Source organism: Rutidosis leptorrhynchoides, chromosome 3 (assembly GCF_046630445.1).
Source record: "Rutidosis leptorrhynchoides isolate AG116_Rl617_1_P2 chromosome 3, CSIRO_AGI_Rlap_v1, whole genome shotgun sequence".
Lineage (NCBI taxonomy): Eukaryota > Viridiplantae > Streptophyta > Magnoliopsida > Asterales > Asteraceae > Rutidosis > Rutidosis leptorrhynchoides.
The window spans coordinates 492491957-492561072 of NC_092335.1; the positions used below are offsets into that span (position 1 = coordinate 492491957).

Genomic DNA, 69116 nt, shown 5'->3' on the forward strand with positions numbered 1-69116 from the left:
CATTTCACCTTTTTCGTTTTCTTCTTTTAAAGTTTCTAACTGTGCTGCTTGAATTTGCTTTGTGAGATCAGTACGAATTGTAATATTCAAAGCTCGGACCCTAAGAGGTTTTACTCTTTCTTTTCGACTTAGGGCATCAGCTACAACATTAGCCTTTCCGGGGTGGTAACGGATTTCACAATCGTAATCGTTTAACAACTCTACCCAGCGACGTTGCCTCATATTGAGTTGTTTTTGATCAAAAATATGTTGAAGACTCTTATGGTCGGTGTACACTGTACACTTGGTGCCATATAGATAGTGTCTCCATATTTTGAGTGCAAAAACTACTGCTCCAAGTTCCAAATCGTGCGTTGTATAGTTCTTTTCATGAATTTTTAGTTGTCGTGAGGCATATGCGATAACTTTTGTGCGTTGCATTAATACACATCCTAAACCTTGGCGCGAAGCATCACAATAGATCACGAAATCATCATTTCCTTCCGGTAATGACAAAATGGGTGCAGACGTTAACTTCTTCTTTAGTAACTGGAATGAGGATTCCTGTTCCGTGGACCAATCATACTTCTTTCCCTTTTGAGTCAATGCAGTTAAGGGTTTGGCGATTCTAGAGAAATCTTGAATGAATCTTCGGTAGTAACCAGCAAGACCTAAGAATTGGCGGATTTGTGTTGGAGTCTTCGGTGTTTCCCATTTACTAATGGCTTCGATCTTGGCGGGGTCAACTTTAATTCCATGTTTACTGACAACATGGCCCAAAAATTGTACTTCTTGTAACCAGAAATCACACTTCGAAAATTTTGCGTACAATTCTTCTTTCTTGAGTATCTCTAGTACCAGTCTTAAGTGTTGCTCATGTTCTTCCTTGTTCTTCGAGTAAATCAATATGTCGTCGATAAAAATAATGACAAATTTGTCTAAATACGGTCTACAGATGCGATTCATTAGATCCATGAATACTGCTGGAGCATTAGTCAATCCAAAAGGCATGACTAAAAATTCATAGTGACCGTAACGGGTTCTGAACGCTGTTTTAGGAACATCTTCTTCCTTCACTCTCAGCTGATGATATCCGGAGCGTAGATCAATCTTAGAATAAACACTTGATCCTTGCAATTGATCAAACAAATCATCAATCCTCGGTAATGGGTACCGATTCTTGATCGTTAATTTATTTAATTCTCGGTAATCTATGCACATTCTCATAGATCCATCCTTCTTCTTGACGAACAGAATAGGAGCACCCCAAGGTGAAAAACTAGGACGAATAAATCCACGGTCCGATAATTCTTGCAACTGGTCTTGTAATTCTTGCATTTCTGAAGGTGCAAGTCTATATGGAGATCGGGCTACAGGTGCAGCTCCTGGTGTGAGATCAATCTGGAATTCTACACATCTGTGTGGAGGTAGCCCCGGTAATTCTTCTGGAAATACTCCGGGATATTCTCTTACAACCGGCATGTCATTAATGCTTCTTTCTTCAGTATCGATCTTCTTTACGTGTGCCAGAATAGCATAACAACCTTTTCTTATAAGTTTCTGGGCCTTCATACAGCTGATAAAGTTCAGCTTTGAGTTGCTCTTCTCCCCATAAATCATTAATGACGTTTCATCCTTACGAGGGATGCGGATTGCTTTCTCAGCGCAAACAACTTCCGCTCTTGTTTTGGACATCCAGTCCATGCCAACGATTACATCAAAACTTCCTAATTCTACGGGTATCAAATCAATTTTGAAGGTTTCACCAGCGAGATTTATTTCGCAACCATGGCAAATTTTATCGGATTTTATCAGTTTACCATTAGCTAATTCAATAGTAAATTTATCGTCTAGAGGTAATGATGCACATTTTAGTTTAGAACTAAAGTCTTTACACATATAACTTCTATCAGCACCCGTATCAAACATAATAGAAGCTAGTTGATTATTAACGGTAAACGTACCCGTGACAAGATTAGGATCCTCACGTGCTTCACTGGTACTAACATTAAATGCCCTCCCACGTGCGGGTTCTTTGTTCTTCTCCTTATCAGGGCATTGATTTATAAAGTGACCAGACTTCCCACATCCAAAACATTTCTTGACATCGGTCGGTTTTGTCTTTACTTCAGAAACGGTGGCATAACAATCTTTCGCCACATGTCCTTTCTTGTTGCACTTATCACAGACCACTTGACAATAACCTGCATGATGTGTGTAACATCTTTTGCAGAACGGATGGGGTCCCTTATAGTTTGGACTTGCAGTTGCCCCATCTTGTTTACCTTTAAAAGTTTCTTGTTTCTTCAGGTGAGTACTTTTGCCCTTATAGTCTTCCCATTTCCTCTTTCCTTCAGTTGTCTTGACTTCGGTAATTGGTGCCTTAATCAAACTCTCTGTGATCTGGTCCATGAGTTGGTGTGCCATTGTCATGGCTTCCTGCATCGTATTTGGTTTGGACGATGTAACATTTCCTTTGATATTGATCGATAAACCGTCAATATACATTTCTATCTTTCGTTTCTCGTTTGGCACCAATTCGGGACACAACAAGGCTAGTTCCATGAAACGCTTTTCATAGTTATTGAGATTCGCGCCGATAACCTTCAGATTACGTAACTCAGATTCCATTTTTCTGATCTCGTTTCGAGGACAGTACTCCTCGATTAGCATCTTTTTCAGTTCTTCCCAAGAGATATCATATGCCGTATCTATTCCTTCTGCTTTAGCATAATTGTTCCACCAAGTAAGTGCACCATCTTGCAACGTGCACGAAGCATACTTTGACTTGTCTCCGTTCGCACAATTACTGATTTTGAAAACGGACTCCATCTTTTCAAACCATCGGGTTAGACCGACTGGTCCCTCGGTTCCACTAAACGTCTGTGGTTTGCATCCTTGAAAAGTTTTGTATGAGCATCCGTTTCGTGAGTTTGTGTTTACGGCTGCTGCTTTGGCTGCTGCTTCGGCTGTTGCTTTTGCTGCCTCAGCTGCAGCAATTCTTTCATTCACACGTTTCTCGACTAGTTGCTCAAACTCAGCATCCGACATTTGAGACATGTTTCTTCAATAAACACAACAGATATAATTTAATCATATAGAATATTATAGGTAAAATGAGTTGTCAATAGTTAATCGTAGCATATTAATAATATGAACCGATTATTATAAAAGCCTTTTCTTCTTATTAGCATTTTATAATTATTTCTAGGGTATTACCTACCCGTTAAGTTCATACATAATAGCTAGTACAAGGAATTAACCACTAAAATCCTAATAAAATTCCACTATGAAAATTATAGCGAGTTACTACATTATTATGTAATAATAATATTAAGAAGTAGTAATAATACAAATAATCATTCCATGCATTTATTATTAATAAACCAAAATAATACAATACCATACAATACTGATATTTTACATATGCTTATTTTACATAACAAGATAGAGTAGCACACATAAGTAATAAAATAGCGCATGGAAGATTTATGGTTGCGAGGTCGTTCATTCAGAACTATCAGAAACTTCTTCCCATTTGGTTCTCTCTGCCAATTGTTTGTGTGCACATGGTCCGACAGACATCCTGGCAGTGTATTTTATTTTTAGTTGGGGTTTTGAGGTACCCGTTGCCTCAGTGGGTTTAATACAATAAGGGTGGTTACGGATCGAATGGTCCTGTTCTTTTTTAATAATTAAGGACATTTTATTATTGTGGTTGTTTTTATCATCTATAGCAAGTTGGAATTTCTCCTTAGTGATCTCTTTTATTTCATTAGCGAAATCCTCCTCCTTACTGATCTCGTCTGATGACGAACTGTCTGAGTCATGTGTAGGAGAATATGATGACGAACTGCAAGAATATGTACCGGTGGTCATGAACCGAAATCTGCCAGGCGTAATCGGCACAACCCGCCCGTCGGCGGTATATCTGGACCAATGTCCATATTTGTTTAGAAATGGACGATCCTCGTTTACTCCAGGGATCATGGGTCCATGCCAACGATACTGTGGCTCCGGAAAACTAAAGCTGGGTGGAGCTGGAACCTCCTCTGGGTTTACCGGGAGTTGAGATTCCCCGGCTAACACAATTTCTTCTTTAATAGGTATTGGAACGCCCTTTTTAGTTGTGGATAGAATAGATTCAGTGTCCGATTCCGAGTCGTACAAAATGATAGGATTAGAAGAAGTCATCTATCACATAATTGAAACAACAATTACGTTAGCATATAAATATATCACATATAATGTTTTTGACCAAATGATAAGTAAAAATCAGTAAAAACAGATATGGTCATAGTCCAGACTCACTAATGCATCCTAACAATTACCAGTTAAACACACTAATGTAATTTCTGGTTCCCTATGACCTCAAGCTCGGATACCAACTGTAACGACCCGTCAAAATCGCTATTGACGCGGCACGTTAATCATTGATTCCATAGTGAGGTTTTGACCTCTATATGATACGTTTTGATAAAATATTGCATTCATTAAAATAAGTGACTTTCTAAACATAGAAAGTTATAAACATGTGGGCGAGTGCTTAGGTATAAGCAAAACCCCAAAATACATAAGTCTTTAATTTACAGGTTGACATCACAGTCCAATTATTTATTACACAACGCAGTTTTATTTTGAATGCAATAAACTTTGTACAAAGCATGAGAGACTCCATGCAGGCAACAAGCACATCACAGCGGAAGCATTCTAAGGACCTGAGAATAAAACATGCTAAAAAGTCAACACGGATGTTGGTGAGTTATAGGTTTAATTGCTCGAGTCATAAACATATATAAAGATAGACCACAAGATTTCATCAAAAGTTTATCAATAGATTCTACGTAACAGAGCACCCTGGTAACTAAACTTAACGCTATAGTGATAATTACCCCATTCGTTTTAATACGCGCAAACCAACGTGTCTTAAACTCAAATAACATACGTCCGTTAAAAGGCTAGCGCTCTAGCTCGGACGGGGATGTCAAGCCCTATGGATCCATATACAATTATTCGCGCCCACCAGTCCATATCCTATGTACTGGCAGCTACTAGTTACCAAAGCTAAGGGATTTTCGGTTTAACTCAGTGTAGAATTTTGTATGTACTTGTGTCTTATTGCGTTTAAAATAAATTGCATGTATTCTCAGCCCAAAAATATTTAAAGTATTTTAAAAGGGAGACTATAACTCACAGTTCAATATTGCGATTTAATATTGTAGGCAAATTGCGTAGACGTAATGATGGTAGACGACTGTATGGTTGGCCTTGGATTCAAGAACAATACCCCGAATAATACCTAATATTTCCTTAGCTTAAAGCGGTTTGAAACCCGAATTAAAAACACCCTCGTATATACCTTATTATTATTAAACTTAAATTTAAAATTATAATTATTATATAAATATAAATATTGAGAGTTTAATTTGAAAGAGTTCGTCGAACAAACTGCGTATTTATATTACTTTTCGATTTACTGTAGCTCATGCGATCGCATGAGTTTTCAGTGTTTTTGCCATGCGATCGCATGGCCGCCTTTTCCGTTTTTGTTTGCTAGTTCGTCGACATCAAATAGTGTGCTACTGTAGCAAATAGTGTTACTGTAGCAAATAGTGTTTTACTGTAGCAAATAGTGTTTACTGTAGCAAATAGTGTTTACTGTAGCAAATCACTGTAGCAAAGTCGTTTTCACTGTAGTACTGTAGCAAAATACGGTTTCACTGTAGCAAATAGTGTTTACTGTAGCAGTTTGTGTTTTACTGTAGCAAAGTAATTTTTACTGTAGCAACTAGGGTTTTACTGTAGGAAAGTCGTTTTTACTTGTACATATATATATATATACATACATATAATTGTTCATGAATCGTTGAGAGTAGTCAAAGGTAATTGTATATATGAAACAGTTCTAAAATTTTGAGACTCAATCTAACAGACTTTGTTTAACGTGCCAAAATAATAAATCGTATAGAGAATTGGTTTAAATTAGTCGAAATTTTTCGGGTCATCACAGTTACTAACGAGGACAGATGACTTAATAAACTTAAAACATCAAAATATATTAAATGTGTTGTAAATATATTTTGAACATACTTTGATATATATGTATATATTGTTATAGGTTCGTGAATCAACCAGTGGCCAAGTCTTACTTCCCGACGAAGTAAAAATCTGTGAAAGTGAGCTATAGTCCCACTTTTAAAATCTAATATTTTTGGGATGAGAATACATGCAGGTTTTATAAATGATTTACAAAATAGACACAAGTACGTGAAACTACATTCTATGGTTGAATTATCGAAATCGAATATGCCCCTTTTTATTAAGTCTGGTAATCTAAGAATTAGGGAACAGACACCCTAATTGACGCGAATCCTAAAGATAGATCTATTGGGCCTAACAAACCCCATCCAAAGTACCGGATGCTTTAGTACTTCAAAATTTATATCATATCCGAAGGGTGTCCCGAAATGATGGGGATATTCTTATATATGCATCTTGTTAATGTCGGTTACCAGGTGTTCACCATATGAATGATTTTTATCTCTATGTATGGGATGTGTATTGAAATATGAAATCTTGTGGTCTATTATTATGATTTGATATATATAGGTTAAACCTATAACTCACCAACATTTTTGTTGACGTTTTAAGCATGTTTATTCTCAGGTGATTATTAAGAGCTTCCGCTATCGCTTACTTAAATAAGGACGAGATTTGGAGTCCATGCTTGTATGATATTGTGTAAAAACTGCATTCAAGAAACTTATTTTGTTGTAACATATTTGTATTGTAAACCATTATGTAATGGTCGTGTGTAAACAGGATATTTTAGATTATCATTATTTGATAATCTACGTAAAGCTTTTTAAAACCTTTATCTATGAAATAAAGGTTATGGTTTGTTTTAAAAATGAATGCAGTCTTTGAAAAACGTCTCATATAGAGGTCAAAACCTCGCAACGAAATCAATTAATATGGAACGTTTTTAATCAATAAGAACGGGACATTTCAATAATACAGTATACGACAACCAACATGGAATCAACACATCACATGTTATTAAATAACGCATCTAGGTACAAATACCACAGAATCATCGTACAGTAATGTAAATAGAACATCGTGCAAGAATTAAATAACGCAAAGTTCCATTAATAATAATAAGTTTCATACATTTGAATAAGTTCGTACAATACATAAGTGAAACATAAAACTACAACTAGATTACATAATGAAATCTAAATACAAAAGTCCTACGGTGAAGGTGGATGAAGGATGTCCATAACATGGGCCATCTGGTCCTCTAGCTCAGCAACTCGAGCTCGGAGGGTCTCCACCTCCCTTTTCAATTCCTCGACAGTGGGAGATGGTGGGGCAGGTGGTGCTGGGGGTGCTGGCGGTGCAGGTGGTGCCGGTGGTGCAGACGTTACATAATGGGGTGTAGATGTTCCGGCTCCAGAAATAGTCAGTACGTAACGGGGTGTCTTACGCACTTGTGGGTCGGCGGGGTACGGCACAAGCCGCTTACGAGCAGTAACCCTACGACGCTGACCAAACGCGTCAGTGAAGGCTCGTCCTCCGTTGATCCCCGGAATGATGGTACCGTCGAAGCGATACCGCTTCTTCTGCGGGGTGGAGGGTGGCTCAATAGGTACATCAGCAGGGTCCTCATCATCACTGGAGTCGTCTGAGGAGGTGTCATCGGATGAAGCATCAGTGGATGACGGGTCGTCCGAATCATGTGGTGGCTGTACGGGTGGCTGAACTGGCCGTCCTTGAGCGGCCATCATCTGTTGGTAACGAGCGGGTCCGATCAGAATGAGACATCCATCAGGGGCGCGTCGGCACCAATGGCAATACCGGTTACGGAAAGGACCTTCCCCGAACTCCGCGGGAATCACAATCTCGCCGGAGCGGGGCTGTGATCCTAAAGGTCTGGGGGCAGATGGAGCTGGAATCTCCGAAGGGTCCTGGGCTCCGCTAGAAGTATCCACTGGGGCAGGCGCCTGGCTGCTAGTCCCGGAAGATGAAGCGCCAGGGTCACTCGTGGGTAGCGGGATCGGTGTGTCGGCAGCAGCAGCAGGTGGGGTGGCTGACGAGTCTGAACTGCCCAAAACGATAGCAGGTGGAATATCCAACATCTGAACAAGGAAAATTAAATTTTTCCATGTCAGTAAGTCATAAAGCAAGCATGTATTAGGCCAACAATTTAAATCATGTATAACAATAAGTAGCATGGCAATAATAATGAATCGTACAGAGGTAGCATGCAATCGAAAGCAAGTAATATCATACAGTAGTGAAATCATGTAGTAGCATATGGCATATTGCAGTAAAAGTAAGCAGCAGCATGCAGTAAGTTCAGCGGAAACAAGTAAAATAGCAAGTTGTAGATTAGTCCTATTAGTGAATCCTACTCGGGTCGGTCTTAGACTCAATAATGCAACCTAATTCCCTACAACCAATGCTCTGATACCAAATGTGATGCCCCGTACAAAACCATCGTGTACGAATCATCAACAACATGATCATTACAAGGTTAAGTACTATATGCTGTAATAAAAGAAGTTGCATTCACGATAAAAAGGTGACGTCATAATTGACATCAAATGTTTTACACCAACAGTATGCTTCTATGAATAGCAAGCATGAATAAATGTATGTGACCCTTAGGTCATTACAAAATATAGTTTCAAATGTATTAAAGTTTGAATGCAAGATAAATAGTTCATGCGGTGAAAACAGTAGAGCAGCGGGTGTCTACGGCAAGACTAGCACTACAGCGGAAGCAAATAACCTTAAGCACCTGAGAAAAACATGCTTAAAAATGTCAACACAAAGGTTGGTGAGCTATAGTTTAAGTATAACAGTATGTAAGGTAGGCCACGAGATTTCAGTGCTACAAAGAGCGTTTCAAAACAGTATGATAGAGTATATGTTAACCGTGGGCACTTGGTAACTAACTTAACGTTTATACCCCCTGAATGTACACTTGGCAAGTGCGTATGTCTATGAAGTATTAAACACTCGTTAAATGCTAGCGCGACTAGCCCGAGTGGGGATGTCAAACCCTATGGATCCATATCTAAGATTCGCGTTCACGGTTCAAAAACCAATGATTAAACGTTACCGAGCTAAAGGGAATGTTGATGCCGTTGTATAACCCACACATATATAAGTTTAAGTACTCGTGCCTAGTATGTAAAACATAAAATGCACATGTATTCTCAGTTCCCAAAATAAGTTAAAGTAAAAAGGGAATGCTATAACTCACAATGATAAAGCAGCGGTAAAGTATGACTCGGAAAGTAAGCAAGTAATGAAGGTTGTCCAAACGGGTCCTCAACCTAAGTCAAATAGTACTAAGTCATTAAATCGTCCGAATAGGTTTAAAAGTATGTAAATAAGGTCTTAAGGGTCATCATCATTCATCGTCAAACAAAAAACATAAAGTAAGTTTCGTTTATGAAAGTAGTTTAAAACAAAGGCTGACTTCGATCAGTCACCACAGCCTCTACCCTTACTGAATTAAGGTGAGACCAGTGGCCATGGATCCATATATGAGTCCTTTAAGTGTGGTAAAATTTACAGAAGCAAACTCGTCTTCGTTTGACCGTGGTGACGGTCTAAGTGCGAGTAGGTCAGAAATTTCTGCACAACGTTAAAAGGACATAGTGACGATCGGAGGGCCATAAATCCTAAAACGTAACTCGGATTAAGACGAGTCCTATATGAAAAGTTATCTACTCGAACAGAGATATCTTAAAATCAACATTAAAACAGCCCAGGTCTTACTGATCAGACCCAGAAACATCAAAACAGTAAGGTCAGTAGGTTCCGGTGGTTCTTGATGCTCGATGCTTATCATGGTTCTCATCCTTGATACATATAGCTTCAAGTGTACAACTCGTTGATGTGTTTGCATCATTTTCACCAAGGTTTGACCATCATAACCCAAGTGTAAGTCTAAAACATGAAGCACAACTCACTTAAGTGTTGCAAGTGTTTTGATGAACCAAAGTTACATCAAAGTCTTAGATTCAACACATACATGAAATGTAAAAGTAATATTAACCAAGTTTTGACTATTATGACACAAGTGTAGGTCTAAGACCTGTAGCACAACTCACTTAAGAGTTGCATGAAGTTTGATGAACCAAAGTTACATCAAAGTCTTAGATCTAACACATACATGAACTTTAAAACTAATAATAAGTTACAAACTTGAAAGTAAACTTATGAAATCAAGATCTTGGGTTGTAGAAGATAGTTCTTAGTTTGATCTTGAAGATCCATGACTCAAAAGTCTAGATCTAACATAAGTGTACCAAGTTATAATTATAGAAAGCTTACTTACATGTTCTTGAACTTTTAAAGTTAACTTTAGTTCAAGATTAATGAGATCAAAGTTAACTAGTAACATTTGACCAATTTTAACCAACATACATGAAATTAAAGTGCATAAAATGAAGTAATAAACTAAGTAAACAAGTAAATAATTCATGGTGGTTCATACTTTAAAGATTCAAACCAAAGTTTGATCTTTAAGAAAGTAAACTTTAAAGTTTACTAACATGGATTACAAATATGAGTTTTACAACCATGAACTTACAAACTTTAAAACAACATATGTAGAACATAAACTAGTAAGTTTAGTTCTTGAGTGTTCTTGAAATTACAAGATAAAAGAAGAATGAAACTAGTAAGTTTGATTCTTGAAACTAGTAAGTAAATAATAAATAACAACTTGTAAGTAAGTAATAACAACAATAAATAACAAAACAATAATCAAAGAACAAGTGATGATGATGATTATGTATGTATGTAATTCGGTTTTACAAAGAAAAAGAAAGGAAGAAAAAGCTTCAAGTTTACTTACAAGAACTAGAGAAAAGAGAGAAAGTGTGAGAGAAAAATGAAATGCAAGTTTGAAGTGTGAGTTGAAATGAGAGAATGCAAGATAAGGTAATACAAAAAGTGAAACAAAAACTCCCCCATGTGTTAAGTTGGTCGACGGTTGGGAAGAGGAAAGGGAGGAGGAGAAGAACCACTAGTCTCTTGCATGGTAAAGTCTTTAAAGTTGGTTAATAAGGGTGATTTCATGGGAATGGTGTGTAACTAGATTCCAATGTGACTTAAACTAACTAGTTACACTTAAATGGGTTACTTACATGTAAGTATGGGCTAATAAGTCCACTAAAGAAGTAGGGTGGGCTCTTTAAGTCCATGTACAAAAATAAAGCCCAAGTTCCAAGTTTGTAAGTAATTAACAAGTAATCCAATAAAAGCCCATGTAATTAACTAATAACCTTAGTTAAATAAAATGATTAATAAAACTTAATCATGAACGTAAATAATACTTGAAAATATTATTTGTGTAAGTTTCGTGTGTCACAAAGACGTTTCGGGCAATTAAAATCAAGTACGGGCATTCATGGCAACATGTAAATGTAATAACATACATTCGTTTAATCACACGTATTAATAATAATAATTATTAATAAATAAACGTTGAAAAATCCAAGGTCGTTACATAAATGAAGCCCTTCCATGACTAAGAACAAAAAAGGACTAATTGGGTCACCTTGACGAAGACCACGGTGTAACCGGAACTCTCCTATTGGACTATCATTAACAAGAATAGATGTCTTTGCATTGTAAAGACTCATACGGATCCAACACGCCATCGTTCACCAAATCCAACGTAATAAACATGTGATCTAGAAACTCCCAGCTGAGAGTGTCATATGCTTTGTCAAAGTCAACTTTAAAAATCATAAGGCGCTTTTTCTTCAATTTGAACCAACTAAATATTTCATTTACAATCAAAGGACCATCAAGAATTTGTCGACCTTTGATGAAATTCGATTTTTCTTGTGATATAACTTTGTCAATAACCAAGGACAAACGGTTTGCTAAGATTTTAGTTATAATCTTATATTGCACTCCTATTAATGAAATAGGCCTATAATCTTAATGCAAGTCGGGTTTTGAACTTTTGAAATCAAAGAAATAAAGGCCGAAGAAGCACCTTTTAGCATCTAGATATTGTTAAAAGTTGCAGTAATCGACTCCACCAAATCATGTTTTAGACTATCCGAATATTTTTCTGATAAACAATAACGTGAACCATTCGGGCTCGGTGATTTATCGTTACCACACTCCCAAACCGCGGATCGAATTTCGTCCTCCATAACATCTCGTTGTAACATTTTGTTGTCTGTTTCCAAAAACCGTGAGTCAACAGCTAAGTTTGGCAGCACATGATTCAATTGGCAGCTTGAAAATTTATATCTATAAAATTTCTAGTAAGCGTTTTTTATAATAGCCGGATCCATCACTCAAACACTATTTAACGATAAGCCTTGAATTGATTGTTTGTTATGACAATGCTTTAGCATTCCATGAAAAATTTTTGTGTTCTATTCTCCTTCTACATTCCATTTTATTTTCAATTTTTGGATTACATCTTTATCTTCTACCTTTTGAATTTCATTGAACTCATTTGCATATCCAATCTTTCTTTAAGTTCGACATCCGTAGCCATATATGCATCAATCTTTTGTTCTAGATCACCCACCTTTTCTTGAATAATTATGAAACGAGATTTCATCTCTCTACGTTTCACCAGTAGTATTATTTAAGTCTTTTAAGGGCGAAAGTGGCATTCTTTCGGATAGTGAACAAAAGTTAATGAAAGAAGCGAGAAAGAAATGGTTGGAGAAAGATAGAGTAAAAGCCAATATGTTGAAACAAAAAGCACGTGTCAAATGGATTCTTGAAGGAGACGAGAACTCAAAGTTTTTTCATTCGATCTTAAAGAAGAGATATAGTAAAAGCAACATAAAGGGGATTAGTGTTAATGGGATTTGGTCCGAGGAACCGGAGTGCATCAAAGTGGCGGCTCATGGACATTTTGCTAGAATTTTTGATGGGCGGGTTGAGGGTAGATTAAGTATGGAAGATTTCGAGTACCCTAGTCTCTCGGGTGAAATGGTTGAGGAGCTTGAAAAATTCATTGACGAGAAAGAGATTCTTGAAGCTATCAAAGATTGTGGTAGTTCGAAGGCTCCGGGCCCGGATGGATTTAACATGTTATTTTTTAAGAAATTTTGGGACATTATTAAAGATGATTTGGTGGCGGCTATCACTTGGTTTTGGGAACATGGAGAGATCTCACGAGGTTGTAATGCTTCATTTATCACGTTAGTCCCTAAAAAGAATGATCCTATGGGATTTGGTGATTTTCGACCTATTAGCTTGATAAATAGCTATTATAAAATTATAGCAAAAATCTTGTCAAATAGGCTGAGAAAGGTGGTCCCTCATCTAGTAGGCTCGGAGCAATCGGCTTTTATGAAAGGTAGATGTATTCTTGACGGAGCACTAATTGCAAACGAAACGATCGAGTTTCTTAAGAGGAAAAAGCAAAAGGGTTTCGTGTTTAAAGTAGACTTTGAAAAGGCGTTTGATTGTTTGGATTGGGATTTTTTAATGGAGGTAATGACTTGTATGGGTTTTGGTGAGAAATGGAGAAAGTGGATTCTCTCTTGTTTAAAATCCGCCTCCATTTCGGTGTTAGTAAACGGTTCCCCTACACATGAATTCTCACTCGGTAAAGGGGTACGCCAAGGGGATCCTCTCTCCCCCTTCCTATTTATTCTTGCCGCGGAGGGTCTTAACATCCTTACCAAAGTGGCGATAAATAAAGGTATGTATAAGGGCGTGGAGGTAGGAAGAGATAAAATCCTAATTTCGCATCTTCAATATGCGGATGATACCATCTTCTTTGGTAATATGGATCGTGTGAATGCAAAAAATCTCATTACTTTAATAAAGTGCTTTGAAGATAGTTCGGGGTTAAGGGTAAATCTACAAAAGAGTTGCGTGCTTGGTGTGTGTTGTAGCCAAGTGGAAATAGATTCTCTTGCGAATTTGATGAAATGTCAAGCCGGGTCACTTCCTTTTACATACCTCGGTTTACCCATTGGAGTTAACATGAATAAAAAACAAGCATGGGAACCGGTTGTCGAAAAATTCAAGAGTCGTCTCTCGGATTGGAAAATGCGAACAACCTCATTTGGGGGTCGTTTAGTCCTAATCAAGTCGGTTTTAAGTAGTCTACCGTTATACTATTTCTCACTCTACCGTGCTCCACCGTGCATAATTAAATCCCTTGAGAGCTTGAGAAGAGTGTTTTTTTGGGGCGGGGACTCATCGGGTTCTAAAATCTCTTGGGTAAAGTGGGAGATTGTGATTGCACCGTTCGGGGCGGGGGGGTTAAATATTGGGAATTTAAATTTCAAAAACCTAGCCTTATTGAGTAAATGGTGGTGGAGGTTTAAAACCGAAACCAATTCATTATGGGCCACTTTAATTAGAAGTATTTATGGTCCTCATGGGAATCTTTTGGGGGAATGCGGGTCAAACCGTATTTCTACTTTGGGTGTTTGGAATAATATAATTCGTGCAGGTTATGCTATTGATGACTTACAGATCCCGTTCTCTACGTCTTTCTCAAAAGACTTAGGGGATGGAAGGACAACTTCTTTTTGGAATGACAAGTGGATAGGAGACAACTGTTTCAGGATCATGTTCCCGAGGGTGTTCATGTTGGAATCCAATAAAGAGGTAACTGTCCGCGAAAGATTGTGTGGAGCTGATGGAATAGCCGCTGTTAATTCTGTCAGTTCTGCTCAGATTGGGACTGATGACAATTTTAGTGATGTTGTTTTTGACCAAGCTGCTGTCCAGGAAGCTGATTTTCGAGAGGCTGTTTCTGTTGTAGATACTCGCCAGGCTGCGAATCACGGACCCAACCCACATGCTGTTAATTATGCAGATTCAGCGAAAAACGGAACTGTTAATTCGAGATCGAAACCAGACTCTTGTTTCCACGGATCGAGCCTGAATTCTGCTGCTGCTATCGAGAGTACAAGAATCTTAGCCGCTGGATCAGAACCTTTTCAACCGATTGTTTCTGCTTCTGCAGCTTCTAATCCGTTCACAAATGCTACGTTAGCTTCTGCTGCTTCATTTATTAGAACTGATAATTCTTATTTAAATGCTGCAGGTATCGAGGAAAGTGTCGGGACGGTTACGGTCAATTGGGAGTGGGTTAGAGAGCCAACGGGCCGGTCTCAAGATGAGCTACAGAGACTTCTAAATTTAATCCGATCAGTAACACTAACGGATAGCGCGAGCAATTCATGGTCGTGGACACTATGTCCTAATGGTTTGTTCTCGGTCAAAAAACTCTCGTCTTTAATGGAGGAACAAAAATACAGTGATGCGTTAAGTGCGGGAGTCGAGACTAGTCGTAACCCTCTTGTTCCAAAGAAAATCGAAATCTTTGCGTGGCGGACTCTTAAAAAACGTCTTCCCATAAGATTAGAATTAGACAAGAGGGGTGTCGACCTTCATAGTGTTCGATGCCCAATATGTGATGAAGACGTGGAATCCGTGGATCATATTCTCATCTTTTGTAGGCTCGCTCAAGAGATTTGGTCTCGGGTCTTTAATTGGTGGGGAGTTGGACCTTTTTCATACTTTAGTGTTGCCGAACTCTTACAAAAGCACCCGGGTCAAATCAAGTCTACAAAAGGCGCTCTATGTTGGCAAGCGATGATTTGGACTAGCGCATATCTCATTTGGAAAAATAGAAATACTATGGTATTCAAAGGAAAAGGGTGGAATGCCCCGGTTGCACTAAACGAGATTCAAGTACTTTCGTTCGATTGGGTTTCAAGAAGGAGTAAGGATTTGAAGATAGATTGGCACCTTTGGTTAACCGACCCACTCCTAATTGTCGTGTAGCCGCCTTGATGCTTTCTCCGCATCCTTGCGGTTATTTAGTGTTTCGTGTTCTAGTAATGTAGCTCGTGTATCGTATGTATTGTATATAGGGTGGTTTAACCCCCAAACGTTGTACTCATATTCGTGAATCAATCCATATTTGCTTTTCAAAAAAAAAAAAATTATTTAAGTCTTTTAATTTGTTACTAATTTCTTTTGATATGATTGATTCATATCTCTCTTCTCTCTCTTATATTTTATAGCAAAAACAATATTACCAAAACATATTACCAAAAATAAATTATGGAAAAAAGCTAACCATTAGATAGAAAAGAATCATTAAATTATAACCATTAGATTGAGATTAATAGCATTATTTGCTAGTATATATGGAGTCTGATGATTTTCAATAATATGTTTGCCTTTTCTTTAACCTTTACCAATTCTAATACGCTCATTACTCATTTACTAAATATTAATTTAGTGTTCCTATATTACTTTATAACTCTTTTTTTTTCCTGAAAGACAAAACAATTCATTCATTCAAAGATAATTTATAATTTATATTTCATTCATTCAAAACAATTCATTCATTAATTTATAATTTATAATTATAATAATTCCAATCTCAAAGATAATACTCCCTAAAATAGATAGATATGATTAAAATAACAATTTCAATATATAAATATAAATTAATTAATAAAAAATTAGCTTAATGATCTTGGTGAATATCTGTTTTAAGACGAAAGTCGATCAGTTCTTATTATCTTTAGATGTAGATAAATTCTAAAAGCTATCAAGCTTATTAATTTAGCCTTATTTTTCTTAACTCAATATATGATAATAAAATATTTTGCTATAAAATAAACTATGATAAATAATAAACTAAAACCACACAGAAAATTGGATAAGTATATTCCAAAGATTTCGTTCATTTCAAATAAAAAATTTGAGAATTGAAGATTAGATGAAGAGCAAAATGTAAAATTTGGATAATTAAATGTGCGTATTCTTATTCTTAAATTAATAGGATGTTTTTTTTTTTAACTCTTGTAATATTTTATGTTCCTCAGTAATAAATTTTGTATTGTCTTTTATATGCTTAAAAAAAGTTGATTTATAACTTAAGACCATTATTTATTTGTTCTTATTTGCAGGGGCGATCTTAAGTGGGGACAAGGGGGTGCTCGTACGCAGTCGATTTTGAAATTTTAGTATTTTTTTTTTGGATTTTTCGACTTTGTCCTGGGTGGATTTGTTTTTGTGCCCCAAAACCTAAATATTTTGTCCTAAAACCTTTAAATTATGCTCAAAAATCTACAAATTTTGACCCAAAAACCTTAAAATTTTGCCCACAAACCTTCAAATTTTGCCTAAAAACCTTCTTTTTTTACCCCAAAACCTCCATATTTTGCCCAAAAAAATTTATACGGTTTTAAAAATTTGTTCGCCCCAGGTGAAAAAAAATCTTGGTTCCGCCACTGCTTATTTGTGATTTATTCAACAAACTAATATGTGTGAAACAATTTTTGGATCTGTTATTGATATGGTTTTGAATTGAATAACTTCGAACTATTAATCACATCTTTTGGGGCACCGAATTGTGACGTTAGATGTGAAAGTCGAATTCAGTATGGATCGTAAGGGAATAAAAGCTACATATTCATCTTACATCTAGGTATGGCAACAAGCTTGTATGGGCCGGGTATAGGTAATCTCGGCCCCATACGGTCATACACGATACTCTGTCCCAAACTCGGATTTATATTGACGATTCTCATTTATTTATTAACTGTCGGGTTTACAGTTTTTCCAGTCATCGTTAAATTTGATATGTGCTCTATTTTTAATAATGTATAGGTAATCCCGACCCCTAACACGATTAAGAAACTCTGTTCAAACTCAAATTTATATCTGACGGTTCTCGTTTATTTATTAAGTGTCGGGTTAACGGGTTCCCCATCATCAATATTTATGACATCCTCTATTTTTAACGATGTTTTCATTGTAGTATGACAGTATCAAATGGTGTGTCAGTCCCGCAAAAACGTGGGCTATAAAGTAATTTTTAGTAAGAATTTTATAATCTTATACGAGTAATTTTTTCATTTCTAATCAATCTTATAATCGTCAATAATCAATAATCCCTCATTATATGTAGACATTAAGGTTGTTGTTGCCGATACACATGTTTTTGCAACAATTAAGGTGGTTGTAAACATGAAAAAAAGTATGTACAGCGCGATTAACTATTAACTACAGTAATATACATTATTTTCAGGCGTATTAACGAGCTAATGTTTTTGCCTACAAAAATATTAAAATAAATAATAAAAATAATTCCACTCTATTCCATGATTTTGTTTTATTTAACTATCACCACCGACATTGGAAACACCCACCGGAAGTCCGTAACTGAACCTGGACGTTTGCAGAGCCCAAAAAATTCTAAACTTTAGTCAATGAAATTTTTACAATTTTGTTTTTTAGCAATTAATTATTATTATTAAATTTAATAAATCCTAATCAGTAATACGTGTAACTCATTATCCAATCCCAGCTACACACACTATTCCCACACGTCTATTATATAAACTCCATATCAATCACAGCATCACTAATTCATTAAACGAATTTCTTCATCTCATTATCCGATCAAAAAACTAAAGAGCAACAGTTCAAATCAAACATGTTGGCTGTATTCCAGAAAACAGTAGCAAAAAGCCCTGAGGGATTACAAACCCAACAAGAAGCATCTTCACTAAATGCACTTAAAGATGCTTTTCTTGCTACTCACTTTACGTCCATTCATCCTTCGGCTGTCACCATTAATCTTGGTCACTCTGGTTTAATCTCTTACTCTGTTGATAAACAAAACCCTCTTTTACCAAGGTATATGTTTGATCTGATTGTATGAATCTAGGAACTTACTAATTTGTGTGATTTAATTTTAATTTAAGTATTAAGATTTAAGAATGGATCTTTCTGTTAAATGGAGAAAAAAAAATCAAACCTTTGTATATTGATGAATCTTGATTGTTGTTACTTTGATCTTGAAGTTAAAGTTGAAGTTGCGATCAAATAATAAGTATTTTGCTAGACTAAAATCTCCGATCTTGCTGTTTGGGTTGAGCCAAAAGGGTGTTTGGTTCATTGGTTAGGAATCAACATGGGTATGGATTTGATAGTAGGGTGAAATAGGTATGGGTATAGCTTTACAAAGTTTTGTTTAGTTTATGAGAGGGTTTGGGTTTTTAACTACGTAGAAATGGTAATGGCTAACAAAACCCATCCCTTGGATATATATATTTTTTTAAGAAAGAAAAAATATATATATCTATATATAAAGAGCCATTAGTCAAATGCTCTTAATGTGTAACATTGTCATTCCATGATTCTGAAAGCATAAATAATCCGACAACTTAAAACCTAGATCCAATTCATTCATTTAGTCTACTGGTCTCATAAATCATAATATGTATTAAATGTACCATTAACTACAAGATTGAGTCATTTTCTTAGCAGTATTAAGTATTTTTTTTTCCTTTAATTTTTGGGCAGCTAGACTAACATTATTATATTGTTCTATATTTTTTGTTGTTACGTGGTTGCTAGATTGTTTGCTGTTGTGGACGACATATTCTGCTTATTCCAAGGTCATGTGGAGAATGTTGCGCCTCTTAAGCAACAATACGGATTAAGCAAGACAGCAAACGAAGTGATAATTGTTATCGAGGCTTATAGAACACTAAGGGATAGAGGTCCGTACCCTGCAGACCAAGTTGTTAGAGACCTACAGGGAAAATTTGCTTTTATCCTCTATGACAGCACCACAAAGTCCACATTCATAGCTGCCGTGAGTAATTTAACTCTTAATTTTGAATTATTTATTATAAGTATCTTAGAATTTAGATGTGACTTAGAACTTACAATTATCGCATCTACAATATAGGATGCTGATGGCAGTGTGCCATTCTTTTGGGGGACTGATTCAGAAGAAAATTTGGTGCTCTCTGATGATGTTGAAACTGTAAAGAAAGGATGTGGGAAGTCCTTCGCACCATTCCCAAAAGGTTAACGTGCTGTGTTTTTTAACGTTTTATTTGGTGTGATCAGTTTTAACAAAAGCTCAAAGCTAAGTCTTATGATTATTTCACATATGGTGGAATTAGTCATTTTTAAACTACATCCATGCTAAGAACATTGCATAGAAGGCCTGAAAGGAGTCCTTCGATAACATGAGAGTAGTTTGTTGAATGTTTTTCGATACCAACTTACATTTTACTAAAAATTTGGATCATATAGATTAGCTATAGATAACCGGTATTTGTTAAATACCACATTACAATTGGGAATTGACATACACCCACTGTATTTGGTTTTAGCACAAATGGTCAAAGTATTTTTGTTTTCAAGAGGCAAAGAAGGGTTTATATTAGAAGTTTGCAAAATGGATGTGTTAGGCGGGTCGGGAAGGTTGATTAACGTTCAAAAAGGGGTTGTCCAATTCTTTAAGTATGATTATGAATAAATGATATTTGTTAAACCAATAAGATTTCTAATATGTTAAGCGATTGAGTCAAAGAGTAGGAAGTTTTTGACCCATTAGACCTGATTTGTACCTGTAGAGAATAAACATCCCCAGAATCATACACGGTTTTATTAAAATGTGTTCCCTTACAGTTGTTTTTCGTTTATTATTCAGGATGTTTCTTCACAACATCTGGCGGGTTACGGAGCTTTGAGCATCCTTTCAATGAATTGAAGCCAGTGCCAAGAGTGGACAGTTCGGGGGAGATGTGCGGTGCGAATTTCAAGGTGGATTCAGAGTCCAAGAAAGAGTCGGGAATGCCCAGAGTCGGGAGTGCTGCTAACTGGTCCCAACACTACTAAACCGAATCTTGATATGGGAGCAAAAGACTAATATTGTCCCTGTTATATAAATAACGTGTTTTATTGGTTCCTTTGTTATTAATAGGATATCCTTTCTAGGGCTAAGAGAGTACTATATAACATGAAACAATGTGTGTGTGGAAACTCTGTTTATTTGCTTAAGATGGAATATGTGGTGTGTATTTCATCAGTTTTAAAAAAATTGTTTCGTATTATGAGAAAGCGAATACAGGGAATAAAATTCGAGAAATAATAAAATGACACTAATATGCAGGAATAAAATTTAGCAATATCAGAGTGTCACTTATAATCAGGCATTGTTATAGCAAAGTAGAACATAGAAACTATAATATGGTGTTCAATGCACAGCTAAAAGTAAAATATAAAAACTATTATCAGGCATTGTTGTTGCAAACAACAACAACAAAACCACATAAGTAGAGTATAATCAGGCATATATGTAACTACCAGGCATTTATAAACATAGTTGCTGCAGTGAGTTCAGTCCTTTGCATCTGCAATTCCTCCTGCTGTTATCTGAAATATGTGATTTTATCGTCAAGAAAAACACGTGTACGTGATCAGAAAAAGTTTAACAGTCATGCATATAAAATGGTATGTGAGGATATTGCTTCCGACTCTGGGAGATTTGGTGCATCAAACACTTTGCAGACACGCTGTTCACCCTTGCCTTTCCTAAACATCAACCTGACAGTGGCTGCATGAGCAAGAACATGGCCCCCTGCTGGTTTCTTTGGGTCTGATATGAACACCCCACCGCCTGGATCAGCAATCACTGCAACATACAATTATAATTTTTTTAATTTTTAGTGACACGAAGTATAATGTTGCACAAAAGGCAGACTGTTTTCAAATTTAGCAGTGATGTACAACCTTGGTTTGTCATATACACTGCAACATTAAATTCTTCAGCAATCTTGGTTAATCGGGAGAGCATTTGAGCCAGCTTTTGCTGTATAAGATAATTTATTGCACGAATGTCACTAATGGATATGATTATAGAAGATGCACAAGCAATTATTATTGATAAAGGAGTTCTTAAATAAGTAATAGAAGGTAAACCTGGCGCTCTGCAAGTTCTCCTCTTCCTGTGAAGTCTACTCGGAACAGAGCAATAACAGAATCAACAATCTGGGAAATAATTAGATTCGATTCAGAATATGAATCAGTATATAAGAAAATAAGAACAAGTTTAATTTGAGAACATTTGGCTCGAAAATCACACCAGTAGTCTGAAAGGTTCCTCAGACATCTTTGCTGCCAAACCAAGTAGCAGGTTGTATTGATGCTCGTATGTGTATGCACGTGCATATATAATCTTCAGTATATGTGGGAGAAGAGTAAATCAGTAAACATGCAAAATAGCAATTATAAATCAATAAAAAAGTATCATTACATTATCAAGAACAGCTCCAGGATCCATCCCAAACCTTTCAGCAATGGGTACAATACGATCAGGTCGGCTGCAAGCACGTTTTATTAAGGAAATGCAAGCATAGGTGAACATACTTATGTCTGAGGGCATAATTCTGTAATTTCTATTTGGATAATATAAAATAAATCAAAAGACATACAGAAGTTTTTAAATTATACAGTATATAAGAGTAGTCAGAACCAACAAGGATACAAAGTTCCCTCAGTATCAATATAAGCAACCTTCCCATTCCCTCCTTTCATGCTAGTAGGAAGCTGCATGGATGAGGCAATCAATGTTTAAGCACTAAAACAAATCAGATTTGCTCCAATCACAATAATTAAAGAATGTAGCATATTAGTAGTGATATGAATAACAGTTCTAAATATGATGCAGAAAACCACTAAAAAGCAATGTGCATTCCAAAATTTTAAACAAACACATGTGATCACAACGCAAGTAGCCTCAAAATGAGAGAAAACCTGTGTTGAAACGCAAAGAGTATGAGCCAGCTGTGTCTTTCCAGACCTGGAAAGTAACATTGATGAGGGCATTATAAAACACATATCATGAAGATTCATTTAAATAAGGGTACATGATATGCTTCATAATCTCACCTGAACTCCCCAAAAGCTTCAGTAATTTGTAGAGTCTCAATACCACCTTTCCAAATTCATAAACAACATACAGATATTATATTTTAAATAAATGAATCTAAGTTAATACAAAAAATACTATATCAATTCTCAAGTTTACACCTCCTAGCAATTCATCAAGAGCTTGACTTCCAGTAGTGATGCGGACAACAGCTTTCCTCTATTTCACAAAACAAAACAGAATATTATTCAAGCTTAACTCAGAACTCAGTTAGCAATTTAACAAAAAATATTAAGCATTATGCAATTACAAGTCAAACTAATGAGCATCTTACTTTTAACAGAGCATCACTTCCAGTGATATAGCCAAAATTCTGAATAACAAGAAGAACCAAAACACTTGAATAATATTGCATAAGAAGATCAAGTAAAGCAGAATTCATTACAATCAACAGGCAACATCACTAACCACTATCTTCTCAGCAGCTTCACAAATCTTATCAACTTTAGCCTCAGATAATCCTTTTATAGCAGTCAAGTTCTACAGCATAAAATGACCTTAACTATAAGCTATCAAATAATTAGATATTAATCCAAAAACATGCCTGTTTAAATCAATAATTACCTTCTTCGTGTGCATCATCAAGCCATTACATGTATATATTCCTGCATCTTGCAGTTTCTTAACATCTCCAGCATTTATTCCATGAGAAGTCACTGAAAATAACATAAACACCAAAGGTTTCACACTATTCATGAAAATTCTTCCTGAACTACACTAAACAAATCATTTTAAGCAAACACACAGAAATTTATATATTCACAAAACTAACCGGATCATGCACCATTTACATACAGCTTGAGACATGTAAATCTAATTACTACCAGTGCTTTTTAACAAATACTGTATGATCATAATTATAACGATTCTGATATTTGATTACGAAATTAATCACATCATGAACTCATCAATTCACAAAACAAATAAAACTCAAAATCTAATTACTACGATTTCAGGTCAATATATTCGATCCTATAGTTAAAACGTAGAATCAATGAATCGCATAACTGATTATGAAAATAAATTCGTACTGACAGGATCTCTGAAATTCGCATAACATTTAGTAAAAGTAAAACTCATAATCTAATCACGACGAGTTCAGATCAGTAATTTTGAAGTAATAATTAACGAATCAGATATTTGACAGATGAAATAAATTTCGTACGTACATGAATTTGACAATTCGCAAGGAAGAGCAAAATAGAACTTACGGAGCATAATCTAATTAATCCGAGTTCAGTTCGATAAATTTGAACATACGATTAGTATTTTAGGTACTTACAACGAATCTGAATCTGTAAGGACGAGAACTCGTATTTCACGTAACAAACAGCGTAAACATGATGATCTTCGAACAACGAAATTTAGAGAAACATTTAAATACAGATATAATAAGTATAGGCTTACGCTTATCAATTGCTTCGAATAGATCTTCATCTTCGTCAATTTCTTCACGTTCAACAAGCTGCAATTGGCTCAGTTCTTCGGATCTGTAAAACAAAACGTTAACAAAATAGTTAGTAAATATCGTTAAAGTGCATAATCGTATCATGATTTCAGACTGAATGAGTTATTATCGAATTAGAGGTTTACTTGAACGATTGCATTTTCGAATTTTTGAGTTTGAAATGCTTGTGTGTTTAATTGAGAGAGAGAGATGTATGGAGGGAATTTTTGTTTTGCTTTTGAAATTCTGAAAGGGGTATGTATATATACACCCGAATCGAGAGGGTTATAAGCGTAACTATATCTAGTTGCCGTAATATAATGATTAATGATTTAATGATTTATTTATGATTTATTTTCGTTTAAAAAATTGTAACTTTTGCATTCGCTTTTAATTTATTTTTGCCAACCTCATATTCAATTCAAATCTATTTTGTAGAAGAAGAAAAATGAAAAATAAGCTTTATTAGTACTACATTTTTTTTTTTTTTTTTACTTTTATGTTTAAGTTTTAATTTAATTTTAATTTAATTTATTGACAATAGTCCACTCGCAGTTGGAAAGCTTTGTAAAGGTCGTTAATAGAGAAATTTCTATTCGAGAAAGAGAAAATTACTATTCGAGTATTCGAGAAAGATATGTACGAATAAACGAGCGAAGCTGATTCCCTAACCCAGTAGATGGAGAAAAAACCGATCAAGTCAATCAAAGGCGACGATACCAATATCGGGATTGTACCCATTGTCTAGACGGTCTTGATTTTGTGGGACAAGTCAATCAAGTTGCATCGGATGTTGACCAACTTGATTTTGAGTGTATTTAACCTACTTTTTGACCAAATAAAATTCAACCCACTAAATTGTATATTTTGATCGAATAAATCGGTAATAGTCGGGGACTAATCGGACTACTAATCATGATTGGAAAGATAAACCGTGCTTGGTTTCCAATCAAAACGGTCGATTTGGTTCAGTTATATATTTATGTTGTGTTAGAAATTGGGTATGAATTGGCTATTCGGATTGATTCTTGAATCGGTATTCACTTTCTCTATAAAGTATTTCGACCCAACGATTGCCTTGGTTACACGAAATTTTTACAGGAATAAGACAATAAGGCAATTAGTGTTTTTGAATGAAATCACTAATTAAAAAACTCACCATTGTGGGCCAGTGGTTCACCCCTTTGCACTTGTGCATTGGGATGGGAGTGGGAAGGTCTCAAGTTCGAGTCCTTCCTCTTAAAAAAATTTGTGGGATTTATTTCCTAAAAGCCGAACTGCCCCGGAAAAGGTTTTACCGACCCGCATTCGGGACCCAGGTCCTACCGCCTGCCCCTCGAAATGGTATAAGGTTAGGATCCCTGTGATACGGTTCGGGTTTCCTGTGCAAAGGCGCGTGCGTGCGTGGCAAATGAGAGTATTCGATGCCAACAACTTGCCTTTCCAAAAAAAAATATAAGAGAGATTTTGTGTTCTTCTGTTGTTGTTGTGAATGCAGTACGCAAAAACCGAACGTAAGTGAACTGATACATTCGGCAGTTATAATTTGAAAGGATGTAACCTTTCATTTTGAGCGGAAAAAACTGTTATATCAAAAGGTATAACACTTGGCGGGACCCCAGCCAGGGGCGCTTCCCCTTGGACCCCGTAAGGGGGCGCAACCCCCTTGACCCCCGCAATTACGCGACAGTTAGGAGCCAATTCTTACGGGCGTGTACTCCACACTCTTCGAACTCGTTGTTAAGTATAACTAACTAACTTTTGCATTCAAGTAAATCAAAATTAGCTAAAATGAATGTTGGATGACACAAAAATCACCAAAATGTTAGTATTCTTATTAATTGAGAATGAAAATAAAGTGAAGCTTCTTGTAAATAGGGAGCAACATTCTGTCAAGTTTTTAAAGCAATAAGGTAAATAATTATCCATAACAGCCAGTTTTGTTCCAGCATGTATCATAAAATTCAGTTCTGTTATAGTTTGTATGAAAGTCACCATCCAAAACTGCTAATTTAACACCCAAATGGCAAAATAATCAAATAAATTAGAACACCAAACACCGATATTGTGACTTCAAGTTGCAATGATTTTATGTAATTTCATGACACAAATCTAAACTACTCCTACTGCATAATGTGGCTCTTTAGCAATTGATATTCAATAATTTTGTAGCTCTGATTATGGTATCCACAAAAGAAATGAATGAATATATGGATAGATGGCCTTTACAGTGAGAAATATTATTATTATTATTATTATGAAATATTACAAAATTGCTAACATTACTTGTACATATAAAACCTATTTGAAGGCTCACAAAAACTTATCTGCTGTATCAAGATTGTTTAAGATTTCTGACTTCACTTGTTCTGGAAGTGGTGCAGATGGACCTGCCTTTGAGTAGAAGCCTGCAAGAGTTCTTATTGCTTTTTCAATTACAACATATGATTCCTGCAGATTAAATATGACATAAGAACCTTTCACCAATACAACTTTATAACCATAAAACATATATTCATATTAATTTCCAGATTAAATTGATACCAAAGTGTTTGTGGGTCAGTAGAACCCAGCCTAATGGGTGCGTACACATTCACATTTTGCCATCTCTAACCATATGGTTAGATTATTATGAAGTATTAGACATACTAGCTACTTATAAAAAATGCATGAACCTTAGACTAAAAATGCTCTGCGTGAACTGTACCAAAACAATTACCTGTAACTCACCCATTTTGACCCCTCAACTTTCTAGAAACAATAATATAAACAAAGTTACCTCATTGATTACTGCCTGTTGTCCCCTCCAATTGCCTAGATAATCTCGTATTGACGCTTTAGCAGCATCCGCAACCCGTCTAAACTTAGCCATATCGTTCGGGTCTTCCTTTAGTGACTCACGCAAAGTTTTCACTACCTCTCTTGCTGAGTTCAAGTAAGCCTTCGGCAACACTTTTCCAGATTTTGTTTTCTCGTTAGGATCAAACAATGACTTCATGGCCCCAACTAAACTTTCATCTTTCTCGTCTTGTTCATTCGGTTCATCTAAGGCCCGTGCTATTAGTGGTGGAAATACACAGTTGTTGAATGCTGTAACTGAAACTAACGAGACACCGCCACTGAATAACACACGTCTCCGTTTAGACTGTATCTCTTGATGGCCCACACTAATACAATTGGACTCTGGCTTATCTGTAATGTAAGATATAGGTCAGTTACATGTTTAATGTATGTCCGTTTCGAAACTGAGATTGTGTTTGAAATGTAATCATATTTTGTTTTGAGTGACTCTCAACTATCGATTACTAATATAACTAGTTATAGACTCTTGTTACTTGTGAATTATTAAAAGAGAGATAAGAGAGACTTACATTCCTTGTATGGTGTGATGTTATCAATTGAATTGAAAATACGAGTGTGGATCTTGAGTGAGAGCAAATATGTCATCTTCTATCTCAAATTGTATGCAAGTTATGTTGAATGCAGTTTACATAGCTGTAAGCATGCCAGTTACCTCCTTAAGCACAAGAAAGAATCATATTTTATATTCATCAGTAAAATGTAGATGAACTGTGTACACAACAGTCATAAGCTATACATATAATAACCATAATTATTACCATAAGTATCAAATCAAAATTCAAATACCAAATAATTAACGAGTTATATAGTTACAGGCATAAGACCCTTTTACGAATAATACCTGGAGAGTGGAATTCAAGATGATGTGATGTCGATGAGGGATATAAGGATAACAAAATTGCAGATCACCAAACACCTTTGATGGACAAGTCAAATTTCGGTCAAAAGAGAGATAAATGACAATTTCTTTATATTTTAGAAATGCATATAACCCCAATGACACCCATTCTATATGGATAAAATAAGTTACCCACCAAAATTTGTCTACACCTCTTTATATAAAATTTTAGATTTAGATATCTTAAGAGTTAAAATGTCTAGAAAAAAACTTCAAAAACGGTAGCCGGATAGAACATGCACATCTTAATTATCTAAGTAAACATACTCCAAGCTTATGGCTGGAGCGGGTGGCTGGAGCGGGTGGCCGGAGCTGAAGCTTATCATAAGCTCTACTTTTTTCAACAAGCTACTTCTAAAAGCTTCTTTTTTTTAGAGATTCTTTTTTACATAAACTCTACATTTAATTACATGTCAAATAGAACTTATGACTTGTAGTTTATTAAAATCATAAACTCAATAAACTCAAGCTCCTATAAACTCTCATAAGCTCCCGTAAGCTCGTCAACAAACACACCCTTATATTAAGGTTGTTGAAAAGAAGGGTCAAAAGTGTAATAAAAAAAAAAAAAAGGTCAGATTAAGCCGTCACTTTTATTTAACCCTATCGTGAAAAATAAGCACTCGAAAGCAGTACACGCACTTAGTCAAAGAGCAAACAACATTTGCATCACACCATATGCATTCTGCTACTCGAATTCACTCCCGAGAGCATGGTACATAAACGCAATGTTGTCCCTTGTGACGATATAACCCTAATTTCCATATAACTAATCTTCACTAATAAAATGGGTAAGAAAGAAACTACATGCACAAAGCACCACCAAAAGGATCCACAATAATAATTATATAAACAAGAATAAAAAAGAAATACATGTCAAACTCATTACCACTAGTTGCTATCAGAGGGTATCAAAAGTTCAATGCAAATGTACGATAACGTTAGTTTCTATCCAATAAACATAATCAAACAAACACGATTCACCACATTTCAAATAACGTCATTACGCATCAAGTAGGCTGTGCTTTAACACTCTTGCTTTCGACAGTTACCTTTTTCCTATGATCAAAATCCATGACATCCAGATCAAACACGGTTCCCAAATACCCGTATAAGATTCTCTCTTTCTCCCCATTCTTCTTATCTAACTTCACAAAGTTGGGATCTTTCTCATCTTCTTTACCTGGTCTGAACATGGACTGTACAGAAGCCCAAGACCTGCGCCCACGCTTCTGTTTCTCAAAATAATCTGCAAGCCTCATGGCATCGTTTAGACCTGATTTGTCACCGGAAAACTTAACACCCGTTGTGCCCATGTGACCTTCTCTACCGTACATTGACTTTGGCTTTCCAGTAGTGAATCCATAACCTGATGAGAAAAATAATGCAAGATTCATGTAAAGCTTTGTTAACACCATTACCCACCCAAATTACCTGATGAATCTATGATGCTTTTGACGTAATATCATGAAAGAGCGACCAATTTTTAAATAACTGATGATGTAAAATAGCAAAGAGAGCTGCCATCACATAAATAACAGAGCTTAATGATTCACATTACATAGCAATTACTACCCAGTTAGTTTTAGAATGGACCGAATTCAATTAAGGTTGGTGTGTATGATACAAGATTCTGAGTTTGATTGGTTCGTTAGTATCACTAATAGTATGTGGTTTAAAAGTCCATTTCTGCCTAGCTTGAATCCATGAGGCCTGTCTAGGGATTATGGTCTTTGTCTCTATCGTAGTAGGAGTCTGTTCTAAATCATTCTTCATTTATAAATTTGGCGCAGATACAGTCCTTTAATTTGGGTGGGGGTGGGGAGACCTTCTCAGCCCAACGTACTGACAAAGAAAATTTGGGCCAAACAGATAAGATCTTAATCAGTGGCAGGGGCTTGATTTAAAAAATAACCTCGAAATAGGCACCCTTATCGGAGAATTTCTTGTTAAGGGGTTTAAAACTGCTGTTTAACAAATAGTCCGGGGAACATATAACTTCTACACAGACTTAGTGACTAGTTTTTGGTAGCAAATAAAGCATCAATAGGCATTCATGTGTTCCCAATATAGAAATACATTAATGTTCTTGTATTGTGATGGTTTGCAAACGCCATCTAAAAAAACATACTAGAACCCTTACATCATCATCAGCATCCAAATGATTGCGCATGGTCAATCTTTTTATGATGCAACACAATAAAATTGCAACATATATCAGATATCAAGGCACATATGAAAATAAAGGGAACAGATTCCCTATTATACACGCTACTAAGCAAAGCAATTTTCCTAATCAATGTTATGCAGTGCTACAGTGATGGCTTGGTCATTACAAAACAAGTATGATTATCCCTCACAATGAGGGAGGCAGGAATATACAAACAAACAAAAAAAAAAATTAGACATGCAAAATTGTATGTAAAAATTACTACCCTAAAGAGAGTCCATCTAATTACACAACTACCTCATCTCATGCTAGCAATAGCAACTCAACTCATTAGTTTTTACACCGGTAGTTTAGAGTCTAGTGACTTAACTTACTACTAATTTGTTAGAAATATAGAATCAATTTAATTAATATGGATGAGGACCCTAGACCTCCTAAAAACATCACCGTGCTACTTGCCCTCATCAAACTAAAGTTGTCAACTAACAGATCATGCACCCTGTGACTGCCTTCGTATAATTATCATGCATATATATTTAATAATTAAAGATTAACGTATGGCGTAAGTGTGTGTTACACATCTCATGAACCTCTCTTTCTAGTCAAATGGGTCACTGTGAGAAGAAGTAGCTAATATTTTAATAAGCCTCCAATAACGATGTAGGTTAAGTGCGTCACATGTCATGTATCCACACCTTATATTCTACACTACGCAGATTTATCTTTAATGGCACAAATTCAATAAGTATGACATATGTCACATATTCTTATAAGGAAACACAAAGAAATATGCAGGGAAAAAACAGAACTTATGGAAATATTATTACTAAACAGACATAATGTATAGTTAAGGACTGCACAGATGGGAAGGTAACAAATGTTATGTTTTTAACACACTAAGCTACAGGTCAGCGGACTCCTATCGATAATAACAATAGTGAACAGTAACTACTGAATGAGAAAGAATTAATATATGCATATCGAATATACAATACCGCCCTCTGATCGGAGGGTTTGGTATATACATAGTGAATGAAGCATAAGACTACTGTACACATATTTAAATTACTAAAATTTACTCCAATAACATAAGGAATGAATCATCAAGAGATCCATGAGCATGTACGTACAAATCACAGGTAGCCGTCTTGAACATAACACAAATTCATCCAGTTTGTATTTTATCCCAATTACTCCCAAAACATTAGGTAAAAGGAAACGAGCCAAGCAGGTTTAAAAGTTGTCCAAACTACTTGATTCACCACAACAGCCTATAAACGGGTAGAATTTTCCTTTGTTCAGGCTACCCCGAGAAGGAGAGTAAATTGACTTTTATTTGTACACGACCTAACTGGGTTATCCCGTGATCATTTCAGGCCCTTTTCCCTAGCGATATGCTGCTAGGAGGTTTGAACTTGATACCTCTTTTGAGGATATTAGGTCCCAACCACTAAGCTATCTTGGGATAGTTAACACAACAACCTATAGAGTTGTTTAATTTTAAACTTTAGATGTTTGTATAATTATATCGTTACCGTAGATGATGAAAATTACTGGGCAACCCAACCCACCATGGCTCGACCTGCACTACATATTTACCGTTTAGATAAACATCCCGACAAGCCCAACTTGTCACCTCCAATGCAAAAGAATAAATTAGACCCATGCTGAAAACATCATGCCACCTATAATAAAGATGGATATAGAAGAAAGGCAAAGCAAAGGGAGACATATACCTCTAAGTTTTATTTCAATTGCTTTATTTCCTAAACCCTCCATACGTCCATCTCTACCCTTTCCTGTAGCCGTGTTGTGTATGATGACATGAGGTGGCCACAAGATGAGGTCATCACGAGCGGCAGCAGCTTCTTCAGCAGATAACCGCTGATATGTCTTGGAGTTATCTGGAGGCATTAAATAATTCCAGCCCATTAAAATGCACAACGCTTTATGCAGGCCCAAATGATCCGTAACTTGGTCAGAAGTTGCTTTTTCTGGGTTGTATGTGTGCATGATAAGACTATGCATATCTGGAAAATCCTTGGAGGACCTGTATTTGCATAAATGACTTATTCATCATTTAAAATTTATTGGAGCCTAAATCATGTCCACAATAGAGAAGAAAAGAATTACTAGTATTTAAGGTGAACATAACTACAACAATTGCAAGTAAAAATCAACAGATTTTATACATTACTATTAAATAAACGATAAAGTTTTCCCTGTGTTCTTTTGAGGCTACCCAAGTTATTCGTGACCGTTTCCGACCCGTTTCCCTGGTCACCCAAAGATCTGCTATTGAGGTTTGAACCCACGGCCTTTTGTAAGGAAATCAGGCTCAACCACTAAGCTATCTTGGGATGTTTTTTACTTTTTATACATTATTGGATCACTAATTAGTTACGATGAATATTTATCGGGCTTGACAAAACTACCTACAAATTAGCTAAAGGTAATATAAGAACTTAGAGCCTTCATATCATGCTATTAGTAATGTACACTGAGCATCAACCCAATTAAGAATAAAAAAAAAGGAAAGTATAGCAACTACATCAACAACCTTCAATCTAGCCCACAACCCTTTCACGATTCAACTATATGAATGATTGTGATACTCATTGTGTAGTGTATATAATTGAACATCGAGAATGTTAATCAAAATCAACATAAAGAATGTAATCTCCTTAATGAAAGACATAACATAGAGATCTTTTTAGAAATAAGCATATATGGAATTGAACTTTCGGAATACACATGTGCACCTAATTTATAGGACAAATTTACAAAATGCGCAAATTGCAATTTAATACATAACTTTCAAGTGTTTATTGATTAATATCTCCAAAACATATCAACACCGACCCACAAATAGAAACCGAAGCTAAATCAAACAAGGAAAGTAACTTAAGAGAGAGTAGGTAGGACCAAATGAGGAGAATAATAATCTCTGGGCATTCATCTATAACCTCTAACTAATCCGCTACGTTACTCCTCTATACAGAGAAACACAAACATAAGCATATTTCAACCTCTACAGCTAGACTGTAGGAAAAACAGACGTAGCAATTAGAATTATAAAATTATGTATTATATATTATATTATATAGTAAAATAAAAGAGCACACAAATAAACTTCTGCATCACTGCCACTCATATTAAATCACTAATAGTAGAATAATGAGTTGAGAATGGTCCAAAATGCAGGTGATACATGATTGTGAACCGACCCTAACAATGGCTACTCCAAGAGTATGGAAAATATAGAGAGAAATAATCATAATCATATGCACCAAACAACTAGCATAAAGATACACTAATATATATTTAAAATATATATTTTTCAAATAAACTGTCATCCCACTTTGTATTCTAAGTCTCTGTGTCACAGTTTTGTTTTAGAAGGAAAAGAACTGAACTGGAAAGAAATTAAAAATTGTTAAAAATTGTTGATGTTCCTAAGGTTTAGTAGGAAAGAAAAGAAAGGAAGTGGATTGATGATTTTTGTCTAATCTTCCTTCCAATTTTTCCTTCTGAATTGGAAGGATCCCACTTCCTTCCCTTTCATTACTCTTCATTACACTTCTTTTCTTTCATAAATAACCTCGAGTACAAAGCCCTAAAGCAGATCTACGAACATGCAGAGCAATTTCTTGAAGATAATTCACCATAGGCCAATTAAACAAACTTGCAGTTACGAAATCACTACAGCAACAGAAAAAGTGTGTGCACTACAACTCCAACAGCTAGTGTGGCTAAAGACGAAACACCCTAGTTATAGGGACTCTATATGCAATGAATAATTTCAAAATTGAAATTTCAATATAAGATAGGTTGAAACTTAAAGGGTCTGGTTCAATCTATAAACATAAACAGATAAATAATATAATATTTATAAAAATAATAAAAAACATGCTTTGATCAACAGCTTGTTCAAGAATTGAAGAGAAAAAAAGTGAGACAAAAACGGTGAATGAGCGAGAGTATGGAGAGGAATGACGATGACCTGGTGCATTTAAAGTAGCTCCGCCACAAAAAAGAGTAGAAATCAGCTTTGATGGGATAACGAGAGGACGTGCTGGTGGTGGGAAGAAGACTTTTGAGGACTTGCCTTCCAAAAAAAAAAAAAAAAAAGACTTTTGAGGGAAAATACCGGAACGATTTTTCATTCCATCAAATTAATCTAGTACTTGTAGACTACTCATAATATGTTATGAAGCTTCCCTTTATAACCAATCTAAATCAATCCTTATTTCATTTCACATTCCTGGCCCAATAAAACCTTTGAACAAGCAACAACCAATCATGAAATAATCCCTTTTTGGAATTATAAACAGTATATAACAGCTGGCATCAAGCAACAACAATTACTTTATGCTTGAAAAGACCTAAAATATTAAGATGGTTTCAGAATCTCTAAAATTTCCTACAAAATGTAATAATAGGTCAACAATATAAGCCACTCTCATAGAAATAAGTTTAATAGTCACTTAAACTTAACAAACTTGGTCATCATCAGCATCTTAATTACTATATTTTTGCTCTATTAGAAATCCAGGAAGTACCCAGAAACTCTGTTGATGGTAGATACACACTAACTCTACAGAGAGACACCCAATAACCATCTGATAAGGGAAGACAGGTGGTACCAGTCAAGTAATTTTTTCCTCGTAAAGTTAGAATAGCAATAAAATAGGATTAACCAAGACCCTTTGAGGTTACATGAAGAGTTGTAAGATGCAAACCCATTAAAGTTTCAAGCTAACCATATTGATATTGAAATTACAATATAGCTAGTGGAAAACTTGACAAAAATGACCTGCAAAAAGAATATAAAAACAAAACCCACTAAATTTCATAACAAAACAACCAACTTCATCTGTCAAACAAGAAAAATGAAGTAGTTGAAGCTTCCAAAGGGTTTCACTTACCAAAACCTTAGACAACTTTTAACAATGATGCAAAGACTCTCAAACTAAAAGAAGCCATACGTTATGTGCGAGAGAAACAACGACTGCTGCTACATAGCCTTGAGAAGAACGGTTAGGTTCGAACCTACCATCCGGTCCTCCGGCACGTAGCCGACAACCGGAGGCAAGTGTAAAGGAAGGAGAAGTAGATCTGTAGTTATGAGGTGACTTTAGAGTGAAATAAATTTAGGCTCTTTCATCTACACAATAATTATGCTCAATTAAGGGGTCTTTACAAGCTCATAACTCATCAGTTAAATAGTAGTTATTTTCAAAATGAAACATACTACACCAGCATATGGTGCTACACTCTTATATGTGTCATCAGTTACCTGTATAACATCTATATAAAGATAGATGGATCTCATCAGGAAAGATTGAATAAGATGGACTAGACCCAAAAAAAATATATTTACCGAATAAAGTAAGACAAAAGTCAAAACTCAGTCAACCTGATAAACAAGTGGAAGGATAGATGGCTATATAATAAGCATAAATGTTCCAAGAGTCTAGAAAAGAAGGGCAGATGTGTCCATATCAAGACCTACTTAGCAAACTAGAAAGGTAAAATCAGGTAAGATAACTACACTGTGAACAGCTAAATCAGCAAAACCATAGAATAACAACGAAGTTATTTCTACAATGTGAGCCTAAACAATTGGTTGATGATTCGTCCAAGCTATATTGTTAGATTACCACTAAAATACTGAATACATAAAGTTCAGCCTACCAGAGATCATCATATTATTGACACCCTTAACTTTCCCTAGTAGTAAATGAAGTGGCTACTAAAAGAACCCCGTGATAAACTATATCCATCAATGTATATTATAGGGACCACAATGAGATCATGTCCTTCACAGAACAAAAGAATGAACATAGTTGCACAGCATGAAGGGAGGTTTTCCCTAAATCAAAAGATTGTAATTATAATACTACATATTACATATACTGCCAAAACAGAAACATACATATAAACCTGAAGTATTATTATGTCTCACCCTACTCTCCGAGTTGGATCATAATAGTTAAACATATATGCCTAAAATAAAGGATCAACTTAAAAGGCAAATAGAAGCTACTAGCTAGTGTATCATAAACAAAAAGACATATGAACTCTAAACACAAGTCATCCAAAAGATTATGACTATAATGGTAATGGTAACGTTACAATCGCAATCATATCAATATCAATCAATACTAGTCAATCCACTTAACAATTCAAAACAAGTTTGTCCCAAATTCAAATAAAGATTAAAGTATTAATGCCTCACGGAAAATGAATATAACATGAAAAGAATATGCACATTAACGTGACAAACATAGATACATAAAATGTGTATATTGAATTTAATCCAAACCTGCCACAAGCAAGACACTGAAGAGATGCCTGTTTACCATCAGCCAAAAATTTCTTCTTTTGATTTGCATTCTCATTAACCAATCTAATATAATTAAAAAAAGCACTTTTCAACTTCTCTTGATCAACTTCATTATACTTACTTCCCCTCATTTCGTTTCTACTACCGCTCGAACCCGCCCCCAAATTCGTATTCCCAAACTGCAAAAGCTGTTGCCTTTGTCTAGCAAATTCATCACTAAGGTCTCCTTCATCACCTAATTTCCGTTTACGTGACCCTTCAATACCTAACGGGTTCCTATGATCTTGATTCTGTTGTCTGTAATGATCTGAACCACCGGGGACTGGACGGCCAGGTGGAAATTGTCGATCCAAGCCTAACCATGGTTCGGGACCCGGCGGGCGAATCGGAGCCCTAGGAATTTGTGGTGGAAAATCTTGGTAATCAGGGGGTAAAGCGAAGTAAGATCGAGCACTGCCGTCAGCAAAAACGATGGTTCGACGATCGAGCATATGGAATCCATACACCGGTGGTGGCGGTGGTGGTAATGGCGGAATTACAGGTGCGAAGTTTCCAGGAATTGGATTAGGGTTAAGGTTAGTTTTTGGAGATGGTTTGTGTTTGTTAGCAGGAGATGGTTTTGAATTTGAAGGTGAGGGTTTTTGAAGGTTAGGGTTAGGGTTAGGGTTAGGGTTTTTATTGCTGGCGGATTGGCGATTAGGTTTATTATGGTGGTGAGCGGCGGAGGAAGAAGATGCGACCTTATTATCACCTCCGGCCATCTGTTTGTGAATCAGATCGCAAGTGGCAATCACTAACCACCGTTACCTGCTTATAAGCTACGGAGTAATTTATTTTTTCAGTAACGATTATAACAAATTTTTTTTTTTTTTTTTTTTTTTTTGGCTAAAAACTGTAACTTTATAAAAACATGAGACTTTAAAACTCGAAAAAGGTAAACAATCAAGAATAAACCTAAAACGGCCTAACTATGTCCGAGCTCAAAACTCTACCGGTCATACCAACAATGATGAAAAACTAACACGGCAATACAAACCCGATACAACAGTACAAGACACAAACCAAGCGGAATAAACCTATAATGCATACAACTAAAAAAGAACGTGACTAGAAGGCGTCCTTACCATTCGGTTTATCCGGACGTGATGTTATCCCCCTGATCTTATTAATATGGACACCTTTATCACTACGCGACAAAAATTGATAAGTAGTCATGTTCGACGAGCTACTTTACCACTACGGAGTGATTGTTTAGATATAAATAAACACAATTAATTAAAAACACTTCATTCGTGTTCCTCGATCTTCGGTTGATCTAAAACAGATCGGGACGGCGTTCGTGTTCTTCAAATTTGATTGTGTATCCTTGATTCACAATGTAAGCAAGGAAGTTAGAAACAACCTGGGATAGATTTTGAACTTGCTCCGTCCAATTATGATCGAGTGTTTAATGACGATTGTTCTTCGTCGGTTTTAGCTAATTCTAATCGTGCAGTATGCGAAGGTGATCTCATCGTTGATGGTGACCATTTGGTTGACAAAATGTTAGGTGTTAATCATGGGAATAACTATAATGGTGGGGGTTCATATCATGTTAATTTGGGTCGTGTTTCGTTGAATGTTAAACAACATATGAACCACACCAATGTCTCTGTTACTTGTGAATTGCCTAATCCGGGTCAATATCTAATCTGCATATGGTTAACTTTGATGATGTTAGCGTTCGTCAACCTTTGGTTCCTGCCGATGATCTTCATAATGAAACTGTTTTGGATACAGATTCGATAGAGACTTTAGTGTTTTCGTGCATTTATAAATCTTGCGAGAAGCGGTTTGCTTTGGATTATATTACAATAATTATATATTAGCTTATAGTTTTTTCCTTCCATCTAAAAGCTTTAATCTCTTTTAGTCAAACGAAGTTTTTATTTGATATGAGTTTTTTCATAAAAATTAGAAGCTAAAAATTCCTAAAAGCTTAAAAAATTTCCTAACCGGACATAACCATAGGTGAAATTGAGTTATCTTAGCTATATTGGACAAGATGTGACCAAAAAAAATTATATCCCGATGTCTTTACTTTCACTTTGTTGATTAAGGGGTTCTACCCGAAGAGGAAAATGGAACAAGTTTATTATGCATACAACACAATGAACCTAGTGTTAGAAATATGGGTTATGAATTGATAATCCCTGATTAATTCTTCAATCGTGAAACACTTTCTTAATTAAGTATTTCGACCCTTAAAAATCTCGGGTTACACGAAATCTTAATATTGGGATAAAACAAGAACGCAATTTGATAGTAGGCAAGAAGAAATCTAATTATAGTTTTATTTGAGAATGTTATTTATTCTTTATATGCTCGTATGCAAAGTAAACTGCCAAAATGAAAATAATATTCTGTTAACTTGGCGGTTGAAAATGAAAGGGTGCAACCCTTTCCTTTGGCGGGAAAAGCGGTTGACTAAAAGTCATACTGTTTGGCTGGAAAATATGTTAGAAAGCAACTTTACAATAAGTATAGTGCCCCTTTGACCCCGCTAGGGGCGCTGCCCCTTGGACCCGCATAGGGGCGAAACCCCCTAGACCCCGCTATTTTCGTGATAGTATTTAGTCAACTTTTACGGGAGTGCACTCAACACTCTTCAAACCCGTTGTTAAGTATAACTAAATAACTCTTGTTTTTCAAGTAAATTCCAATTACTTAAAATGATTGTTAAATGATACTAAAATCATCAACACCTAGAGTGTGTTTTACCAAATGTAGTTACAACACCCTAATAATGGGTTTGTTCTGCTGACAATATGTAGAAAGCCACATGTATTATCTTTTAAACAATGGAACAGATTCAAACTAGAAAACTAAAGAGACATTCTTTTTTATGATTACTTCACCAAGGTGAAAACATCTTCACTCCGGCGAAAATCTATGACAACATCCACAATTACAACCGAACCAAAATTACATTTCTCATCCACAACCTATCAAGTAATTCACCATATTTGACTTGCATCGATAATGACCTCGACCTAAATGGTCAACATACACATGGACACACTAATACACTAATATGACCTTTACACATTTATAAAAAAGGTTAAAGCCATAAATAGGCCATATACTTTTATTTTTGTCCCAATGTAGGCTATATACCCTGAAAAATACCAATGTAGGCTATATACTTTCATAAAGTGTACTAATATGAACAGACAAAACTTATTAACCGGATAAACAACTAAGCGATGATGTGATGATGGTTAAAGCTAAGGGGTATAAAATACTATTAAATTTTACAAGGAAATACTATTAAATACGATACAATTTTACACAAGATATTTATTTATTTATAGAATGGATATACTTAAACCTTGCTACAACACTTATAGGCAGTGTACCTAATCGTACAGTAGTGTAGTTTTTAGTAAGTCCGGTTCGTTCCACAGGGAAAAATCTTTAAACAAAGCTTAACGCTATATTAGTTTTAATTTATAAAAATACAAATATATATAAGTAATATTATTATTATAAAAGGGGGGTTTTTACCGTTTAATGACCGGTTTGTCGATTTTTAAAACTTTAGTCGCAGTTAAAACCTAATGTAAAATATTAAAAATAAATAAAAGACTAAATTTAAAGCGTAAAGTAAATAACGATAATGAAATTGCGATAAATAAAATTGTGATAAAATAAAATTGCGATAATTAAAAAGTACGATAATTAAAAGTGCAATTAAATACAATAACAATAAATAAAAGTGCGATAATTAGAAGTTCAATTAAATATAAAATAAAGGAAATTAAATATGAAATAAAAGAATTATGCTTATTTAAACTTCCGTAATCATGATGTTTGACGTGTTGATTTTAGTTTATTCCCATGGGTTAATTGTTCTTTGTCCTGGATTATTTAATATGTCCATACGGATTTGTCCATAATAGTCCATCAGTCATAAATATAAAGAGCGAAAGCCTTCGTCAAATTATTCTTATTCCCGAAGTCAAATATTTCAACTAATTGGGGATTCGAATTGTAACAAGGTTTTAATACTTTGTTTAATGAATACACCAGGTTATCGACTGCGTGTAAACCAAGGTTTTACTACTTTGTTAACAATTACACCAATTACCCTTTGTAACAACCCAAACCAACCCGCGATTAAACCGTGTAAAATTACAAAAAAAAAAAATTTTTTTTGCTGAACTGACACCTGGCGCGGCGCGCCAACAGGGGTGCGCGGCGCGCCAAACCTGTCTGTCCGGAAAGTCTTTAAACGCGAAAATGTTTGGCTAGTTCCCGACGTATTTAGACAAAACGCTTTTAACCGCATGTTCAATATATGAAAACTAGCGCATTCCATTAATAAAATTTAGTTTACGAAGCGGGGCCCACATCGACCCAAATTACCCTTTAAGTATCAAAATACAATTTTCGACCATAAGACTTTTAATACAAAACAAAGCCGAGCATGGCGATTGGGGATACGCTACCCAATCCTAATAAATCCAAAAGCAAGCCTTCTACGCAAACTATGCAAGTCCTCTAATCCTCGCGCTTACCCGAGCCACCATCCGCATGCAATCTATAAAAAGAGTCAACAACGAGAGGGTAAGCTAACGCTTAGTGAATGATAATATACTACATACATATATATGTATAAAATGGACACGCCACAAAATAACAAATACCGCATACCGAGGCATCCATATAAGGCACTACACTAAGCATACCGTACGATCTCTAAGCAACGAGCTAAAGATACAATAACAATATAAGTTCACCAACGACGATGTGAACAACGCCAAATAGCTACACCCGGAGGGTTAGCTACAACACAACAATACATTAATATACGTATACAATATATATATAACAACGCGTAAAACTCCCAAGGTTAACCATAACGCTATGGTGCTACCGGCTCGTGGTTCACACCATACGCAATTGAGTCATACTCTTTTATAGTGCTACCGGCTCGTGGTTCACACTCGATGCTACCGGCTCGTGGTTCACATCAATTATTTTATAGTGCTACCGGCTCGTGGTTCACACTCGATGCTACCGGCTCGTGGTTCACATCTTAGTTTATAGTGCTACCGGCTCGTGGTTCACACTCGATGCTACCGGCTCGTGGTTCACATCTTAGTTTATAGTGCTACCGGCTCGTGGTTCACACTCGATCACACACATGTTATGGCACTACCGGCTCGATGGTTCATACCATAACACCCACAAATAAATACTTCATATACACATACGTATAATTATTCCACTCACAATACTACCCTTCGCCATTGGGGTTATATCTAAGTCCGCATCACAATATTAACCCTTCGCCATTGGGGTTATATCAACCACATCACAACCACGTGTGATAATGTACACGCGAATGCGTACTTCGCCAAATGTGGCCAACTAAAACGCACAACCGTGCCAATTGGACCTATACACAAGTCCATCAAATCCACCTATATGTGAAGTGAGCTCTATAACCAAGAAACACTTCACCCCGACCCGCACCCATCCTACACATACATATGCACATAGGATATTAACACTCACCTTGAAGTCTTGAAGAAAGCTTCCAAGTAAACCGCAACTCGCCAATGGAAAATACCTATTCCATTATCACAATTACAACAACACACTTAGAGTGGATTTACAAATCAACCCAATTCGACACTTAGTGCAAATTTGACCCAAATGCACTACCAAGTACAAACCGTGCCCAAAACTAACCAATAATCACTAACACAAGTGAGAATGGTCCTAATACGCCAATTAAACCCGAACTCAAGTGTTAAACACGTGTCATACCCATTTTGACACTTAAACCCTAATTTTGACCCATAAGGTCAAAATCTCACCATTTACAAGTTTTGACACCAAAACACATTTAACTTGGTTTTATACTTCAACTTAATCCATTTCAAGTTTACAAACCTCATTAAATCGCCAAATGGGTCATAATCACCACCAAACCCTAATTTGACCCAAAGTCACAATTAGTCAACCAAATAACCTTAAATGGGTTTCAATACTTCCATAATCACTAACTTAAGTGATTAAACTCAATTTCGAGTCCTAAACATGGCCAATTAGTTCACCAACCCAAAATCCACCAACAATTAACAATAAACCCAATTACTAGCTTCACTAAACCCATTTCATCACCTAAAAGGGTTTTACCACAAACTAACTCAAACCCTAACTTGAATATCAAATCAAATAGATGAAATTCGGAGTTTGAGCTTACCAATACCACCACAACGTAGCTAGGAACGAAAGGAACAACTTTAGAACTCGAGCTTTTGATCAATTCGGCCTCCTTCTTCACCAAAACCCTAAATCTCTCTCTAGAATCTCTCTCTCTCTCTCTAAAATAGTTTGAGAGTGATGAATGGATGTGAAAATGATCCAAAACTGATCCAAACCAGCTAATATGGCTCACAAATCCGGCCCCAAGTGAAATTACCCAATTGCCCTTCATTTAAACCTTTTAAAAAGGCTGAAAATTGCCTCTGCAGCAATCGGCGCGCCGCGCCATAATGTGGAGCGCCGCTCCAAATAACTGGAAATTGTGGTCGAGCCCAAAACAGGTTTCAGCAACTTGTTTTGGCCATAAATTTTCGACCGTAACTCCGTTTTTGATGAATCAAATATCGTTGGATATGTAATAAGATATTCTATCCAATGGTAAGGCTTTGAAACATCAACTCAAACTTTATTTGGGGTTGAAAAGATACGTACACACCTTGTCACTTCGGACAACGTCCAGTTTCCTTCGACGTTCGAGTAAGCAACAAGTACACTTCATACACGCACCATACACCATAAATACATTATGTACAATCAATATTTGGGTCTTACAACTCTCCCTCACTTAAACTCGATCACGTCCTCGTGATCTTCTCCACTTAACCAATCCGGACCTACTTAACGATCCTCACTCAAGTCCCAATACGAACTTTCCTAGACAATTCTTCCCAACGGATCACTTTTAACAACTAAAATCGTCAACCGTGATTTATCAAAACCACAATCCGAGCACTAAAACCTGCTCAATTTCCCATATCGGGAAAAACTCAACCAACCTCGTACCGAGATATAAATTCCTTAGCGTACCTTTTCCACGGACAACGCTAAAAGTGACCAAGTCTCAACCTAAAGTCAACAATCCGAACGTTGAAGATCGAACCACATGAATCCTCACGGATTACTCTTACCACTAAACATCCTTTGTAGTGCGCAAAACAACCAATACGCCACTATCCTAACATCATAAGCAACGACTAAAACCAAAAGCGCCCAAAACGACTATGGCAACGCTAATCCTAAGGTGTCCAAAATCGACTATTGTCACACCCGTAACAACACGTGAGCGAAACACGGCTATCGCAATCACTAATCACACAACATGGTCCTCACGATCCCACCATCGGTGTATAAAACAACCAATATATCACTCAACACCGGATGAAGTCAGCGGACCCCGAAGGTCATGCTCCACCAATCAAAAATACTATGATGAAGTCAGCGGACCCCGAAGGTCATGCTTCACCAATCACAAATACTATGATGAAGTCAGCGGACCCCGAAGGTCATGCTTCACCAATCACAAATACTATGATGAAGTCAGCGGACCCCGAAGGTCATGCTTCACCAATCACATACGTACTTTTGGCCTCGAACAACGAGTAGTGCAACATCGCACTCTGTTACACTATAGTGAACCCTAACGGATACCACTAACCATCCACACAATCGAGCAAGAACCACCTATATCAAACATAGGTACAAAACAATAATTCTCTAAAAGAGAATCCGACACACACATCCCTTAACCGAGGGATTTCGCCTTGCTTACAAACACGTCCATTATCTCTCAACGAGATTTACCACATTACCACCTTGGTGATAATTCAAATCCAAAATCATAAGTACAATTTAACCGAAATTGTACTCTACCACAATCGACCAAATCTAGGTCCCAACACAAATTTTCGGATCTACCAAAAGCATCATCCGAATTCTCGCACTAAAACTTCCTCATGCGGGAGTGTAACTCCCCCACTTAGAATCACGTTCCATATCCACAACTCGTACAACCGTACAATGCTACCACAGGTAGACTTTACCAACAGTTGGGCTCACACGACCAATTACCACATCTTGCTCCAACCTTGAGCACACGAAGGATTTTAACCAACCCTTAAACACTTTGTACGAAAAGTGTACCGCAACACAATCGGAGTCGAACACCATGCTAGTAGGTATAAAAGAGGCACCTAATGTCGCGTCATAAAGACTCCATTACCAACACACATCGAGATTTAAAACACTCGATCTCAAGGGTTCCAACCAACCGACGAACCTCATGATTCGTCACTTCAACATCAAAGTGAACACGCGTATAACAACCAAACACCAAAACCATTTCCGTGGCTAGGTAGAAACGCTTCCCAAATACTAAGGAATGCTTGGTTGCACCAAGTCTTACGCCCTTCGCCCGTCAATCAATCATCAACATAGGGTACTTCCATTAGGAACGTCACCCATTACATAACATGCACAACAAAGGCACGCAACTCAAACGGCATTTAATAAATAATCAAAAGACATATTTATCAAAATTAAACGTACCTTAACGTCTCCTGGCCGCACCCGTCCCCGCTAACTTGGGACACTCTGACTTACGATGTCCTTCTTTTTGGCAATTGAAGCACACCATACCATCACCCTTTGGTACCGAACATTCCCAAGACTTGTGACCCCTCACGCCACAATTGTAACATCTAGCTGCACTAGAATCCGACATACCCGCTCGCGTACCACCCGTGCTCACACTCGGACCCTTAGCCCTCTTACTCGGAGCACCATAAGAAACGACCCTTCGCTCACTTGAAGGTTCACCCTTTTTCGATCGTGAATACGACTCGAAACCTCTAGCCAAGTCGAATAATTCCGAAAACGATTTCGCTTGACTCCGGCTAATTTCACTTTTCAAGTCATCATTCAAGGTCCGATAGAAATCTCCCATCAACAAACGATCATTCCCCAAATACTCCGGACAAAAACGAGCCTTCGCCATAAAGGTCGTCTTGAGAGTACTCAAATCCATAGATCCTTGTCGCAAATTTCGCAACTCATTACGCAATTCCCACAAATCGGTCGAAGTCCGGAACTCCTCGAAGAATTCCTCCTTAAAGTCGTCCCACGATAAAGCCATAAACGTCTCGCCACCGACAAGATCAATCTTACCATCCAACCAATCCCTTGCCCTACCCCGCAACAAACTCGTAGCGAGTCTCGTCTTTCTCTCGGGAGGGCAATCAATAGTACGGAAACACCCTTCGACGTCCGAAATCCAAGTTGTGCTTACCAAAGGATCCGGCTTTCCGTCATACATCGGGGGTTTAGTCCTCATGAAGCTCTTACGATAACGCTCCATTTCACCACTACTTTGAAGTTCGGAATACCTCCTTTCCATTCTTTCTTCTAACGCACCCATTTGCTCCGCAACGGCGGCCGCAACCCTAGTGTTAAACTCCGCGTCATTCGCCTCGGTCTCGTTTCGCGTTGTCATTCTAAAGAATGCAAAATGATTAGTCCACGAACGTGTAAAACCGTACGCACGACACAGCCCCATCTTGCTAAACACTCATCGTACATCACTTGTTAGACACGATTTGCACCCGTAGTAAGGTTTGCAAGTTCTTATTACGCACACATGCCGCATCGACTCGTTAGTACAACGACCGTCTCGCTCGATGATATACACAAACACAACCAAAATTCTACGCGGTACAAACACACGCGAGAATTATTATCACAACACAACAACATATTAATAATATCCGCATTACTAATATAAACGTTAGTCAACCTATAGCCAAGGCACTAACCAAACCCATTCCGACCCGTAATCCTACAAGTCCCGCAACAATTTAAGCACACACAAGTCTAAGTCTAGGCACCTATCTCAAGTCACCTAAATCCCTTAGACCATGCTCTGATACCACTTGTAACAACCCAAACCAACCCGCGATTAAACCGTGTAAAATTACAAAATTTTTTTTTTTTTTTTGCTGAACTGACACCTGGCGCGGCGCGCCAACAGGGGTGCGCGGCGCGCCAAACCTGTCTGTCCGGAAAGTCTTTAAACGCGAAAATGTTTGGCTAGTTCCCGACGTATTTAGACAAAACGCTTTTAACCGCATGTTCAATATATGAAAACTAGCGCATTCCATTAATAAAATTTAGTTTACGAAGCGGGGCCCACATCGACCCAAATTACCCTTTAAGTATCAAAATACAATTTTCGACCATAAGACTTTTAATACAAAACAAAGCCGAGCATGGCGATTGGGGATACGCTACCCAATCCTAATAAATCCAAAAGCAAGCCTTCTACGCAAACTATGCAAGTCCTCTAATCCTCGCGCTTACCCGAGCCACCATCCGCATGCAATCTATAAAAAGAGTCAACAACGAGAGGGTAAGCTAACGCTTAGTGAATGATAATATACTACATACATATATATGTATAAAATGGACACGCCACAAAATAACAAATACCGCATACCGAGGCATCCATATAAGGCACTACACTAAGCATACCGTACGATCTCTAAGCAACGAGCTAAAGATACAATAACAATATAAGTTCACCAACGACGATGTGAACAACGCCAAATAGCTACACCCGGAGGGTTAGCTACAACACAACAATACATTAATATACGTATACAATATATATATAACAACGCGTAAAACTCCCAAGGTTAACCATAACGCTATGGTGCTACCGGCTCGTGGTTCACACCATACGCAATTGAGTCATACTCTTTTATAGTGCTACCGGCTCGTGGTTCACACTCGATGCTACCGGATCGTGGTTCACATCAATTATTTTATAGTGCTACCTGCTCGTGGTTCACACTCGATGCTACCGGCTCGTGGTTCACATCTTAGTTTATAGTGCTACCGGCTCGTGGTTCACACTCGATGCTACCGGCTCGTGGTTCACATCTTAGTTTATAGTGCTACCGGCTCGTGGTTCACACTCGATCACACACATGTTATGGCACTACCGGCTCGATGGTTCATACCATAACACCCACAAATAAATACGTCATATACACATACGTATAATTATTCCACTCACAATACTGCCCTTCGCCATTGGGGTTATATCTAAGTCCGCATCACAATATTAACCCTTCGCCATTGGGGTTATATCAACCACATCACAACCACGTGTGATAATGTACACGCGAACGCGTACTTCGCCAAAGGTGGCCAACTAAAACGCACAACCGTGCCAATTGGACCTATACACAAGTCCATCAAATCCACCTACATGTGAAGTGAGCTCTATAACCAAGAAACACTTCACCCCGACCCGCACCCATCCTACACATACATATGCACATAGGATATTAACACTCACCTTAAAGTCTTGAAGAAAGCTTCCAAGTAAACCGCAACTCGCCAATGGAAAATACCTATTCCATTATCACAATTACAACAACACACTTAGAGTGGATTTACAAATCAACCCAATTCGACACTTAGTGCAAATTTGACCCAAATGCACTACCAAGTACAAACCGTGCCCAAAACTAACCAATAATCACTAACACAAGTGAGAATGGTCCTAATACGCCAATTAAACCCGAACTCAAGTGTTAAACACGTGTCATACCCATTTTGACACTTAAACCCTAATTTTGACCCATAAGGTCAATGTAACAACCCAAACCATAACCGACCAAACACGACGAGATTTCAAACAAAAAAAAAAATTTTCTGGTGCAGGCCATCTGCGCGGCGCGCCAGATGGCCGCGCGGCGCGCCAAATCGCCTGGACAGCCCGCTGTCCCCGGAAGTCTATTTAACGAAAATGTTTGACTAGTTCCCGACATTTTTAGCCAAAACGCTTTTAACCATACATTCATATATGTAAAACTAGCACATAACTAAGGTTTGAGCGAGTTTTACAAAGTGGGGCCCACACGTGCCCAAAACGCCACTAAGTTTAAAATACAATGTTTAATACAAATTAGAGTTTCGACCACGAAAAGTTTCATTGCCAAACGATACAACGAGCATGGTGTTTGGGGTTAAACTACCCAAATCTCGGTCAAACTCCAAAATCATCACATCCCAAAAGCGTCACTAAACAAGACGGGATCTCTAATCCAACCGGATGCCCTTACCCTTGTCCACACCGGAACCTATAAAAATAGTGAACAACGAGAGGGTAAGCAAAGCTTAGTGAGTAAAACATATATATACATGCATATACAACTTACCCACACGCATCCACGATATCAAATAACACATGACAAATCTCGATAAGCAAGCTAGTATCACCAAACGTATCACTAGCAATAATCATAGCATAAATACTCATAACAATAATCAAATGCTAGTATGAACAACAATAAATCATGGTTAACCAATCTCTTCGCTAGGGAACGACTTCGCGAAACAAGTCATCGATGTTCATAACATTCGTTAGCTTCCAAAAACGGCTATGGCATGCTAACCCCCCGAGGTGTTCCAAAAACGGCTATGGCATCACCCCTCAAGTGTTCCAAAAACGGCTATGGCATCACTTGCTCAATGTGAGTAGAACACGGCTATTACTCACGCTTTCGTACACCAACACGGCTATGTGTACGGGTAACTCAAATAACAACGTGGGAGTAAAACACGGCTATTACTCGCCACTAAATGCACAAACACGGCTATGTGCCTTAGTACAAAACATGGACTAATACGGCTAAGTCCCACAACCTTGGTCACAAAACGGCTATGTGACACCATCAACACGGTACATAAATCATATACATACATATATAGATATTCCACTCACCTCAAAATCTCTTGTCGAAAGATAACCGAGCTTGAACACTTCAATGTAACGCACCTATTACATTTATCACAATATCAAAATCATAACTCAAGTTGGTCAACACTCTAAAGCTCACTCCTAGAGCCAATTTGACCTATGGTGCAAATCCGACCCATTTGCACCCTTAACCCTAAAATCGGGTTAACTCATCACAAAACCCTATCATTAACCAAAGTAGGTTCTTTACACATTTTGACATTAGTTTTAGGCTTCAACTACACATATTAATTAGCTTAAGTTCAATTTGACCCATTTGGCACTTTCAAAGTCAACCTACCCATTTTTGGGTCAACCACTAACCCTTTTACACCCATTTACATAAATCATGGTGTTCTAACCCTCTTACTAGCTAATTAGGGTTCTCTAACATCAATTAACACTTCCAAAACCCTAGTTAACTCAATATTGAGTCTATATGACCCAAATTACCCAAGAATACCCAAAATTAACCAAAAGTGGGTTTTATGTCCACCTTTGACTCAAACCCTAGCCCTAAATCGAATTAAACAAAGGAATTAAGATTAGAGCATACCACAACTACCAAAACGAAGATAATGACGAGATGAACAACTTTAGAACTTGGGCTTTAGCAAGAAACCCTCTTCTTCCTCTTCAAAGTGAGCTTTCCCTCTCTAAAACTCACTCTCTCACTAAAATAAATTGGGAGGTGATAAGGTTGGTGAACAAGGGAGTAAATGAGCTCCCAAACTACTGAACCAAGCATTAAACTCGGCCTTGATGTGAATTTACCAAAATACCCCCAAAATATCTAATTTAAAAAGAGAAAGGGATCTGTCACAGACAGTTGGCGCGGCGCGCCACAAGGCCGCGCGGCGCGCAACCCTGCCAGATCAGCTCCTTTTGTATTTTAAATACACGCAACAGAACCCCGTTTCAAATACCGTACATTACACTTATTTACACATATGTACACTATAAATAATCGGGTCTTACAACTCTTCCCCACTTATTCGGATTGCGACCTCGCAATCCATGCCGCATGACAAGCGGGAAGATAAACCAACACAAACTCTTCAGGTTCCCAAGTGAACTCGGAACCCTTATTCCGCCGCCATTGAACTTTAAAAGTCCTAACCTCCTTATGCCTCAACCTCTTGACCTTTTCATCAAGTATTGCAATTGGCTCTTCAACATACTCCAACTTATTGTTTAGCTCAATTTCATCTAAAGGCATCCATGAAGAATCATCCGCAAGGCACTTACGGATGTGAGAAACATGAAACGTGTTATGGATCCCCGCAAGCTCTTCGGGCAATTCCAATCGATATGCAACTTCACCAACACGAGCTAAGACTTTAAACGGCCCAATAAACCGAGGACCTAACTTTCCCCGTTTTCGAAATCGAATAATACCCTTCCATGGCGAAACCTTAAGCATTACCATGTCGCCCTCTTGGAATTCGATCGTTCGTCTACGTTTATCGGCATACGACTTTTGTCTATCTTGAGCCTTTTTCAAATGTTCGCGAATAATATCAATCTTGTTATTCGTCTCTAATACCAAATCGGTACTTCCGATTTCTCTTTGACCCACTTCTCCCCAACAAATGGGAGTTCGACACCTTCGGCCATAAAGCATCTCGTAAGGTGGCATCCCGATACTAGTATGAAAACTATTATTGTATGAGAATTCCACCAAGGGTAAATGCTCATCCCAACTACCACCAAAATCAATTATGCACGCCCGTAACATATCTTCCAAAGTTTGGTTCGTACGTTCGGTTTGACCGTCCGTTTGGGGATGATACGCCGTGCTCAGCTTTAATTGTGTACCCATATCTTCATGAAACTTCTCCCAAAATCGAGATGTAAAACGGGTATCTCGATCCGAAATAATAGATATAGGAACGCCATGTCGCGAGACCACTTCCTTGATAAACAACTTAGCCAAGGCCTCCGACGATATTGCTTCTTTAATGGGAAGAAACAAAGCACTTTTCGTCAACCGATCCACTATAACCCAAATCGAATCATATTGAGTTCTCGCCGTCTTAGGTAATTTAGTGATGAAGTCCATGGTAATGTGCTCCCATTTCCATTTCGGGATCTCTAACGGTTGCAACTTACCATACGGCTTTTGATGTTCGGCTTTAACTTGCAAACAAGTAACACATCGTTCAACGTATTTTACAACATCACGTTTCATGCCCGGCCACCAATAATCTTTCTTCAAGTCATGATACATTTTCGTCGCGCCCGGATGAATGGAATATTTCGACTTATGTGCTTCATCGAGTAGCACCCGTCGGTAATCACCCGTCTTAGGCACCCACACCCTTCCTTGAAAGGACAACAAACCCCGCGGACCCATAGTAATAAACTCCGATTGGCCCACAATTCGTTCCGTGTGCTTATCGTGAACATAAGCCTCTATTTGGTCTTCAACCATCTTTTCAAGAAAGTCGTTAGTGATAATCAAACGTAACGATGTTATACGTATCGCCGGATGTTGAGTCTTTCGACTTAACGCATCCGCGACCACATTCGCCTTACCCGGATGGTAAAGTATCTCACAATCATAATCTTTCACCACATCCATCCATCTACGTTGACGATAATTCAAATCCCTTTGAGTAAAAAGGTGTTTCAAATTCTTATGATCCGAATATATCGTACACTTGACACCATACAAGTAGTGGCGCCAAATTTTCAACGCATGCACAACCGCCGCCATTTCAAGATCATGAGTCGGGTACCTCGTTTCGTGTTCCTTTAATTGTCGAGAGGCATAAGCAATGACTTTACCCCTTTGCATAAGAACGCACCCGAGCCCATTTAAGGAAGCATCACAATAAACCACCATGTCTTCGACGCCTTCCGGTAACACTAACACCGGAGCTTGACACAACTTCTCTTTCAATAATTGAAAAGCAATTTCTTGCTCGTTTTCCCAATTGAACTTAGCACTCTTCCTCGTCAACTTTGTTAATGGAGAAGCAATCTTAGAAAAGTCTTGGATAAACCGACGATAATAACCGGCCAATCCGAGAAAACTTCGGATCTCCGTGGGCGTAGTCGGTCGTCCCCAACTCTTCACCGTCTCAATCTTCCCCGGATCCACTTGGATACCGCTTTCGTTCACAATGTGACCAAGGAATTGAACCTCCCTTAGCCAAAATTCACATTTAGAGAACTTTGCATACAACTTCTCTTTTCTTAGCGTCTTCAAAACTTCACGTAAGTGACGTTCATGTTCGTGCATACTTTTCGAGTAGACTAGTATGTCGTCAATGAATACAATAACCGACTTGTCCAACATAGGTTGGCACACCCGGTTCATAAGATCCATGAATGCCGCCGGTGCATTCGTAAGACCGAAGGGCATAACTACAAATTCATAATGCCCGTAACGCGTTCGGAAAGCCGTTTTCTCAATATCTTCCTCACGGACCCGCATTTGGTGATAGCCGGACCGTAGGTCGATCTTAGAGAAATACGTTGCGCCTTGAAGTTGATCAAACAAATCGTCGATCCTAGGTAATGGATAACGATTCTTGATCGTCACTTTATTCAACTCACGGTAATCAATGCACATGCGCATACTACCGTCTTTCTTCTTCACAAATAAGACCGGAGCGCCCCATGGCGAAGCACTCGGTCGGATAAAACCCTTCTCGAGCAATTCTTGAATTTGATTCAATAACTCTTGCATCTCCGTTGGTGCTAAACGATAAGGAGTTTTAGCAATGGGGGTAGCCCCCGGAACCAACTCGATGCGAAATTCGACTTGTCTTTCCGCCGGGACACCCGGTAACTCATCCGGAAAGACATCTTCAAACTCATTAACTACCGGAATTTCACGAATTGGTGGTGGCTCATTACGAGTGTCGACAACATGAGCAAGGAAAGCCATGCCACCCGTAACAACGGAACGACGTGCCCGTGCAAAAGTGCATATCGGCACCGGTCTTCTTCTCTTATCGCCATGAATAATCATTTCTCCCCCACTTGGGGTCTTCACACGAATACACTTATCATGGCATGCAATATTGGCTCTATAACGATCGAGCCAATCCATACCAACAACGATATCAAAGTCGCCCAAGGTCATTGGAATAAGATCGATTTTAAAAGTTTCGGCACCAAAAACAACATCACAATTTTTACACACATCAACCACTAGCACCGTCTTGCCGTCCGCTATTTCGACTTCTACTGGACGACTTAACTTAGCTAGCGGACTATCAAGTTTAGGCACAAATTTAGGAGACACAAACGACAAATTTGCACCGCTATCAAAAAGAATCCTTGCCGGATTAGAATTAACCATGAAAGTACCTGAAACAACTTCGTTGGATTGTTTGGCTTCATCGTTCGTCATCAAGTAGTTTCGCCCTCTAGCCGACCCCGCCGCCTTCTCAATCTTCTTAACATGATCATTATTCAACTCGGGGCATTCCGGCCTCTTGTGCCCCACTTTACCGCAATTAAAACACGTAACCGTCTTGGCCGTGCATTCACGGGCGTAATGACCCGACTTCCCACAATTAAAACAAGTGGGCGCAAAAGTACCCGTGCCACCTTTCTTCACACTATTAACGCTCTCGGTGCCTTTCCTAGACTTCTTGTTTGAAAAATTCGAATAGCTCGAACCTTCAAACTTCCTTTTCGAGAAAACAAAATCACTCTTCCTAGGCACCTCCGGCTCAAAACCCCGAGCCAACTCAAACAATTCATCGAAAGTCTTAGCCATACCCCGGCTAATCTTGCTCTTGTAGTCGGCATTCAAAGTACGATAAAAATCTTTCATAAGCTTATGATCATCACCCACATACTCCGGGCAAAAACGAGTCTTTGCCAAGAATGTAGACTTGAGGGTAACTAAATCCATGGAACCTTGTTGCAAATGATGCAACTCGTCCCGAATTCGATCAAGATCGGATGAAGTTCGGTATTCCTTGAAAAACTCTTTCTTGAACTCCTCCCACGTCAAGCCCATGCATTGCTCCTCGCCATACAAATTGATTTTATCATCCCACCACAACTTGCCTTCTTCACGTAACATGCTAGACCCAAACCTCGCCTTCTTCTCGGGAGGACACTCCGCGGTACGGAAGGCCCCCTCGATGTCCGAAATCCAACAAGTACTTTTCAACGGATCCCTCACCCCATTAAACGTCGGAGGTTGAGTATCCTTAAAATTTTTGTAGTGGAAGTCTCTCTTTCCATCACCCCCTTCACCTCGAGGATAAACGTTTCTAGCATCAAGGGCCTCTTCAATAGTGGCCTTCAATCGTTCATTTATCATTTCGGTCACTTGCCCATCGACCGACTCTTGGAAGACCCTTCGGACATCCGCAAGAAAATCCGATTTCAACTTCTTAAAGACGGCCTCGACCTTGGTCGAGAACTCGGCGTCTTCACTTGTACTCCCGTTTTCATGATCAGGACCGTTTCTCGTCTTCATTCTATAAAACGAATTAGGTTAAACCATGAAACGAAAGGACAATTATACCCAATTACATACGTATACACCACACTACCCCATCTTGCTCAACAATCGTCGTACATTGCTTGTTTGACCCGATTTGCACCCGTAGTAATGGTAGCTAGTCATTACCACGCAAGCACGTCGCGCTAACTCGCTAGTACAACGTCCATCTCGCTTGATGATTGCTAAACACAACACAAACAAATAGCGCATGATTAGTTCACATAAACCTATGCACTAATCATACCGATCCGACCCAAAGTCCTACAAGTCCCGCATAAACACGCACACAAAGTCTAAGTCTAGGCGCCTATCTCAAGTCACCTAAATCCCTTAGACCATGCTCTGATACCACTTGTAACAACCCAAACCATAACCGACCAAACACGACGAGATTTCAAACAAAAAAAAAATTTTCTGGTGCAGGCCATCTGCGCGGCGCGCCAGATGGCCGCGCGGCGCGCCAAATCGCCTGGACAGCCCGCTGTCCCCGGAAGTCTATTTAACGAAAATGTTTGACTAGTTCCCGACATTTTTAGCCAAAACGCTTTTAACCATACATTCATATATGTAAAACTAGCACATAACTAAGGTTTGAGCGAGTTTTACAAAGTGGGGCCCACACGTGCCCAAAACGCCACTAAGTTTAAAATACAATGTTTAATACAAATTAGAGTTTCGACCACGAAAAGTTTCATTGCCAAACGATACAACGAGCATGGTGTTTGGGGTTAAACTACCCAAATCTCGGTCAAACTCCAAAATCATCACATCCCAAAAGCGTCACTAAACAAGACGGGATCTCTAATCCAACCGGATGCCCTTACCCTTGTCCACACCGGAACCTATAAAAATAGTGAACAACGAGAGGGTAAGCAAAGCTTAGTGAGTAAAACATATATATACATGCATATACAACTTACCCACACGCATCCACGATATCAAATAACACATGACAAATCTCGATAAGCAAGCTAGTATCACCAAACGTATCACTAGCAATAATCATAGCATAAATACTCATAACAATAATCAAATGCTAGTATGAACAACAATAAATCATGGTTAACCAATCTCTTCGCTAGGGAACGACTTCGCGAAACAAGTCATCGATGTTCATAACATTCGTTAGCTTCCAAAAACGGCTATGGCATGCTAACCCCCCGAGGTGTTCCAAAAACGGCTATGGCATCACCCCTCAAGTGTTCCAAAAACGGCTATGGCATCACTTGCTCAATGTGAGTAGAACACGGCTATTACTCACGCTTTCGTACACCAACACGGCTATGTGTACGGGTAACTCAAATAACAACGTGGGAGTAAAACACGGCTATTACTCGCCACTAAATGCACAAACACGGCTATGTGCCTTAGTACAAAACATGGACTAATACGGCTAAGTCCCACAACCTTGGTCACAAAACGGCTATGTGACACCATCAACACGGTACATAAATCATATACATACATATATAGATATTCCACTCACCTCAAAATCTCTTGTCGAAAGATAACCGAGCTTGAACACTTCAATGTAACGCACCTATTACATTTATCACAATATCAAAATCATAACTCAAGTTGGTCAACACTCTAAAGCTCACTCCTAGAGCCAATTTGACCTATGGTGCAAATCCGACCCATTTGCACCCTTAACCCTAAAATCGGGTTAACTCATCACAAAACCCTATCATTAACCAAAGTAGGTTCTTTACACATTTTGACATTAGTTTTAGGCTTCAACTACACATATTAATTAGCTTAAGTTCAATTTGACCCATTTGGCACTTTCAAAGTCAACCTACCCATTTTTGGGTCAACCACTAACCCTTTTACACCCATTTACATAAATCATGGTGTTCTAACCCTCTTACTAGCTAATTAGGGTTCTCTAACATCAATTAACACTTCCAAAACCCTAGTTAACTCAATATTGAGTCTATATGACCCAAATTACCCAAGAATACCCAAAATTAACCAAAAGTGGGTTTTATGTCCACCTTTGACTCAAACCCTAGCCCTAAATCGAATTAAACAAAGGAATTAAGATTAGAGCATACCACAACTACCAAAACGAAGATAATGACGAGATGAACAACTTTAGAACTTGGGCTTTAGCAAGAAACCCTCTTCTTCCTCTTCAAAGTGAGCTTTCCCTCTCTAAAACTCACTCTCTCACTAAAATAAATTGGGAGGTGATAAGGTTGGTGAACAAGGGAGTAAATGAGCTCCCAAACTACTGAACCAAGCATTAAACTCGGCCTTGATGTGAATTTACCAAAATACCCCCAAAATATCTAATTTAAAAAGAGAAAGGGATCTGTCACAGACAGTTGGCGCGGCGCGCCACAAGGCCGCGCGGCGCGCAACCCTGCCAGATCAGCTCCTTTTGTATTTTAAATACACGCAACAGAACCCCGTTTCAAATACCGTACATTACACTTATTTACACATATGTACACTATAAATAATCGGGTCTTACAGTCAAAATCTCACCATTTACAAGTTTTGACACCAAAACACATTTAACTTGGTTTTATACTTCAACTTAATCCATTTCAAGTTTACAAACCTCATTAAATCGCCAAATGGGTCATAATCACCACCAAACCCTAATTTGACCCAAAGTCACAATTAGTCAACCAAATAACCTTAAATGGGTTTCAATACTTCCATAATCACTAACTTAAGTGATTAAACTCAATTTCGAGTCCTAAACATGGCCAATTAGTTCACCAATCCAAAATCCACCAACAATTAACAATAAACCCAATTACTTGCTTCACTAAACCCATTTCATCACCTAAAAGGGTTTTACCACAAACTAACTCAAACCCTAACTTGAATATCAAATCAAATAGATGAAATTCGGAGTTTGAGCTTACCAATACCACCACAACGTAGCTAGGAACGAAAGGAACAACTTTAGAACTCGAGCTTTTGATCAATTCGGCCTCCTTCTTCACCAAAACCCTAAATCTCTCTCTAGAATCTCTCTCTCTCTCTAAAATAGTTTGAGAGTGATGAATGGATGTGAAAATGATCCAAAACTGATCCAAACCAGCTAATATGGCTCACAAATCCGGCCCCAAGTGAAATTACCCAATTGCCCTTCATTTAAACCTTTTAAAAAGGCTGAAAATTGCCTCTGCAGCAATCAGCGCGCCGCGCCAGAATGTGGAGCGCCGCTCCAAATAACTGGAAATTGTGGTCGAGCCCAAAACAGGTTTCAGCAACTTGTTTTAGCCATAAATTTTCGACCGTAACTCCGTTTTTGATGAATCAAATATCGTTGGAAACGTAATAAGATATTCTATCCAATGGTAAGGCTTTGAAACATCAACTCAAACTTTATTTGGGGTTGAAAAGATACGTACACACCTTGTCACTTCGGACAACGTCCAGTTTCCTTCGACGTTCGAGCAAGCAACACGTACACTTCATACACGCACCATACACCATAAATACATTATGTACAATCAATATTTGGGTCTTACACCCTTGAATGTAATTCACCCCTGTTTCAACAAGTCTATTAACTATTAATCCAGTTCCGTGTCCGGTAAAATGAATAATTATTTTTATTTATAGATATCCCGCCCACCGTACCCAGTCAAGCGTATGTGGTTATATATAAATACGTCAAATTATAAGTTTGTATATTAAATTAACAAGGTATTGTTTAGTTAATATAAAACCCATTAATAGCCCATAGTCTAATTTACACAAGTGTCGTTCTTTTATCCAAACCCCAATTATGGTACAAAGCCCAATTACCCAATTTTAATATTTTTAGCCCAACATCATGATTACTTCGGTATTAAATAAGCATAATAATAACTTAGCTACGAGACATTAAATTAAAAAGGTTGAACATAACTTACAATGATTAAAAATAGCGTATCGTTACACTGACAGAATTTCGACTTACACCCTTACAACATTCACTAACATACCCTTATTATTAGGAATTAAAATTAAAATATAAATTATATATATATATATATATATATATATATATATATATATATATATATATATATATATATAGGGATGGATATATGGATATATTTTTACGATCAGAATGCGCGAGCTTTATAGGCAGTTTCTGAATTTGGGGCTCCGCGAGTCGCGACACTTTTCCCCTTCAAACTCCGCAACTCGCTGAGTTTGATTTTACAGCTCACTCCATTTTGGATCCTTTCTTGCCGACGGATTTTAAATATAATATATATATATATATATATATATATATATATATATATATATATATATATATATATATATATATATTAATTTTAAAAATTAATTATATATTATATTATATTCATGTGCATAGTTGACTTGTAATTTTTAGTCCGTTGCGTCGAGCGTTGAGAGTTGACTCTGGTCCTGGTTCCGAATTTTCGAACGTCCTTGCGTACAATTTAATATTTTATACTTTGCGTTTTGAATCTTGTACTCTTGTAATTTCGAGACGTTTCTTATCAATAATTGGAACCTCTTTGATTGTATTTTGTACTTTTGAGCTTTTTGGTCATTTGCGTCTTCAATTCGTCGAATCTGTCTTTTGTCTTCACCTTTTATTATTTAAACGAATATCACTTGTAAATAGAACAATTGCAACTAAAAGCTTGTCTTTCTTGAGGAATAATGCTATGAAATATATGTTCGTTTTTAGCATTATCATGTGACATCCTACGTGGAGAATGACTTTGGTGATACATCAGAACAAAACTAAAAGTATATAGCCTACATCGGAACAAAACTGAAAGGATATAACCTACATCGGAATAAAATTGAAAGTATATGACCTATTTGTAGCCATATAAAATGCAAAAAAAATGTTAAATAATCAACTTTACCAGTTCAGCAGGCAACTTGTTAAATTTGTGTATATCGATACAACTTTTAAGAGTATATAACCTACATTGATATTTTTGAGGTATATAGCCTACATTGGGATAAAAATGAAAGTATATGGCCTATTTATGGCTTTAATCCTTATAAAAATAAATGTAAGGCATCAATATTTTAACCTATACTAAAACATAAACATAGGCCTACTGTTCACCTATACTAAAACATAAACATAGGCCTACTGTTCACTTTGTTATGAGGAGCTAAATTATAAATTTGCTTTTTTTATATTTTTTTAAGGTTACAAAGCAAGAAAAAACTTGCAATATATATAAGATAACATAAGTGCCCTCAATACTACTACTACATTTTAATACTACTGTACCACTATTATTTTTATTTTCAATTTTCAATTCTTCATTCCATTCCATTATATCCTCCGGCAATAGAATTTATTATGTGTAGCGACCCGTCCTAATCCAGCCGGACGAATACATTACATTTGGTTACATCGTGAGGTACTTGACCTCTATATGAAACATTTTACAAACATTGCATTCGTTTTTAAAAGACAAACTTTCATTTCCTCGAAAGTTGACAGGCATGCATACCATTTCATAATATATATATATAAACTACAAATGACTTGATAATATTCTTGATGAACTCAATGACTCGAATGCAACGTCTTTTGAAATATGTCATGAATGACTCCAAATAATATCTCTAAGATGAGCAAATGCACATCGGAAGATTTCTTTTGTACCTGAGAATAAACATGCTTTCAAGTGTCAACCAAAATGTTGGTGAGTTCATTAGTTTAACATAAATAATTATTTCATAATTTTAATAGACCACAAGATTTCATTTTTAGTTCTCATAAATATACGTCCCATGCATAGAGACAAAAATAATCATTCATATGGTGAACACCTGGTAACCGACATTAACAAGATGCATATAAGAATATCCCCTATCATTCCGGAAAATCCTTCGTACATGATAAAAACAACATCGAAGTACTAAAGCATCCGGTACTTTGGATGGGGTTCGTTAGGCCCAATAGATCTATCTTTAGGATTCGCGTCAATTAGTAGATCGGTTTACTAATTCTTAGGTTACCAAGCAAAAGGGGCATATTCGGCTTCGATCATTCACCCATATAATGTAGTTTCAATAACTTGTGTCTATTTCGTAAAACATTTATAAAAATTGCGCATGTATTCTCAGCCCAAAAATATAAAGGGTAAAAAGGCAAATGAAACTCACTATACTGTATTTTGTAGTAAAAATACATATGACGGCATTGAACAACTGAACAATGCAGGGTTGGCCTCGTATTCACGAACCTATATCATTCATATATATATTAAAACGTATACTTGTAATCAAACAATTATACATATTATTTTTAATGATATAATTTATATATTTAATAATTTATAAATTTCATTATTTATTTATATATTTTCATTTTATATATATAAATGTTAATATAGTTAAGTTATGTGTATTAAATATATTTTTATGTAAAGATCATTTATTAATAGTTGTAAATATACTAGATTAAGAAATATAATAATAATGATAATAATAATAATAATAATAATAATAATAATAATAATAATAATAATAATAATAATAATAATAATAATAATAATAATAATAATAATAATAATAATAATAATAATAATAATAATAATAATAATGTTAATTTTGATAATGATAACTTTAATAAAAATAACAACTTTACTAATAATGTTAAATCTTAAGAAAATGATAATTTTGTTTATTTTAATTATAATGATGAAAATAATAATAATAATAATATTACTACTTCTAATAATAATAATAAAATGATACTTTGCTTTAATATTATAATGATAATAATAATACCAGTGGTAATAATAATAATCAGATTTATCATAACTTAGATTTTAATTTCTCAACTTATAATTATAGTTCTTATAACTTAATTTCTTAATAAAATTTATAATTGTACATGTATTCATATAATTCTTAATTATTTTCCATAATCTTACCCTATTAGCTTTTATTATAAACTTTATAATATCAATGTTATTAACATATTTAAAATTATAATAATAACAATGACAATTTTATTATTAATGATAATATCACTAATTATCCTACTTACTAATAATACTAGTAATAATAATAATAATACCATAAAAATATTAATAATAATATTTGTATTGATAATACTACTAATTTTTAAATGATAATACTAATAATAATATTAATAATATCATAAGTTATATTAATGATGATAATGATACTAATCATATGGTTAATACTAACAACTAACATAATAGCCATAAATATAACAATAACTAATAATAATAATAATAATAATAATAATAATAATAATAATAATAATAATAATAATAATAATAATAATAATAATAATATAAATGAATTTAAGAGTGTATACCCTTTTAAAAGCTTTGTCTTAAAAAAATGCCCTGGACCGGGATCGAACCCGCGACCTCCCGTTCACCCAAACCATATCTAAACTACTCCACTGTTCCCATTTTTCCTGAATTATTTCTATCTTAATTGTATATAACCCATATTGCTGCTGTCTCCTGTTTCTTATTTTTCTATACATAATCGACCAAAATCATCAACACTCAGTACCAGCGTATTAAGGTTTTAACTAAGGCTTTAAATTGAATTATAAATAACTTTGAGTTGGATACTTTTGTAAAATTAAACAGCAAAAAAATAAAAATAAAAATAAAAAATAATAATATACAGCTCGAAGTGCTGTTCGTGCTTAAAAAAAAAAAAAAAAAAAACAATGATTTTGAATTTGAGAAAGTTTTAGCCAAAGGTTACAAAATGAAATACTCTTCAATTCATTCATATAATCTTCCTACATAATCAATTTCAACAGAAACATTAAAATGAATTCGAATTTCTTGATGAACCAAAAACTTTGACTTTTTGATTTTAACATTTGACTTCAAAATTCGGGATTAATAGGAAGAGATGAAGATTGAAAACTTACAGATAGATTAGATGGATTATTCCTAACATTACTACGTTATTAGATTTTGGAGATTAATTCGAATTTGAGTTTTGGATTTAAAGGAGTTGTGAACAGAGGTAGTGAATGGATTTCTTATATTTCTGTTTTCCTTTAACTAATCATAACAGACCATATACATATAGGGAAATTGGGTGATTTAAGCAGTAACCATATTTGATCGAGAGTTGTTTGATTGTGAAGATGGGGTTCGACAGCATATCACGAGAGGAGGAAAAAATAAAAGTGAATGTGACAGATAATTGTTACGCGTAAAAGTCTTTTTATATATATCTGAATTAATGTACTCCGTAATATATATGTCTCTATTATATATCCATCCGTATTTCTGCATTTATATAAATCAGTATTTATATATCATTATTTATACATTATAATTAATCTTACTACTTAATAAATATAACAATAATAATATTACTCTTAATATTATAATAAATTTCTTTAATAATATCCTAGTAATAGTAATATTATTATTAATGATAATAATAATAATAACTATAAAATTTATAACAATAATATTAATAATAATAATAATAATAATAATTATAATTATAATATTATTAATATTATTAATAATAATAATAATATTAGTAATAATAACACTATAACAATTTATATATTTCAAACTTCATATCTATATATTATATATTATAATAGTACAAATAATAATATTAATATTAATGAATAATGTTGAGGGTAATAATAATAATATTGATATAATACAATATTTAAACTTGTAATCATATATTATTAATTATGTAATATTTAATAATAATATAATATATATGTAATAACTTTTATTGAATGTTTAATATTTATAAATTTTATATATTATAATATACATATAATACATAGAAATTTTATTATATATATATATATATATATATATATATATACATAGATTCATCTTTAATTACACTAAATTATTTTGTATCTTATTTTACATATTTAAATCTAATATTTAAATTATATTTTATAATTTCAAATTATTATAAATACATATCTATACTATATACACATAAATGTTCGTGAATCGTCGAGCACAGTCAAAGGGTAATTAATTACATGAATATAGTTCCAAAACTTTTTGAGATTCAACATTACAGACTTTGCTTATCGTGTCGGAATCATAATAAGATTAAGTTTAAATTTGGTCGAAAATTCCCGGGTCGTCACAGTACCTACGCGTTAAAAAAAATTCATCCCGAAATTTGAGTGAGGTGGTCATGGCTAACAATAAAAATGTTTTCATGACGCACACGAGCTTGAAATTAATTTTTTTTATCATCAGTGAGTAATATAGATAAGACAATTCATTTTATGTGAGAGAGTATGAGTGAAGCAATCACGAAAAAGTGAAATGAGTAGATGCAGGTTTGTCTTAACCGGTGACGTAGTCACGGTTGATTTCCGAAATTCAAGGGATTCAAAAGGAAATATTGGAAATCTAAAAGCTTTGATTCTTCGGCGAGTAAGGGAATTAAGATCTCTATAATTAAATACGATGATCTGCCTTGATTACTCTGTCTGATATTTCCACTATAAATTAAACTCTTCCGTTCCATTATTCTCACCATTCCTATACTTTCTTTCTTAGTTCATACATCCAAAAGATCGTGAAAATACTTAATCCCGTTCTAATCCCTAATATTTTCCTAATTATCATCTCTGTCATCCTTCTTCACAATCCTCCACCAGAAAAATCTGTTTACTTCTACTATTACCTTGGGGTGATACTATTCTTAATTCTACCGTGTCTTTATATTGCTATTCGTATTAATATCCACGGTTTGTAACCTTTGTGTTATTATTGGGCTTTATATTTTCTCTTATATTTTGGAGCTCTTTGCTTTTTTATTATCATCTCGATCTCTAGTAAAGCGAGTAATGGTACAGAATTTGTAGATATGAAATTTGGAATGAACATAGTTGATGTTCTAAGAAGAAAATTGTAATGGCACAAACTTGATTTGTCAAATTACCAGAATACCTTGGAAAAGGCCGAATCATCAAGAAAAATATTTTCTTGATATGTTTAGAGGTTAATTAGAATACAAGAGTCGTGTAACATGGCACATGATGACGTTATGATCTGTGAATCATCACGTTCCATTAGAAACTCAGCATGACTTACTGTAATATAATCACGTTGATCAAGTGTCATTATATTATACTAACTCGTGCATCAGTTACCAAATTACTTCAATAACATTCATATTTTAAGCTCGAAAGTTTACAGAATATAGAAACTAACAGTTTCTATATGATGTAACACTGATAGCATGAAGAGATTAATGATTCCAGATAAGAATAGTTATGAAAATATCTTCAGAAATATGGAGGATATTTATAATAAAAGATACGATGATATCTTGGAATTTCTAATATCGAATGATGGTGAAGAAAATTTGTCCGCAAGAGTTTGGAGTCAGAAGCAAGGTATTCGCTAAAGATTTCATCAGAAACAGAATCATCAGGATTCTTAATGTACAAGTTTAGTCCTTGTGATTTGTTTAGAGACTCCTTCGTAGTTTGCTCAATCAGTTTTTCAGTTTCAAACTTTTTCTGAGCTTTGCCAATATACAATTCTTTATCATCAACTTTTGACCTTTTAGACCATCTACGGTTTTGCTGTTTCCTCTGCGTTTAATGCTACCATATCTGATTCATCGGTTATCAATCCGAGGTGGTTTCAAGAGAATTGTGTTTTTAGATGATTAAATGCTGATGGTAATATGAAGGAATATAAAAGGTTTCTCCGGTAACGATGATGAAAGGGCAATCGTATATATCAAAGTTATAATAGGACTTATTCGAATGAAAGGTCGAAGTTGCTCTGATGGAGCTGTGACAAAATTGGCTAATTTGAAAGAGATTACCAAGTTATTTTGGGTAATAATAACACAAAGGAATTAACACAGCTACGTGTTAAATGTTTACTCAGTTTCCGAGAGTTTTCAGGTGCATAACTATATGCATCAATCTTTTCTTCCGTATATGAAGTACGGTTGGTTCATCCTCCAGATTGAAGTGTTTTCAAGAATCATGAAAGGTTTGAACGCAGATTGTAATCCTCAAGATACAAATGAGGTTTAAGATGAAATCAAGTGGCAAGCTTGAAGAATTGTTTAGTTTCATATGTTATAATCAATATTTTAATTCATTTTAATTGTCCAATGTTTTTAGTCCACAGTTAGCATTCCACAATTGGTAATTCAACAATTCATATATAGTTTAATATATTATATTCGAATTAATTGATACATGTCGTGACCCGTATACATGTCTCAGACTCGATCACAACTCAAAGTATATATATTATTTGAGAATCAACCTCAGCCCTGTATAGAGAACTCGATCATTACTGCATATAGAGTGTCTATGGTGATTCCAAATAATATATATAGATGTGTCTATATGATATGTCAAAACCTTGTATACGTGTCCCGATATTTAAAGTGCGTAAAATAATTACAGAAATTAAATGACGATAAATAAAGTGCGTAAAATAAATAACAGAAATTAAATGACAATAAATAAAATTGTGAGAATTAAATTGCGATAAAATAAATTGCGATAAATAAAATGTAATAATGAATTAACAGTTAGCTAGGAACAGTTAGCTAGGATTTTGTTAGCGTGGATTCCTAACAAAATTTCTCATAGTTAATTTGTTTGTTTCTAACAAATTTTATTTTGTCAAATGTTTTCTTCATTATGCCACTTGTTGGATTCTGATAGGTCAAAATCCAAATATGAGATTGAATGAAAATGATTATTCTGCGGTGAACGGATACGTATATCTTGTGGATGTAAGTAGGATAGTAAATGACTGTTGAATCAGATTCGAAGAATGTACAGTGTAACTTATTAATGTGGAATCTAAATATTCCTCGGGTATTACCTACCCGTTAAAATATTTTCACCATTAACAGTTTATACAATAAAACTTTTAATTACAATCTTTATGAAAACATATATAAATATATATTTTCTTCAGACGTAATCATGGATTTAATGAGTTAATGTGATATTAAACTCATCAGATTTACGGCTAGAACTAGAGTACATAATCTCTAAAACATTAGAGATTACATAATCGCCATGAAGGACGAATATAGTTTATGTAGAACGATTCGTAGAACGATGATTATGCTTGAGGTATAGATTGCGAGGTTGAGACGTGTGTTATTGATGGTACGGGTGCTGTTACTGATGGTACTGTTGGTGCCGGTGGTGTTGCTGAAGCTAGTAAATTTTGTACCATATTCTCCAAATTGATTACTCGAGCGCGAAGTTCGTTGACTTCTTCTATTATTTCGGGATGATTGTCGGTCGGAACGAGCAGATGAATAAGGTTTAGAATCTGAGTTATGATATAGTCGTAGCGAGATACTCTGAAAATGAGAGAGAAAATGGTATTTCGAATAGGTTCGCCGGTAAGTGCATCAGGTTCTTCGCCAATAGGAGAATGTGGTGGATGGAAATGATCACCTTCTTTTTGTCTCCAATGATTAAGTAGATTACGAACCCATCAGATGAATTGGGGATGGCTGATTAGTTGAATCATTCTGGTGACGCTACTTCCGGAGTTTAGATTTTAATTTCTCAACTTATAATTATAGTTCCTATAACTTAATTTCTTAATCAAATTTATAATTGTACATTTATTCATATAATTCTTAATTATTTTCCATAATCTTACCCTATTAGCTTTTATTATAAACTTTATAATATCAATGTTATTAACATATTTGATAATATCACTAATTATCCTACTTGCTAATAATACTAGTAATAATAATAATACCATAATAATATTAATAATAATATTTGTATTGATAATACTACTAATTTTTAAATGATAATACTAATAATAATATTAATAATATCATAAGTTATATTAATGATGATAATGATACTAATCACATGGTTAATACTAACAACTAACATAATAGCCATAAATATAACAATAACTAATAATAATAATAATAATAATAATAATAATAATAATAATAATAATAATAATAATAATAATAATAATAATAATAATATAAATGAATTTAAGAGTGTATACCCTTTTAAAAGCTTTGTCTTGAAAAAATGCTTTGAACCGGGCTCGAACTCGCGACCTCCCGTTCACCCAAACCATATCTAAACCACTCCACTGTTCCCATTTTTCCTGAATTATTTCTATCTTAATTGTATATAACCCATATTACTGATGTCTCCTGTTTCTTCTTCTTCTATATATAATCGACCAAAATCATCAACACTCAGTACCAGCGTATTAAGGTTTTAACTAAGGCTTTAAATTGAATTATAAATAACTTTGAGTTGGATAATTTTGTAAAATTAAACAACAAAAAAATAAAAATAAAAAATAATAATATACAGCTCGAAGTGCTGTTCGTGCTTCAAAAAAAAAACAATGATTTTGAATTTGAGAAAGTTTTAGCCAAAGGTTACAAAACGAAATACTCTTCAATTCATTCATATAATCTTCCTACATAATCAATTTCAACAGAAACATTAAAATGAATTCGAATTTCTTGATGAACCAAAAACTTTGACTTTTTGATTTTAACATTTGACTTCAAAATTTGGGATTAATAGGAAGAGATGAAGATTGAAAACTTACAGATAGTTTGGATGGATTATTCCTAACATTACTACGTTATTAGATTTTGGAGATTAATTCGAATTTGAGTTTTGAATTTAAAGGAGTCGTGAACAGAGGTAGTGAATGGATTTCTTATATTTCTGTTTTCCTTTAACTAATCATAACAGACCATATACATATAGGGAATTTGGGTGATTTAAGCAGTAACCAGATTTAATCGAGAGTTGTTCGATTGTGAAGATGGGGTTCGACAGCATATCACGAGAGGAGGAAAAAATAAAAGTGAATGTGACAGATAATTGTTACGCGTAAAAGTCTTTATATATATATATATGAATTAATGCACTCCGTAATATATATGTCTGTATTATATATCCATCAGTATTTATGCATTTATATAAATCAGTATTTATATATCATTATTTATACATTACAATTAATCTTACTACTTAATAAATATAACAATAATAATATTACTCTTAATATTATAAAAAAATTTCTTTAATAATATCCTAGTAATAGTAATATTATTATTAATGATAATAATAATAATAATAACTATAAATTTTATAACAATAATATTAATAATAATAATACTAATAATAATAATTATAATAATATTAATATTAATAATAATAATAATAATAATAATAATAATAATAATAATAGTAATAATAACACTATAACAATTTATATAT

General features: G+C 35.9%; 4 protein-coding genes across 4 annotated transcripts; 1 reads left to right on the forward strand and 3 right to left on the reverse strand.

Annotated features, from left to right (window-relative positions):
• Positions 1-18390: 18390 nt before the first annotated feature.
• On the forward strand, positions 18391-20940 carry LOC139898197 (stem-specific protein TSJT1-like). Its single transcript, XM_071880924.1, has 4 exons — positions 18391-18669; positions 19393-19633; positions 19730-19850; positions 20483-20940. The coding sequence occupies exons 1-4, from the start codon at positions 18467-18469 to the stop codon at positions 20668-20670; spliced, it is 753 nt and encodes a 250-aa protein (XP_071737025.1). The 5' UTR covers positions 18391-18466; the 3' UTR covers positions 20671-20940.
• A 329-nt stretch (positions 20941-21269) lies between these two features.
• Positions 21270-24314, reverse strand: LOC139901764 (meiotic recombination protein DMC1 homolog). Its single transcript, XM_071884442.1, has 13 exons — positions 24170-24314; positions 23327-23418; positions 23171-23242; positions 23037-23075; positions 22864-22921; positions 22723-22768; positions 22588-22633; positions 22319-22380; positions 22088-22154; positions 21917-22009; positions 21754-21822; positions 21565-21643; positions 21270-21466 (listed from the first exon to the last, which is right to left on the reverse strand). Exons 1-13 carry the CDS (start codon positions 24312-24314, stop codon positions 21270-21272), a joined length of 1065 nt encoding a protein of 354 aa, XP_071740543.1.
• Positions 24315-26401: 2087 nt separating this feature from the next.
• LOC139898198 (photosystem II D1 precursor processing protein PSB27-H2, chloroplastic-like) lies at positions 26402-27949 on the reverse strand. The gene is made up of 4 exons (XM_071880925.1): positions 27913-27949; positions 27581-27726; positions 26989-27401; positions 26402-26660 (listed from the first exon to the last, which is right to left on the reverse strand). The coding sequence occupies exons 2-4, from the start codon at positions 27654-27656 to the stop codon at positions 26523-26525; spliced, it is 627 nt and encodes a 208-aa protein (XP_071737026.1). The 5' UTR covers positions 27657-27726; positions 27913-27949; the 3' UTR covers positions 26402-26522.
• Positions 27950-28797: 848 nt separating this feature from the next.
• LOC139898199 (uncharacterized) lies at positions 28798-37313 on the reverse strand. Its single transcript, XM_071880926.1, has 3 exons — positions 36468-37313; positions 31876-32189; positions 28798-29338 (listed from the first exon to the last, which is right to left on the reverse strand). The coding sequence occupies exons 1-3, from the start codon at positions 37247-37249 to the stop codon at positions 28980-28982; spliced, it is 1455 nt and encodes a 484-aa protein (XP_071737027.1). The 5' UTR covers positions 37250-37313; the 3' UTR covers positions 28798-28979.
• Positions 37314-69116: the final 31803 nt, after the last annotated feature.

Excerpts from the sequence above, each read along its gene's own strand:
- LOC139898197 (XM_071880924.1), top strand. The coding sequence starts at position 18,467 with ATGTTGGCTGTATTCCAGAAAACAGTAGCAAAAAGCCCTGAGGGATTA. Across the intron at positions 18,670-19,392 it reads CAAAACCCTCTTTTACCAAG|ATTGTTTGCTGTTGTGGACG; the intron begins GTATATGTTTGA and ends CGTGGTTGCTAG. Across the intron at positions 19,851-20,482 it reads CTTCGCACCATTCCCAAAAG|GATGTTTCTTCACAACATCT; the intron begins GTTAACGTGCTG and ends TTTATTATTCAG.
- LOC139901764 (XM_071884442.1), bottom strand. The coding sequence starts at position 24,314 with ATGATACGATTATGCACTTTAACGATATTTACTAACTATTTTGTTAAC. Across the intron at positions 22,381-22,587 it reads CTCTTTGCGTTTCAACACAG|CTTCCTACTAGCATGAAAGG; the intron begins GTTTTCTCTCAT and ends TCATCCATGCAG. Across the intron at positions 21,467-21,564 it reads AGTGTATATGACAAACCAAG|TGATTGCTGATCCAGGCGGT; the intron begins GTTGTACATCAC and ends TGTATGTTGCAG.
- LOC139898198 (XM_071880925.1), bottom strand. The coding sequence starts at position 27,656 with ATGACATATTTGCTCTCACTCAAGATCCACACTCGTATTTTCAATTCA. Across the intron at positions 27,402-27,580 it reads CATCACACCATACAAGGAAT|ATAAGCCAGAGTCCAATTGT; the intron begins GTAAGTCTCTCT and ends CTTACATTACAG. Across the intron at positions 26,661-26,988 it reads AACAGGCAGTAATCAATGAG|GAATCATATGTTGTAATTGA; the intron begins GTAACTTTGTTT and ends TTTAATCTGCAG.
- LOC139898199 (XM_071880926.1), bottom strand. The coding sequence starts at position 37,249 with ATGGCCGGAGGTGATAATAAGGTCGCATCTTCTTCCTCCGCCGCTCAC. Across the intron at positions 32,190-36,467 it reads CAGTGTCTTGCTTGTGGCAG|GTCCTCCAAGGATTTTCCAG; the intron begins GTTTGGATTAAA and ends ATGCAAATACAG. Across the intron at positions 29,339-31,875 it reads AATTGAAATAAAACTTAGAG|GTTATGGATTCACTACTGGA; the intron begins GTATATGTCTCC and ends TTTTCTCATCAG.